This window comes from Equus asinus, chromosome 24 (genome assembly GCF_041296235.1).
Source record: "Equus asinus isolate D_3611 breed Donkey chromosome 24, EquAss-T2T_v2, whole genome shotgun sequence".
NCBI lineage: Eukaryota > Metazoa > Chordata > Mammalia > Perissodactyla > Equidae > Equus > Equus asinus.
The window spans coordinates 51,505,402-51,577,490 of NC_091813.1; the positions used below are offsets into that span (position 1 = coordinate 51,505,402).

Here is a 72,089-nt window from a genome sequence, read left to right on the forward strand (position 1 = left end):
AACTCTTGTGCTAGTTATTTGTTTCTACTCTCTATCTAATCTATAAGATGATTTACAAACCAAATATTAGCCTGGTATGGTTCTTTATGTAGAATTGGCAAAAATTCTAATTATATAAGAAGCTTAAGGTTGATTTTAAAAGTTTGTTGCTGCTGTGACAGAAGCTGCTAGATTTGCACAAAGGTCTCTTTGCAACTTCCTCCACTGTCATAGGTTTGCTGGGCATGTAGCAGGCTCGTTAAGAGGTTGACTGGCTGGCTGCCTACTTTGTAAATAAAGTTTTATTAAACCCAGCCATACCTATTCTTTTATTATTGTCTATGACTGCTTTCAAGCTACAATGGCAGAGTTGGGTCTGGCTCTTAAAGTATAACTATTTACTATCTGGCCCTTAACAGAAAAATGTTTTTGGCTACTGTTCTAGGTAATGGTTTCCCAGCCTCCTTTGTAGTTATGCCTGGCCACAGGACTAAAGCCTTGCTGATGAGTGGAATTGGTGTGCCACTTAAGGCTGGCTTCTTGGGACAATGAGAAGACCTTCTTTGGACAGTTGCACCCTGATATGACAGCAACTTAGTTTTGACCCATGTAAATAATGCCCTAAGGGATGGCAGAAAAACAAAATGAGAAGAACATTTTTCCCTGAATGACCACGTGCAGCAGAAAGATCCACCAGCTTCGATCACTTTCTCTGAATTTTCATGTTAAAGAAAATAAACTGCCAATGTTAAACCACTAAAATAGTACTAGTTTCTTTATTAAAGCAATCAAGTTTTATTCTAAGATAGATTCACAGTTTGAACTACCAATAAAACATATAAATTAACACTTAAAAATAGTAGTCATTAAACCCAGAAAAAAAATTTCTATCCAATTCATTATTTTCATATGTCAAGTAGGTGAAGTTTGGCATCTTTTGGCGTCAGGAAATGGTCTATGGAATGAAAAAAAGCACAAAAACCAAAATTGTAATTAAACTCTGAACTCTACCACTTTGAAAACACAAAAGAGGTTTTTTCACTTAATTGTTTCTCATAAGGAGGCTTTTACAGATCAGATTCGCACCTTGTCTTTACAGTGGCCCTTCCATCTACTTTGTGAATATGGGCAAAATAGAAATCCATAGAAAATAGGCTTAGGCACTTCCATCATGTGATCACATCAACTTCAGTGTCTTCACATTCAACTGTTGCACTCTTTCTACCTTTTCACATAAGATTAAAGAATCTGTCTCATGCATAGATAATTAGTATAATTTTGACACAGCAAATAAGTAACGTTTTGACCATTTGTGCAAATAACATTGATGATCATCTACTATAGCCCAGGGGCTAAAGTCAGAAGGCTGTCTCCAAGTGGTTGCTGAGATAGAAACATCCCACGTGTCCCTTAAATTTTTTATTTATTACAATTTAATGCAGAAATTTCCCTTCTGTTTCTCATTCCCGGTTTGGTGCATTGTTCTTTTGGAGGATTGAAAAAACATCAGAGAGATAAATATATAAAAATTCTTAAGAAACCCACCATCAAATCTAAATGGTTAACCAGTAATTAGAGACCCAAATGAAGCTCAAAATCCTTGCCGGGCAAGTCAGGAATAGCCTGACGTCCTGATCGTCTATAGACTTTATTCTTTATGTCTTTATTGTTAGACTTGTACAACATTTCTTTGAATGCCAAATTTAGGCATCCTTCCTAATTAGTGATCTTTTCAAGCCCTTTTCAGAAGCCATTGGATTTTGATTAGCCCACAAATGAGGGTCTTTCTCTCCTGGGCACATAGTTCTCTGTCTCCTTAGCAGTTGATTGAGTAGCAGAATAATAGTTCCCTTGCAGAGAGCCTTACAGACTGCGCAGAGAGGTTGATGCCTCTTTAGTCTCCAGGAACCGTAGTGACATTTAATAATGCTTGGTAAATTTAAGCTCAGCATTAGAGACCAAAGTGATATATTTGGACATATCTCAATCTGATGTTTTCTGAGCACCTGGTTCAGTGAAAGGATGCATACGCTGGCTCAAGGCCTCTGGTTTTCTTCTAGGTGAATTTTTCCTCGCACTCCTATTCTCATATCTCACTCCTGCATAGAAGGAGTCAGGAAAGTCTTCTTCTTTGAGAGATTCGATAATTTCTGATTTTACAGAGCAAACTTTACTGTGCAAAGCACAGAGTCTACTATGATTCCCAAGTTCTCAGCTAAAATTAGTGTGAGTATGTGCATCCTTCCCCCTACTCAATTATAGCTAAAATCACGGTTTATTATTTACCTATCTTTCAAGTAGAGCGAAAAAAGAATCAATGGTGTCCTCTTTTAATTTCAGCAAACTATGTTGGCTATTCTACCTAGCAAGGCAGTAGGAGACCAGTTAGCCCATGACCTAGTGGACATTTGGATGACTATATGCTCTCTTAATATCATAAAGTCATCCAAATATTTGTGTCCACTAGATCATGAGAACGAAAGAGGTCCAGTATCTCTTTGATGTATACTTCAGACAATATGAGGAGTCCCCGGCTTAGAACCACAGCAAAGCTCTCCTCTGGCTCTTTATATATCTCTGTATATCTATAGCTATATCTATATATTCTCTCTCTTCTCCCTCCTTAAACCCCCACTATATAACAATAAAAAGGATTTGAGAAATTAATCCACAAATGGGAAAAGAGACAACAAGAGTTAAAAGATGCCAACAACATTCAGAAGATGGAAAACGAGTGGACAAGGAGACATGATCTTAGCACAGCAGAGAAGCCTAACCGAAGAGCCAAGAGCACAATGCAGGTGGAATGCAAGCCCAAGAAAGCTTCAGAACTTGCAGCACCAAGGACTGTGACGGCACTATAAGAGGGTGGTGGAGCTGAAACCTGAAGGATTGGGTTGAATATTTGTGTCAGTAACATTTTGACTCAGTCCCTTCCCCCGCCAACCAAACATCCAAGTATCTGTCCTTCTCCACTTTGGCAGGAGAATGAGTTTTATTTTATAGAAACTTGAAACAGGAAGTCTCTACCTTACTGAAAAAGAAAAGAATTCACTAAAGCTTCAGTGACACTAATTAATATTCCAAGGGAAATGAAAGAAACTATTGAAAATGTGAAAGTAGAACAAAATGCCATAAAAAAGCCTGATTAGAGAAGAGCATTGACATTTCTATCCTTAAGGAAATAATTTTTCAATTTATATACCTTTTCAAAAAAAGGGTGAAAGTGTTATCAATAAAAGACTTTCAATCGTGACTATAACAGTTTTGTTTATAAAGGTAGATATTTTCAAGACATCAGATACCAAATCCATTGTAAAGATTTAAACTTATAATTAAAATAACAAATATCTTAGGATTTATGCTTTTTCAAAAACTTTTAAGGGATATCTAAGAAAAATATTTGAAATTTAGCCTTTGAATGTTAATCCCCATAAGTGGTGGAATTGCTGAGCTAAGAGAAAGTTGCATACGTTTCATTTGTGGTTAGTCTGGAGGAGAGTGGACATTAGTGACACAAGGGCTTTTTTCATTTAGTAACTTCATTCAGTTTTCAAGGAATCAAACAAAATCTCCCAAAACCACATTAACCTTAACTCTTTCTCAAATTTCTTCTGATGCACTGAAAATTCATCTTCAGTCTTTAGGACACGTGCAAACACATGCATACAGACATAGTAGATATGTGCACAAACACTCACAAACTTTATCCAATAGGAAAACCTTTGTGTCATCTGTAATCCTAGAAGAAAAGAATGTTTTATTCTCTACAAATTAAAGCCCTCTCAGACAAAATAGAGAAACAGGTCCAACCATCTCACTTGACTTAAATGCACTGATAGCGTCAGCATTTGTAGGAGATCCTGTAGAGGCCCAGCCCATCTCCCCTCAGCGCTGACGTCCCAGTACATGCTAACGGTATGCTACCTAACTGGCTGTCTGTGGGCTTTCTCTCGGACAGTGCACAGGGTGGCTGGAAGCGCCAGAGTTGATATTTCCATAGCAGCCCTCAGTCAGTGGTGAGAATTAGAGCATAAATTCCCTAACTTCCTTGCTCTTCAGGAGGCATAACTGGAGGAAGTTCAATCCAATCTCCCAGAGTGCCCCGGGGGTATTGAGCCACAACTACTGCTCAAAAATGTACCCTTTATTTTCTTCTTTGTCTTCCCTGTCTAACTTCCCCACCCCCCAACTGGCATTCCCTGAGACCAACTCCCAAATATGCTACTTGCACTTACATCTTTGTCTCAAGGTCTGTTTTATAGGAACCCTCTTAAGATACCAGCATCCTCTGAAGGAAATATCTTTTCCTTTGCTGGTTTTTAATTTGTACCTTACAGTGACTCTTATACATTTAAATTTTATGTATAAATGTAATGAGGTGGAAAAGCTAGTTAGAAGAGGTGAACAAGTCTGCATCTCTAAAAATTCATTTAAAAATGTAAATGAGCATGGAAATAAGAAAGAAAAACATTTTTAAAGGGGAGGTAGAAAATGTATGCCTGTGTACTTGGAAGGTTTTCTGGGACTCTTTCATCAGGGTAGGCCACCTCCCTTCTCATTGACATGAGCAAAGTTCTAATTGCCTGGAAGCCAAGCCTAGAGGCCTTCGAGAATGGCTGGATAGAGTGTGGGAAAGGTGCTTTCATCCTGTAGAGCTTTGAAGATCTGTGAGATACAGTTGTGTTCTCTGTGTGCTTAGTGTCTGTCAAAAAGAATCATAAGACAGTGTATGATGGATTCCTTATTTTGTTTCAGAAAAGTCGTAGGGTTGTCAAGGAAAAAGTAAAATTTGAGAAGGTCTAAAAGGGTGATAGATATTTTTTATCTGTAATGTTGAAGGAGGGAATAATATTCTAAGAGTTACAAATATCCCAAAACCAGTGAGGTAGCCATGCACCATATGTTTGGAATACTAGACATGTGTCATATTTTCTCAAGCTGGCATCCATTCCCACATCCTCCCATTCCTAGTTTTCCATTTGAGAAATTATCCATCCCCACTTTGTGTCATCAAAGTGTAATAATCAATCCAGGTGTTTGTCATCCCAGAACAAAAAGGAGTCCCGGGTCCTATCTCTGCCAGATCCTACCTCTTGCCAACACAAAACAGCATAAGAGCAAAAATGAGACCAAACTTGGCCAGTCAATAGACAATTACAATCATTCAGGAGTATTTTGGAGTAAAGCCGCATACATTTTTATCAATTAACCATTATCCTATTGCAAAACAATTCCTAGCTGACTCGGGGCCTGTCGTGGAGACTGAACACCTGAACAGAGGACACAAGGCAGTCATGACACCCAACATAGTCACCATGAACCAAGGATTTTCCAATTCACTGTCACAGCAGTGCTTCATCATCAACGCTTTTCACTGCCCTGTATAATGCAGGACCTTTCTGTGAGCTTTGGTATACCCAACGCCCAGCACGGTAATTGACACTTAGAAGGCACTCAATAAATATTCATTTAATTGAATCGGATGCATGAAACTCCCACCAATAGTATAATTTATTAATAATATTGAATAAGTGCTGAATGGATGATTATCTTTTATAAACAAATATATAGTTGTTATCCCTTTGACTTTTAGATTAAATCTTTTATTAACTAGACTTTTTCTAACAGTTGTTAAACTTTGATCAATCAATGTGTACCCATTTTGAGCATTTATTAAGTGTCAAGTAAAGTGAAAGTTACCAAAGAACAATAAGGTACCCAATCTAAATTTAATGATAATTTAGACTTGTTCACCAGTTGATGTTTCAAGTTTAAATCTGTGCTGCAGAGAAAAAGACTGGAACCAAGGAAGAATGTTGAGTCCATTGACCTTGAGTAAAATTTTCCAGTTTTATACTAAGCATATAATGGTGCTGACCCGAGTTAGAAATGCCTGAGATAGCTTTCTTGTCCATTTTCCCTTAACACAAGGTTACTAGGCAACATCTTCACATGAAATAAAGTATGTGGGATCACATTGTGCCCACAACTCCTGGCAAAGATGGTGATATGTGATAATGACGAATTGTGCTTTTCATGATCTTATACAATATGAGAATTTTCTTTTCAAGACATTTCAAGGTGACACTACCTCTCTGTGTCTAAACCAGTTGATTCACCTCTGAAATACATCTATTCCACTACTGAAATATTTCTCCGTAGCCTTATATAATGTGGCTAGACAGTGAAAACTATGGTGTTTACACAGGAGTCTAGAGACAGAAAGAAGGTAGAAAAAAGAAAAAAATGAATGTTGAGGACGACTTTGTGCCAAGTATGAAGGACTGCATATTAATCATTTCACATAATTCTCACAGAAATCCTGTGCAGTTGACATTATTATCCTGCTTGTATAGCTGAGGGAAGACTGGGATTAAACAGGATTCACCAAACTGGAGTGAATTTATAACATACCTTTGGAGAAAAGCACCATCTTCTATTTATTATATATTAACATGTCAGGTATAGTTATCTTTAGGTATTTATTAAGCAGTGTGATGGATTGATTGCCTTCTTTTTTACACCTGTGTTGGCACAATCTTTGGTAGTGCTTCCCCACACTGACTCTGAGTTTGGTTATTTATTTGCTTTAGCCAATGGGAAAGTAGCACACATTATGCAAGCAGAGGTTTGAAAAATAACTTGCACCTTTCCTTTTCCTCCCTGGCAGCCTGCCATCACCACAAACAAGCCTGGACTAACCTGACTCTACACGGAGCTACACCACAACATCTCTAGACAGGGCCATCACAGCGCAGTGGTCCCCAACCAACCAATCAGCATATCCATACGCAAGCCCAGACAAGATCATTGGAATTCTTCAGACAAAATGCAAACTAGGAAGACATAATAAATTGCTGTTGCTTTAAGCCTCCAAGTTCTGAGGTGTTTTGTTATGGAGCACTAACTAACTGATACAAGCATCCACACTATACAAGATACCTTCCAACTGGTACACAAAGCAAATTACACAGACATGGCATCTACTTTCATGACTCTTCACTTAAAATCATGGAACATCATTTCCCAAGCAAATATTTAAAATTACAAAAAATTATAAATATAATATATGTGTGTTATATATACATACGTGTGTGTATATTTGGACATATATACATATTTGAATGTATTGGGAAATTAATATTCATAATCATTTTTTAAAATATTTACTGTTTCTGTTATGTTCTAGTACTCAAGTTAGGCAGTAAATATGAATAAAGCAAAGACTCTTCCCTCTGCAAGCTCACAGTCAATTGGTGGAGATAGACACGTACACAGCTCCAAAAGAGTATGATCAGTGCAATTAGACGTATATTTAAGGCAATGTTGGAGCCCAAATGTTGATGAGATGTTTTGCATGGAGAGGTGAGAAGAAGCTTCACAAAGGAGATGAGCTAAGAAAGGTACTGAAAGATAAAAAGAATTCTGAGAGAAAAATGGAAATGACTGTTCAGACAGAAGGAATAGTACATGCTGAAGTACGTAATGACAAGACAGTTTGGAAAGAAATGAGCATGCCATTGTGGCCAGGGGTCTGAAGATCGGAAGAAGTGGTGATGAAAGAAACTGGAAAGCTAAGCTGAGACCAGACTAGAAGAAAATGGAGTCTGAACTTTCTCCCAGTGACAGCAGGAGTCATTAAATGGCTTGAACTGGGGTAAGGGACATGATCAGGTGTAGATTTTAGAAACAACTACCTCAGAGGCAGTAAATGTTTTCCCACTTTTTTCCTGCTAGACTAGGTCATCAAACACTAGGTTCATAAGTCCTCTCTCTCGGAAAACCTCCTTGGATAATTCTGTGTTTTTAGGCTTGTTTTCTTCCTTGTACTCAATTTAGTGTTCGTTTTAACCTTAGACTTTTTTTAAGAGTATGATGAAAGAAGCATTGACAGACTTGTTTAGCCTGAGATCAACAAAATTAAAGCAGTCAATGCTGGATTGTGAATCTGGGCGAAGAAGTCTCTACCACAATGATTGCTTTTTACACCTCACTCCCCAGTTTATGCTCAGGTTCGCTTTCCTCATGTGATGCTTTGTCTGTGTGAGACGTTCTCTTTAACTTCAGAGAAGAGAATGAAATCACAGCAAATTTAAGTATTCCCATCACAAATGTTATGTAGTTGACCTGGATTAAAGACTAACTAGAGGGAGATTCTCAGCAAAAAGAAAGTTCTTCAATTCATAAACCAGTTATTGAGTAAAGGACAGTAGTGCTTTAAGAAAAATAGCCCCAGCTTCTCTCTCATAATTCAAAATTTTCATTGGCATTATATACATTTCTATCAGGCTTCTCTGTTCTCTACAGGAACCTAAGGGGAGGGAATACTCTGGGGGTTTGTAAAGTGCTCTTGATTCCTGAGGCAGGCCCTGCTGAAAAAGACTTACAAGCTCTGCAACGCAAAGAGGAGAGCCTTGCCTTCCGAAGATAGTGATCTCGGATCCTGCCTCAGAAGTGAGAGGGCATCTGTGAATGTCTCGCTCTTGGTTTACTGGTCTGCTTCTTTCTGTTACTTCAGAGGGCCTGGTAAAATTTGTCTTAAAAAATCTACTGCATCAAGCAACTACATACCATCCTAACTGTCATTAGAGGTCTTGCCAAGGATTGTTCTTTAGCAATTATGAGAATCCCAGTGACCTCTGGAATGAGGTCGTAGGGAAGAGAAGATGGGAAGCCTATAGCAGCCAATCCACATTCAAATGGGGAGTGAGGAAGGGAACATAAATGAGTGATACTGAGCAGGGGAGGTCTGTGGCCAACTCGAGTACACATACCCAGTTAAAGGGGGAACCTGCTCCCCGGGCCAGCCAATTATAGCCAGGCAGGAATATAGGTTGCCAGATACTTCAATTTTTTGGAGAGAAATGGAAAATTTTGAATTTTTATATAAAATATTTCAATTTTTAATGTTGGTGATTAATTCCAATGTTAAATAATGTGCCCATTGAAATATCTGTGATGGGATGTGACCAAGGGACTGCCTGATTTCCACCACTAGCCTCAAGGGACAGACAACCAATAGGAGATACACAAGGAGGAAAGGAAGCCCTCATTACATCCAAGATATCCAAGATAATGTGTAGGGTATGTTTTAATACTGACATAGTACATGAGGATGAATTGTTGTCGTTTAGGGGAGGAAATCAAGGAATAGTTTAAGTAGAATTTCAGCTTTGGGTGTTGATGGTGGAGCTAGAGCTTCTTCCTTGACAGTCCTTGGGGGGAATGTTTCCCCCTTTTCTGGTTTACAAGACCAGAGTAATATGTGATATACTACAGGGACTCTTCACTTTAGAAGGTTGTTTTCGATGGTGCTTGCGAGTGGTATGAAGATGAGAATTAGGGAGAAGTAGAGGATTGAGGCCAGTTGGCCGATGATTACGTATGGGTGTTCTACTGGTTGGCCACCAATTCATGTTAGTGTTAGTAAGTCTGCTACTAAGAGTCAGAACACGCATTGACTAAGGGGTCGGAACATTATGCTTCGTTGTTTTGACATGTGTAGGGTAGGGATGAGTGCTAGGATTAAGATGGAAAGGATAAGGGCTAATACACCACCTAGTTTGTTGGGAATGGAGCGTAGGATGGCGTAAGCAAATAGGAAATACCATTCTGGCTTAATATGAGGGGGAGTGCTGAGGGGGTTAGCTGGGGTGTAGTTGTCTGGGTCTCCTAGGAGGTCAGGGGAGAATAATACTAGGGTTAGTAGGAGTAGGACTAGGAGGAGAAGTCCTAGGATGTCTTTAATTGTGTAGTACGGGTGGAATGGGATTTTGTCTATGTCAGATGGGATTCCTGAGGGGTTGTTGGATCCTGTTTCGTGGAGGAATAGTAGATGGACGATTACCAGGGCTGTGATGATAAAGGGTAGAATAAAGTGGAAGGCAAAAAATCGGGTAAGGGTGGCTTTGTCTACTGAGAATCCACCTCAGATTCATTCGACGAGCGTAGTACCGATGTAGGGGATTGCTGATAGGAGGTTTGTAATGACCGTTGCTCCTCAGAAGGATATTTGTCCTCATGGTAGGACATAGCCTATGAATGCTGTGGCTATTACTGTGAAAAGTAGGATAATTCCAATGTTTCATGTTTCTAGGAATGTGTAGGAGCCATAGTAGAGGCCGCGCCCTACGTGGATAAAGAGGCAGATGAAAAATATGGATGCTCCGTTGGCATGGAGGTAGCGAATGATTCATCCGTAGTTAACGTCTCGGCAGATATGGGTGACGGATGAGAAGGCAGTTGTAGTGTCTGATGTGTAGTGTATGGCTAGGAATAGGCCTGTTAGGATTTGGAGGATTAGGCAGATTCCTAGGAGGGAACCAAAGTTTCATCATGATGAAATGTTTGAGGGGGTTGGCAGGTCGATAAAAGAGTGATTGATGATTTTAATTAGCGGGTGGGATTTTCGGATGTTTGTCATTAGTGTTCTTATAGTTGAAATACAACGATGATTTTTCATGTCATTAGTCGTGGTTAGATTCCACGTGGGAATAATGATGACATATATTGTGTTTATTTTGAGCGTTATCTTTGTTATTGGTTTTGTAGGTTTTTCTTCAAAACCTTCACCTATTTACGGGGGCTTAGTGTTGATTGTAAGTGGAGGAGTTGGTTGTGGTATTATTATGAATTTTGGAGGGTCCTTTTTAGGGTTGATGGTGTTTTTAATTTATTTGGGAGGAATGTTGGTTGTTTTTGGTTATACAACGGCTATAGCTACTGAGCAGTATCCTGAGGTATGGGTGTCTAATGCGACTGTTATGGGAGTGTTTCTTTTGGGGTTATTGATGGAGGTTATGTTGGTTTTATATGTCCTGAAGAGTGAGGAAGTGGGGGTGGTGTTTAAATTTAGTAGTGTGGGGGATTGAGCTATCTATGATATTGGAAATTCGGGAGTGTTTAGTGAGGAGATTATAGGGGTTGCTGCATTGTATAGTTATGGGGCTTGGGTTGTGGTTGTGACTGGTTGGTCGTTGCTTGTTGGGGTCTTGGTAATTTTAGAGGTTACTCGTGGAGATTAAAAAGTAGTATGCTCAGGGTGAGGGTAATGAGGAATGAGAGGAAATATAATTTGATTTGGCCTTTTTGGGTGGAAATTAGGATTGAGGTCTTTATTTGAAATTGGGAGATGGATTTTGGTAGGATGTTCTCTAGTCAGATTGAGTCTAGTAGAAGTGATGCTGATTTTTGGCTTATTGATAGGTTTGCGAGTGGTGGGAGTCGATGTATAATTGTTGGGTAATATCCTAGGAGGTTGGAGAATTTAAATATGTTGGTGGGGTGTTCTAGTTTTAGGTTGTGTGTGATTAGGCTTAGTTCTAGGGCCAGTGTGAATCCTAGGATGGTTACCGTGAGGGCGGTAAGTTTCATGTAGATGGGCATGGTTATTTCTGGGATGGTTGTAGGGTAGATATTGTTAGAGATGAAGAATCCGGCGAAAATGCTGCCAATTAGGAGGCGTTTAATGGAGTTAATTAGAAAGGGGTTGTTTTCGTTGATTGTGGTTAGAGGGAGGAAGCGGGGTTGTCCCAGGAGTGCGAAGAAGATAATTCGGGTGCTGTAGACAGCTGTGAGGGATGTGGCGATGAGAGTTATTAGTAGGGCTCAGGCGTTGGTGTACGATGTGTTGGCAGTTTCGATGATGAGGTCTTTGGAGTAAAAGCCTGTAAGGAAGGGTATGCCGGTGAGTGCGAGACTGCCGATAATTAGGGATGTGGTGGTGAAGGGTATCGCATTAAACAGTCCGCCTATTTTTCGGATGTCCTGCTCGTCATTTAGGCTGTGGATAATGGATCCAGAGCATATGAATAATATGGCTTTGAAGAATGCGTGGGTGCAGATGTGGAGAAATGCTAGATAGGGTTGATTAATACCGATGGTTACAATTATTAAGCCTAGTTGGCTGGAGGTGGAGAAGGCGATGATTTTTTTGATGTCGTTTTGGGTGAGTGCACAGATTGCTGTGAATAGTGTGGTGATAGCCCCCAGGCATAGGGTAAGTGATTGGATGGTTTTGTTGTTTTCTATTAGTGGATGGAAGCGGATTAGTAGAAAAACGCCTGCTACAACTATTGTGCTGGAGTGAAGTAGGGCTGAGACTGGTGTGGGACCTTCTATGGCCGAGGGAAGTCATGGGTGAAGTCCGAATTGGGCAGACTTGCCAGTTGCAGCTAGTAGGAGACCTAAGAGTGGGAGGTTGGTGAGGTTAGGGTCAAGTATGAAGATTTGTTGTAGGTCTCATGTGTTGGTGTTGAATAGGAATCAGGCTATGGCTATGATGAAACCAATGTCTCCGATGCGGTTGTATAGAATTGCTTGGAGGGCTGCAGTGTTGGCATCTGTTCGACCATATCATCATCCGATTAGTAGGAATGATATGATGCCTACTCCTTCTCATCCGATGAACAGTTGGAAGAGGTTGTTGGCTGTGACTAGGATTATTATGGTAATAAGGAATGTGAGTAGGTATTTAAAAAATCGAGTAATGTAAGGATCTGAGTGTATATATCATAGGGAGAATTCTATGATAGATCATGTTACGAATAGGGCTACTGGTACAAAGATCATTGAGAAGTAGTCTAGTTTGAAGCTTAGGGATAGTTTGAGGGTTTGAATGGTCATTCAGTGTCAGTTTGAGATGATTGTTTCTTGTCCAGAGTGAATAAATATTATGGTAGGAATTAGGCTGGTAATGAAGGCATATGAAATGATGTTTTTTACGTGATGAGGATACGTGCTGTTTTTGTGGGTGTTGAGGATTGATGATATGATTGGTAGAGTTAATACTGATAATGAGGCTAGCATGAGGGAGGAGAATATGTTAATTACTTTTACTTGGAGTTGCACCAATTTTTTGGCTCCTAAGACCAACGGATAGCTCCTATCCTTTAAAAGTTTGAGAGAGCCGTGTTTGTCAGACGCGGAAGCATGAATTAGCAGTTCTTGCATACTTTCTCGGTAAATAAGAAATATTGAGTTTCTGTTTCTAGATCCACAATCTAGCGTTTTTGTTAAACTATATTTACAGTACGTAAAGCCTAGGATGATTTTGGGGTTAAGTGATAGGAGTAGTAGGGGAGTCATGTGGAGGGCTATGAGTGCGTTTTCTCGTGTAAATGAGGGTTTGATGCTGTTGATATGGTGTGTGTATTTTCCTCGTTGTGTAGTAATTAGTATGTAGAGGGAGTAGAGAGCGGTGATGGTGATGTTGGCCCCTATGAGGATGATAGTGATATTTGACCATGAGAATGATGATATTACTACGAATAGTTCTCCGATTAGGTTAATGCTGGGAGGGAGGGCCAGGTTGGTTAGGCTGGCTAATAGTCATCAAGCTGCTATGAGGGGAAGGAGAGTTTGAAGTCCGCGGGCCAGGATTATGGTTCGGCTGTGAGTGCGTTCGTAATTTGAGTTTGCTAGGCAGAATAGTATTGATGACGTAAGACCGTGGGCGATTATTAGGGCTGTGGCCCCTATATAGCTTCATGGTGTTTGGATAAGGACGGCTACAATTACTAGGGCTATATGGCTGACAGAGGCTGACCCCTGAGTTTATGAAAGCCAAGACCCTGCCCCATTGTCAAGTGAGCACTTTGGAGAGAAGTTCTTAAAGGACCTAGAGTCCCAGAAAGTAAGCTGGAGACTCGAAAAGCTATAGAACAGAGCTGTCCAATAGAACTTTCTGCAACAATGAATGAACTTCTCTATATTTGTGCCATCTAATACAGTAACCACTAGCTCCGTGTGGTTATTGAGCGCGCGAAATATAGCTAGTGTGACTAAGTAACTGGATTTTAAATCTCATTTTATTTTAAGCAACTTAAATATAAATAGCTACATGTGGCTAGTGGCTACCGTATTGGACAGCACAGCTACAGAAACTACAAACGAGTGGTTCTCAAACTTAAGCATGCATCACAATCACCTAGAGGCCTGATAAAACACAGATTACTGGATCCTCCCCTCTAAAGTTTCAGATTGAATGGGTATGGAGTGAGGGTTCTAGAATTTGCACTTTTAACAAGTTCCCAGATGATTTTGATGCTGTTGGACCCACACCTTGAGAGCCACTAAACTGTCACCCAACTTTCAGATTCCCAGAACAGAGTGTGGTGCCAGAGAGAGAAGCACTGACAGGTATATAATTACTGGCTTAAAATAGACACACACACACACACACACACACACACACCAGATAGTCACTGGATTTCCTACAATTGCCCCTAGTACACTAGGAGAACAGGAAAGGTGGAGTTCATCAAGGTCATGAACAGTTTTGCTTTGTCTTGGAAAAGATGAGGTTTACTTTTAAATCAGAACATAGTGCATGGCTGCCTGTGTGGCCCTGAGTCTTCGTTCCACTCAAGCAGGGGGCAAAAGAGAAAATCCTATATCAGCATGACCTAACTAGACACCTGGCAAAACTCATATGTCAGGAAACTTGATTAATTTTTCTCTTGCTAGGCGTAGCATCAGCAAAGCACCTAATTTATCCTAGGAATGTTCTATTAAATACCAGTGGGGGTCAAATGCAGCCTCCATCCCTGGAAAACCTATATTTTAGGTATAGGGAAGAAAAGAGAGGCTCCCAACCCTCTTTTAACATTTTTTTCTCATTTAAAAAGGCAGAAGTAGAGGGATCTGCTGTTGTAATACAACAGAGGAATTTCAAAGACGTGACCTTTGTGTCTTAGTCCTAATATTATAAATAAACTTTTCTAAGTGGAAGAATAACACCTGACAGGTTGAGGGAGGGGATGGGAAGAGGTCATTCAGACTGCCTCCTTATTTCTTGATCGGTGCATAAGCGTGCTTCCTTGAAGGTTTCTCAGTGTTAACAACAGCAAAGCATTTTTATCTAATTATCTATAGTGGATTATTGGCATTCTTTTCACCCAAAAATTAATTTTTGGACCATTTTGGATGCCTGATTTTCAAGGAAACAAACTACAATAAAGTACTTTAAGATAAACCCTAATCATAACATTATGTTGCATAATAATTCAGATGGAAAATTTATGCAGCTTGCCATGTGTGGAAAACTTATTGCATAGATAGCTCCGATTTTTCCTGTCTCCATGTATTCACACTCGTTGGTAGTCTCCTCTCACACTGACTCTGGGATTTGCCATATGACTTGCTTTAGCCAATGGGACAGTAACAAACCTGACATAAGCAGAGACTTTAGAAAGGTTTCGCCCATTTCCATTCTCTTCATACTCCTATGCTTTCACAATGATTATACGCTTAGGGCAGTTTGCTACAGGATGCAACAGTGGACCAGAGTCGAGTCTGCCCAGTTGTCCCAGCTAAAGCCCTAAATATATAAGAGAATTTGGCCAAGATTAGCAACGCTGCCTAGCAGACCTGCTACTGACCATAGATTCTTGAGTGAGTTCAGTTAACTGCATCTCAGGCTAGCAAAACTGCCTATGCGAACAGTAGGCCCATGAGAAATAATAAATGATTGTGTTAAATCACTTAGCTTTGGGGGTAATTTGCTACATAGGGTAGAGCTAAATAATACAGCATTTTTCCTTATTAGGGTATCAGTTATATGCTATACCTAGGATGGATGATGATGCGGAAAGAAAGTTACTCATATAAATTTACATTGTTTGGCTGTTCTTATGTTTACTTCAAGCTTTTATTATGGAGTCTATGGGAGGAGAAAGTTTAAAGGAGCAAATTAAAAGCCTTATTCCATTTAGATATCAGAAAGGCATCATCAGTCTGAGCAAATGCAATAAGTTTTTAAACAAAGTGAGGATGCTGACCGGGAGTTTATTTTTACCACATATCATAGTCCTGGAGATCACCCTGAGAAGGAAAAAGAACCCTCCATTTCAGATGCCTCCTCCCAGTCCCTCTGCTGGCTGGCTGTTGTTTCCCTTTTACAACCTCTACTCAGTTTCCAGTACAAATTGGACAAATTGCTCACCAGCATCAGGCTGGTGGCCTGATAGTGTCTTGACAGAACCCCTGGTGATGTGCATCTCTGTTCTCTCCTCAGCTGTCCCACCCTGCAGCTACAGTTCTAAGGTTACAGGACAGTTTCTAACTTTGTGCCTGTCCCAAGGCATCAGAACCAAGGCACATGATTTATAATTTATGAGGACACCCACAGAGCTGTCACTTGCAAGGCAGGTGTTGAGAAAATGGCAAGCAGCTCTGGGAAAGAAAAGGACTCTGATCTCACCCCTGAATAATGGTGGCTAACCTAGTCACGGATAGAAAGCGTTGACATAAGCGAGCTTTAAAAATAAAGTGATGGCTCATCTTGCTGAAGGCGTTCGCTGTCTCCACACAGTGGAATATAACAGGATTTAAGTAATCTGTGAAAAAATTAGTTGTAGTATTTATTCTGAGGCTGCTTGTATGTTTTCAAACTGCACTTTGCTATCTAAACTACCAATTTCAGGATATGGTTAAAAAGGCAAATCAAAATTCAAACTAAGTAATCCCACAAGATGTAGTGGATAATGATCTTCCAATCTCCCTGAGAGAAACAATACGAAATGGAAACCAAAAGAAATTAACTTGAGTTAGATAAAAAGGAATTGCAAATATATACATACCCAGCCAACTGATATTTTAAAATTGAAAAAACTAAATCAATATGTTAGCTGCTTAATACTTTTGTGTCAACTGAGTTTATTCTCCTTGTAGCTTATTTCACATTCCAATTTATGGTAATATTTCAGACACTACTATGGGTGATCTAATCTTAAACTGATTTAGATGGTAGTGGAAGTCTATTTATAATTAAAAATAGAGTGAAAGTCTCAAGGCATTTCCAAAGCACCACAAGGTGCACTCTGCAACTCTGGATGGAAAGAATATCAGCTAGGAAGCAATCTGACCATGAAACCAAATGACGTAATGATGAAAAGGCTCCAAGATTTAAAAAATATTGTTTACTGATAGGCAGCTCAACTTTCCATCTTGGGTCTGGGAGTTCCAGTGGGATGTCTGTGTCATAGCACAAATCCAGCCGACTTCACACCACGTGAAAACTACAATGAACACGGAGACTCAAATATCAGGCTGATTACTAGTTGCAATTGGAGCTTTCATATTGGCAGAACTAGAAGATTTTTCCTTCCTTTGGTGAGAACAGACCAAGTTGGCAGGTATTTCCCATTACCACATTCTTAAAATCTTCCTTCTAGATATAATTTGCATGCTGGCATTGACAGCCCACATTCTTATAGGTTTCTATGTTGTCTATTTAATAAACAGTCAGCCAACCACTAGATAACATAAGCTATTGAGTCCTGCCCCCTCCCACCTCTATCAAAAATGATCAGGCTGAAAAGAACAGTTAAGGAGCTTCTGGACAATCCCAAGCCACTTTTTTGGCTCCTAGCCTGGAAAAACTCCTGACAGAAAGCTTGTCTGGTGCCCTTGGCAGAGACCCACAAGATCTAGTAAAATGCCAAAGAGAAGTAGCATGACATCAAGAGGGAACCACGCTGTGAGGTCAAAGGGCTACACCTGGCCAAAGGTAACTCTGGAAATTATTCTTATTGGCTTGTAGGGTACTTGCAATACAGGTATAAAAAACATAGGCGCTGCATTCTCTTGTTGATTTTTGTTTGTTGGTTTCATAGCAAGCTTTGTTCCTGTTTATATGGCTCTTTCTAGCAAGTGGGAAATAGAGTCTTGGTAGAAATGGAGGGATCTCTCTGGACTGGGCTTTTCCTTCTTTGCAAGAATCCAAGCAATAATTATCTGCGTATTAGTTGGGTCTCACATCACCAAGGTCCCAGCCACTTCTTGGTTGGCCTTTCAGCTACATCATAGGAGAGAATCTGATGGGAAGACAAGGGTTCAGAAGTTCAAGGAGAAAGTCGCTGAAATAGCTGGAGATCATCAAATATTTAACAACCAGTCTCAGCTCAGCAACTGTGCTCACCAACTTGATCTCTGTTGCAAGGTCCTCTGAAATTAGATGCCCCCATTGATGCTCTCCTCTCCTACCCATCCACACCATCCCACGTGGTGGGCTGAATCTGGAAGTTCAACATGCTAAGGGGGGAGTGAAGGGAGTGATGTTTGTCCAGAGCACTCAGCTGTTAGCAAACCTCTAAAGATCCACTGGCAAGTCGGTATTTTAGAAAGCTCTGAGTTTCATCAGAATGCATGTTTGTGAAAAAATATCAAGAAATTTCAACTCGTGGGCGTGAAAGAAGAGTAGAAGTTGGTAGAAACACACATGAATCTGGACTCAGACCTAAAATCTCTGTACCCCACTGAAAGGTCTGCTTCAGATTAAGCAATAAAAGAACACATTAAAAACTGAGTTGTACAGCTCATTATATCTTCACTTTTACAGAGATGATGATAAGGAAACAGCACAATATTCTTAATTTGCCAAGGAAAGGAGCTAGAGACAAATAGCTTGAGATTTCTGGTCTTACAGCCTGGGTATGAATGTAGCCTTGGCATTTACCAGCTGTGCGAATTTTGGCAAATTACTTCAACCCTCTGAGGTTCATTTCCTCATCATTCATTACATGGGGGAAACAATGCTTACTGAGTGGTCTTCTTACAAGGATGAATCGAGGTAATATATGTGAGGCACCTCGCACAATGGCGGTCTTCTTTTATTGTATGGATTGACTTATTGCTGGCAGCCAGCTGCCTTTAGCATGGCTAGGTATATTGATTTAACAAATATTTATTCCCTGCTGCTATGGGCTAGGCAACCTTCAAAATAATTTCTCCATACCACCCCTCCCCCCAAAAAAAGAAGAAAAAGAAAAGAAAACTAACGTTAGTGAAAGACCCCAAGAAAATTTCTGGCTCCATCAAAGACATAGGGAATACACGAGTGAAATAACCAAATGGGGAGATAAGATACATGCATAAAATACACTGAAAAAGACAGTGTGTGCCCTAGTGCCAAAATCAAACTATACAGATTTAAATGCTGGATATTTACTCACTATAGCACTCTAAATACCTGACAAATTTTTAGCTTTCTCAGAATGGTACACATTAAAGATTTTCCCCAAAGTCCTAACCATTTCTAATGTATCTTATTTCATGGCTTAATCAGTTCTCTCACATTATATCAAATGGCAGTGCTTCCATTTGAACTTCTTCTATAATTCTGATTGAAGAATTGCCTCAAGCTTTGTGTCCAACATTTATGTTAAAAAGAGCAATTTTGATCTGCACGTCACTACCTGGATTTAGAGCCCAAAGTAGCTGGATCCCAAATCACTTAAATTCTCTGAGCCTCAGCTACTTCAGTTGTCAAATAAAGACAATAATGACCTCAACAATATTGTTGTAAATAATATATGCTAAAGTATACTGCAAATCAAAAAGAGACTACATGAGCACAAACTGGTTTTGTCATAGTGATCCCATCATCTCCTGTTTTTCTTCATGTTATCCATATTGAATAAAAAAACAAACAAAGGCTCACACATTCCTAAGGATTTATGTTACATAAAAAGCTTTTACCAGGGTCTATTACACGTCAATGTAACTGCTGTGAATTTAAGATTGTTTTATTTTATCTGAGTAAAATAGTGTCGATCATAACCATTTTATGAACATTTAATGCCTAGAAATTACCAGTCATCGGGTTGAATAAAAGAGTTACTATTAAGTAAATTTTTCAACATTTTTGCTTTCTGGCTCCTCAAGTAGATCTTTTTTCCAAAATTTAGCTTAGTCATTTAAATGGGAAGCCTGAGGATTTTCCGGAATCGTTCAGACAGCATTCCTTTCACCATCTACTATGCGTTCGTTCTCTCTGTATTTGTTCAATGATATGGCTAATCTGAGCTTTGGCTCATCTTTCCACATTTTTGTTCATTTTTCTTTTCTTCCTTTTTTGAAATCTCATTCCTTTTACTGCTAAAATACCTTTTATGCAGAAATGTACGATGTTGCTTTCAGTTCTCCACACAATCAATTTCTACTTCCTTTTTTGTCAGATTTTGTTGATCTCTTTGGTATCAGTGAAAGTGTCAGTTACTATAGCTGCATAACAAACCATCCCAAGCATCAGTAGTTTAAAACAACAATCATCTATGATAGCTTATGCGTCTGTGTGTTGGCCAGAAATTGGCTGATCTAGGCTGGGCTTAGCTGAGTGTCTGTGCTGATGGCAGCTAGGCTTGCTCATACACCTACAGGTCAGCTGCAAACCAACTGATCTAGCTCAGCTTGCTCATGCATCTGAGGATTGAATGGTGCCTCTGCTTTAAGCTGGTACAACTTGACAAGGGCAACTCTAGCTTGTGTATCTCTTATTCTCATACAGGAACCAGCAGGCTAACCCAGATATGTTCTCATGGTGACGGGAGGTACAAGAGGACAGGCAGAAACATAAAAGATCTCTTGAGGCCTAGGTTCAAAACTGGCACACCCTCACTTCTGCCCTAGTCTATTGGCCTAAACAAGTCAGATGGTAACCCCAAAGGGAAGATATAAAGAGAGACACTCTTCCAATAACTGAAAGTTACATGGCAAAGAATATGAGTATTAGGAGGGGTAAAGAATTGGGGCCAGTAATACAATCTAGCATGATAAGACCCCAGCAGATGTCAAAACAGCAGCATTTAACCCTTCCAGGGCATCAAATAGTTAGCCTTTTGTTCCCAGTGGCCATTTTATAATGAAAGATATGAACAGCAGGAACAACAATAGGCAATTTGTAGGATTTCATAGCAGTAATACCTCTCATTATGACTGGCAGAATACTTGCAGCAGAGATTATGGAGCCCCACACAGTCTTTTCCATATAATAACATCATTTAGAGAAAACTTGGTTTTCAAGATTGAGTTCTAATTGCTCATAGCTCATTTTCAGTGAGTCAACTTTGGTTGACATTTGAGAGAGAGAGCATCTCCTGGGTGGCAAGCCGTTTAGCTGGCAAAATTAGAATACATGAGGCTGACCTTAGTTCTGAGTGAACCCAAATATTAGATGTGGTATATGGACAATCCTATGAGCATTATACAACTCTTTTTACCAATACCAATGTCAGACTTCAGATATATGCTCCCTCTAGTTAGAAATCTACAACTTGTATTCTCAGTGTGCATGTAGCATGAGCAAATTTGGGACCCTGCAGTATTTAAACAATCAGCATTATGATGAAAATGAGTGCTTAGAAGAGTCAAACAATGAGTTCTTGGGTACTGTGGGCAGTGATGATAGCATAGTTTTAAAAAATTGAGCATAAAAGTCATGTCTCCTAATGAAATTTACAGCATAAATAGGAAGAAATTAAATATATATATATCTATCTCAGATATAAAGTAAGAACATATAACAAGATGATGTATGAATGTGATATTACTGTCAGTCTCAACGAGAAGTGTGACTGTGACACTTCTCATTGCCACTTTAAGCATTTAAAAGAGCCTGCCAAATGTGGCAATCTTTGGCACAGGCAATCCTCCATATTCCCCCCCGAAAGGGCAAGGTGACTCCTTACCCATCAGCTAAAATAAATTCTGGCTTCCAGCCTGGAGTCTTGCAAACCTATTCATCTTTTTCCTATAGTAGTGCTCCAGGTTCTCAAGGTAGACTAGCAACATCAACATCGCCTGGGAACTTGTTGGAAAGACAAATTCTAGAACCCCACCTCAGACATCCTTAGAAACTCAGGAATGAGTTTCTCGTGGGGAGATGAAAGAGAAGGTAACTTTTTTAAAAATAAATTCCTGCTCCTAAAAGCACATTTTAGAAATGACTGTTTGGAAATGTTTCCATCACTAAGTGATTTTGTGGCTGAAAATCATTTTACCACCTAGAAAAACCAGTTTAAAAGGCTTGCAGTTGAAGACTTTGCTTTGTTTTTGAACCAATTGGTTAAAAATATAAAAAACTCAACATCTTCCACTAGCATATGCTTTTAGAAGTGAAGATAGTGAGGTGGAGGAGGAGCGAAGGGGATTTCCGGGATGCATTAAGTTTTGCTTCTTGCTCTCCCTGCAGTGTCCACGTTGTGGAAATTCCCTAAACTGTCCATTTATAATTAGCACACTCTTCCATATGCATGTAATGCATCAGTAAAAGTTTAGGATATAAAAGAGAGAGGGCTCCTTATCCCATCTCTAAGCCTCATGAACTGGGTTTGGAGGCGTGTTGAGGATCAGGATTGGGACAGTATAGAAAAGTCTCTTCACACATTACCATTACCAGTGTTTGAATGTTTTCCCAGCATCAAAATGTCATTCTCCATCCCTAATACCACTGATGCTGCTACTCCAGCAGCAAGCTATGCTTCCTACAGAGATTCTGAAGTTCTTACACTTTTATTCTGCCACCCCTGTCCTTTCCCCTCCCCCAGCACCCTCACTACTGCCCCGGAATTCATGCCTGAAAGCACATGGATAGGCCAGAGGGCCAGAGAGCATTCAGAGGAAAGCCTTGGGGTTGGTTGGGGTGGCATCTCCCTTCCAAGGCTGACCTCTGCCCCTAAACCAAATGCTGCTCCTCGAAGCTTTCTTCCCTTTGGGCAACTTCTTCCATTGCCAGCTCAGTCTCTCAATGAATGTCCTCCAGATGTGCCAGGCAAGTTTAGTATATGTTTCAATCCTACAGTGAGCCCAGATTAGCGGGGACCTGCTTCTACATAAACAGCTGTGGTTACTGTCAAAACTTCATTTACACTTACAGCTTTGCTTTTACTCACTCAAAATAGCGTAAGAGTTAAGAGTTCAAATCCTGATTTCTCCACTTACCAGCTTTGTGATCTTCAGCAACTGAATTAACTCCTCAGTGCCTCCATTTTACTGTACGTAAAGAGGGGATCATAAATGAACATACCTCCCAGATAATGCACGATACTGCTTAGCACAGTGACTAGAATGTAGGAAAGGGCTCCACAGAAGTTAACCATTATTATTTCATATTTGAGATGAAAGAGGAAAGTGAGGGTGGTAAAGTGTCTCCTTTCAATACTAATTCTAAAGCAAACAACAAAACTCAAAAAAGTAGTACAAACTTTACCTTCACGAAACTTTATCTTCATTTGGCCTCGAAGACAAAATGGGGAGGTAAAAAGAGAGGAGTCTCAAATGACTTAGCTGAGGGGAGAAAGGGTAACTCTACTTCTGTGTGCCAGCGGGAAAGGGGGAGGGGGCAGGGTCAGCGAGGAGGAGCAAGCTGATTTGCCTCTCACCTGGAACAGTCTTCCCCCAGATCTTGCCATAGGTAGTTCTTCCCAATCATGTCTGGGTCCACACATCACCCTTGAGCGACCTTCCCTAACATCCTACCCCCTGTGCAATGCTGCCCTGCTCCCATCACTCTCTCCAGCACATTACCCTGTTTTGTTTTCTTTAAAATACTGGCTGCTGTCAGGATTGTATGAGAATTATTGGTTTATTTGTTTATTCCTCTGCTCCTCTGTTGTGATGTCAACTCCGTGAGAACAGTGAATTTGACAATCTTGTTCATCCTTCTATCACCAGCATCTACAACAGGGCCTAGCAAATGATAAGCACTCACTAAATATTTATCTTTAGATTGACAGACCCACACATCGTCTTTTAGTACTTTGAAGCAATCGCTCAATGCGGAAAGATCTTTTTGTGATTATAAGCTCAGTTTAAGTGATTGCCTTCATCTTCCACCAGTCAGACCACATGCAGTTGCAAGCACACTTTAAGAAGCACATTTAGAATTGAGATAGTGTCTAGAAGAAGACACAGAGACAACAAGACTTGGAAGCTAGATCATCTGAGAAATGGTTGAAGGAGCAGAGCATGCTCTCTTGATGTTGAAGAAAAGATTACCTTGGAAAGAACCTAAGATCTATTTTCCAAAACTTAAAAGACCTGTAATTTTGGGGCCAGCCTGGTGGTGTAGCATTTAAGTTCACACACTCCGCTTCAGCAGCCTAGGGTTCACCGGTTCGGATCCCAGGCGCAGACCTATGCACCACTTATTGAGCCATGCTGTGGCAGGCGTCCCACATATAAAGTAGAGGAAGATGGGCACAGATGTTAACTCAGGGCCAGTCTTCCTCAGCAAAAAGAGGAGGATTGGCTGGGATGTAAGCTCAGGGCTAATCTTCCTCGGAAAAAAGAGAAGATGTGTAATTTAAAGGAAGGGTAGACTTATTACACGTAGTTCCTGAGGGCAATACTGAGAACTTAGGAAGCAAAATTCCATTTAATAGGAGAAATTGAAAAAAATTAGTGGTTTTTAAATTACAGCTGTTTCCAAAAGTAGTTCCATAATTTAGAGCAATCAACATTAGTGAGCATCAAAACTGCCCAGAGTACTTGCTAATGGGCCCACCTGGAGTACGGAACAAAATTATCAAATTGTCTAAATTTTTGACTTTTTTTATCCTAAAAGAGTGACTATTTCAAGCTACCATAATTTGCCATGTTTGGCCCCACAATGTAGAGACGTGCTTGTTCTCTGTTGGTGAACTCTGTCATGAATTGCTTGTCTGACCTGCTCTTGGTACTCCTGGCTCCAACCTCACTACTTGTTTCTCTGTCTTTATCACATTTCACTACAATGTCGTCTTCCCAGTCAGAATCCTTTGTTTCTGTAGAAAACTCCAACCATCCTTTCCATTTATGCCGCCTGGGGCCATACCGGGAAGGCCTTTCCCAGGTTATATAGGATTCGTGATCCTCTTTCTGTGCCACCCCATGGGCAATTGTCATGTCCAGCTCATTCTGGCCTCTCAAACAGGTAAATTTCAGGCCCTTAAAATTTTTCATAAATCAATACAATGATAAAATATTGTGAGCAGATCTTTCCTCTACCACTTTAGATCCTTATACAGTGGGTAATTATTATGGATATGGTTAAAAAGTTGATGAGTAAGCAGCGATCATTTCTTCACCATACACCAGGAAAAAAACCTGTGAGTATATCTCCAAGGTGTTCTGACCATAGGGCTACCCAGTCACGGCTAAGGACGAATTGCATCCATACACAAGTGTAGAAGTTCTAGTTTTTAAAATGGTGCACACATAAATTCCAGTTTTGATGAACCACTTCACTTTAAATATGCTACATTTAGGAATTTTTAATGCAACTACATTACACTGTGATTGCCCAACTATATCTGGATTGTTCAGATGACTCATTCTTATGTAATTCTTAAGCCAGACAAGGTCAGGTCCCCTTGTCTCAGTTCTCCAGCACAGGACACTTCTTCTTCCTAACATTCACCTCACCTCTAACCATTTGCTTATTATCTGTCTCCTCCACTACACTCTAAGCTCCATGAGTCTGGGACTGTGTCTGTTTTCTTTTGCCACTGACACTAAAGCCATACCCAGACACAGCATGTTCTAGGCACTAAATAAATATTTGCTGAGTGAATGAAAAAAATGAACATGATATAAACATAGTATAAGATCTTATTATAGTCTAAAATCTGCTTCTAACCAATTGCATATTATTGAGCACACCACTAACCTCTCCCAGCCTCAGTTTTCCAGGAGGAGCACCCCTGCCCTGCTTGCCATCCAGGATGGTCATGATGGCCAAACAAGGAAATATATGTGAAAACACAATATTCATAGATATTGTTATATTAACATGGTGTCTAAGGAATGTGTCTGCCTTGGGCATCTTGGTTTGCCTTAACACATCGTGAGCAGTGGAAATTTAATGAAGAGGAAAACTTGATTACATTCAAAGTGTATCACCCCAAAACTGCCTCTCATGCTGCATTTTTTCCTCCATAGTATTATCACTACTTGTTATAGAATGTTTGTTTGTTCATTTGTTTGTGATCTGTCTTCACAACCTAGAATGTTCGCTTCTCGAGGGGCAGCATTTTGTTTAGTGCACAGCTGTACCCTTGATGCCTGCAACAGCACCCGGCTACATAGTGTGTTCTCAGTGAATATTTGTTGAATGAATAGATGGAAATTTAAGAGGAGCATGAGTACCATGAAAGATTAACAATCAAGTATCTGCAAACTTCCCCTTGGTTGTTGCTGCTGCTTTTGTAGACTGTGAGTTATGGTGCTGCTGAGGCACAAGTTGACTTCTTGTTCCCAATTTGATTCCCATTTAGTTGCTTGGAACTTTTTAAATCCTAAGTCACATAAGGCATCCTCTTACTCGGAGCATGACATTCTCGCAGAGAACTGCAGAGCAGGTGTCTTTTCTCTCCTCTAACATTTCTCTGCAATGCCTTTATAGCTCAAACTCCAGCGGGAGCACTCAACCCTCCTCCAGGCACTCAAAACTCTTTGGGAGACAATTTCTCACTCTTGCCAAGTTCCAGCCACCCAGCTGGGTGGCCAAAAAACAATACATTTGATCCACAAAATGCAGTGGGTTTGGAACGTCTCCCATTACTGGGAGTCAAACACAAAATGAAATTGACTAAATCCTTCTGGAATTCCACAAGGCAGCAGTTTCCCTAAGTCCCATCTCTACCACATTTGCTGTCTTTTATGGCTGCAAAATGTAAACTCTTTAACACCTCTTCTCATTCTGTCACTCAGTCTTTCAATCCAGCCTCAAGGAGTGCCAAGGAGTTTGAAAAGAGAGAGACAAGAACTCCATAATATTGAAACGAAATTGTAAAACAATTACTGAAATTTTTCGCTTGTGATATAAGCTGAAATAACCTATTATGGATGAATACAGTTAGACCATCTGTCCTTCATTTAGCTTTGTGGTCGCTTTAGATTTTGATCATTCCTATAGGCTTACCACATTATAGAATTTGGATGTTTTCATTAGAATCTAACCATACATCAACATGAGTCAAACGGACATTCAATTTAGGAAACAACTTTAGGCTTTTTAACATTGTATTTTCTCCTCTCACATAGTTTGAAATTAAATCCTCTCACGCTCCCTCCTCGCACCAACACATAGATCAGTTTTTAAAAAATGTTTTCCTTACTCTCAGTTTTTAACACTCTCAAATAACAACTGTTGCAGCCAAAAGAAGATTCTTTAAATGGAAAGTGCTTTGTCTTGACCAGGGCAGACAAAGTTATATTAAAATTGCAGCTGACTCTAACCAGGGCTGTGGTTTGGGTGAAAAATGCTTCATTCCTCTGCTGCTCCTGACTCACTTTCCTTGTCTCTGCCTTCCTGTCTTCTTTCCCAGGCAGAGGCCAGGACCACAACATCAATACACATCAGCAGTGAAAGGATGTGGAGGAGTGGATGAACGCCAGCATTTCCAGAGTACCACCCACCAGTAGGAGGATGCAAGGCATATGTGAGTTTAGTGATGGATTTTCCACATAAGTCAGTTCATTCAGTTGTCACTTTGGTTGAGTTATTTGAATTCAACTTAAATCTGGATCTTTAATTGTGCTTAAAATATCTTTAAAATATTACAACATAATATAACACTGAAATGAAAAGTATTGTGCATGTCAAAGCACAGAAGTAGGGTTATGGAACATATACTTATGGAAAACACAGTATTTGTCACTGGGGGTGCAAGTGAACTTCCATGTTTTCTTAGAAAGCCCACAAAGGCAGAAAACACAAAAGAAAAATTGATGTTGGACTTCATCAAAATTTAAAACTTTGTCTCTTCAAAAAATAAAAAGGCAAGTCATAAGATGAGAGAATATATCTGCAACATATAAATATATTGGCAAAGGACTTTAGAATAATAAGACAAAACTCTCAAAATATTTGAACAGAGAAAAGGAGATATACAAAAGGCATTAGGGCAACACAAATTAAAGCCACAACAAGATACCACTACATACATATTAGAAAGACTAAAATTAAAATTACTGGCAATACTACACATTGGTGTATAGGCAGGGCAGCTAGAACTCTCAGACCCTGCTGGTGGGAATGGAAAATAGTGCAACCACTTTGGAAAACTGTTTGGCAGTTTCTTAAAAAGTCCAACATTTGTCCCAGCCATTCCACTCCTAGGTATTTACCAAAAAGAAATGAGAACACATGTCCACACAAAAGCATGTGAATGTTCATAACAGCTTTATTCAAATAGACAAAAACTGAGTGTATTAGCTTCCCAGGGCTGCTCTAACAAATTCCCACCAACTGGGTGGCTTACAACAACAGGAATTGTTGTCTCACACAGTTCAGGAGGCCAGAAGTCTTCAATCAAGGTATCGACACGTTAGTTCCTTCCGGAGCGTCTAGGGGAGGACGTGTTCCATGCCTCTCTGCCATCTTCTGGGGGTTGCTGGGCAATCCTTGGGATTCCCTTGGATTAGGCCGTGTCACTCCAATCTCTGCCTCTATTATCACATGGTCTTCTTCCCTTTGTGTCTCTGTGTGTCTGTCCTCTTCTTATAAGGATCCCAGTGATTAGATTTAGGGCTCACCCTAATCCAGTATAACCTCATGTTAACCGATTATATCTGCAAAAATCGTATTTCCAAGTAAGGTTACATTCTCAGGTACTAAAGGTTGGGATTTGAACGTATCTTTTTAGGGAACAAAATTTAACCCACTACACTAGGGGGAAAATGTACAACAAGAGGTGGATGAATAATAAGATGTGGTATATCCATACAGTGGAATTCCTACCTAGAGAAGAAAATAAAAGAGAAGGAACTATTGATACAAACATCGTGGAGGAATCTCAAAATCATGATGCCAAGTGAAAACAGCTGGACCCAAGAAAGTGCATACTGTATGATTCTGTTTATATAAATGCAAAGATATAGTGCTAGAAATAAGATCAGTGATTGCCCTGGGCTGTCTGGTGAGCAGAGACAGCAAAGAATCATGAGGAATCTTTTAGAGGTGAATGAAATGTTGACTATCCTGATTATGGTGATGATTTCATGGGTGTATACACTGTCAAAACACTTTAATATTTAATTTGTACATTTCATTAGAAATAAATTATACCTAAATTTAAAAAAAGAATTTGGGGGGCCGGCCCCGTGGCCGAGTGGTTAAGTTCGCAGGCTCTGCTTTGGCGGCCCAGGGTTTCCACGGTTCGCATCCTGGGCACGAACATGGCACTGCTCGTCAGGCCACATTGAGGCGGCGTCCCACATGCCACAACTGGAGGGACCCACAACTAACATATACAACTATGTGCTGGGGGACTTGGGGAGAAAAAGCAAAAAAAAAAAAAGAAGAAGAAGAAGAAGAAGATTAGCAATAGTTGTTAGCTCAGGTGCCAATCTTTAAAAAAAAAAAAAGAATTTGTGTTGCCTTTCAAATGAAGGATTTAAGCTCTAGCTATAGGTAATTTAGCTAAGGGGAAAAAAAGTAACTATAGATTTAACTAATCAGGAAACGGAGACAAAACACCAGCATTCTTTGATATGCTTCAGATTCAGAGCTTCAGCCCTAAAGATGCGAAGGAAATCAGAAGAGTCAGTGTAGATTATGAAAAACAGCAAGTCATCAGGATGCTAAATATGGCTGCTATCACCAAAATAACTCAAAAATATCTTTAGACACTGAAAATGCAAAAGATCTAGGTTCAAACTTTGTGATTTTGGAGAATGAATAAACGAGGTATGAATTTTATAGTCACAAAAGTTCAGTGTGTCGAAATGCAATTTTCTTATTTTTTCTTAACTGGAAATTACTTAGCTCTTAGGAAATTACTTAGTTAACTGGAATTAACTTAGCTCTTAAGCTCTGATTTCCATCAATGGTAGAAAGCTTAAACTAGCCAATGCAAAGCAAGCCAGTCTCTTCCAGTAAAAAATTCTGCCTCTTGAGTATCACCTTGGTACCCAGGTAGGAGCTATCGCTCATGGGTCTCCTCCGTCTATACTGCCTTCTGAGAGACAGCCTTCCTCAGCTTATCTGATCCCTGTTGTCATGTATTAGTGGCCACCATTGATGTTCCTGATCCCACCATGGCCTCTACTCATAAGGGTCTCATGCTCTGGGCCCCCCTCATTCATACAGATCTCTACTATAGCAAGCCTATTCACAGTCTTCTCTTTTCAGATGCTCCCACACACCCCACCCCTCCAGGATACAGAGGTCACTGAAGCTCCTCTCAGGCCTGTCCACCTAGAAACCTGCCTCACTCACTGATAATCCACTGCGCAGGGGATGTCACATGAGGATCTTCTCCCTGAGTCTTGCCATCTTTCAGACCACACCTTGGGAAGTCTGATAATGGCCCCATCTGTGTGAGGATTCCCCTCAACCTATCTAGAGTTCTCATTGCCCTTTCAACTCTCAGGGTTTCGGCCCAGGAAGGAGTGAGGATGCTGGTACTTCTCAAAGACATACTGCAAATTGGTTACATCTTCTCCAAATTTCCTCCTTGCCACGAGTTGGTCAAACTTTTAATTCCCTTTGGAGTCATAACTAGCTTTTAGTTCATGGTATGATCTCCTCACAGACTATTACTTAGAGATAGACTCCATGTCTTCTTTGTTCAGTATTCGGCACTTGATCTTTCAAGCCAAATTATTTAAATGTCCAATCCAATCCTAACATCCAAGTCATCAGGAAATCCTATTGTCTCTGAGACCTTCACAATATATCCAGAATCCTACTACTTCACACCAGCTCTTCCACTGCCACATTAGTCCAAGTCACTGTTACCTCTCACCTGGACAACTGTAATAGTCTCTGTCATAGACCAAATGTTTGTGTCCCACCAAAATTCATGTGTTGAAACCTAATCCCCAGTGTGATGGTATTAGGAGGTGGGGACTTTGGGAGGTGATTAAGTCATGAGGGCACAGCCCTCATGAATGGGATTAGTGCCCTCATAAAAGCGACCCCAGAGAGATCCCTCACCCCTTCCACCACGTGAGGTTATAATGAAAAGATGGCCATCTGTGAAGCAAGAAGCAGGTCCTCAGCAAACACTGAATCTGCCAACACCTTGATCTTGGACTTCCAGCCTCCAGAGCTGTGAGAAATAAATGTCTGTTGTTTATAAGCCACCAATCTATGGTATTCTGTTATAGCAGCTCAAATGGACTAAGTCTCCCTTCTGGTCTCCTTGCTTCTGCTCTTGCTCCCTCACAGTCTGTTCTCCACACAGAAGCTAGAGTAATCTGCCTAAAACACAAGTCAGATTCTGACACTCTGTTCAAAACTCGCAGTTGCTTTTTATTTCACTCAGTAAAAGCTGAAGGCCTTACCATGGCCTCCAAGGCCCCACATGACCTGACCTCCATTAACTCTGACCTCCTCAACTCCAGCCACACTAGACTTCCTGATGCTCCTTGAGCATGCTAGGCATACACCTGTCTTGTGGCCTTTGCTCCGCCTGTTGTCTCTTCTAGAATGTTCTGCTCCAAAAAACCTCCTTGGATAACTCCCCCAAGATCTTCTCATCTTTGCTCAAGTCCCACTTTCTCCATGTTGCCTGCTCTGAACACCTCAGTTAATGCTGAAACCTGCCTCCCGACAACATCGCCCATCTTCATTTTCTTTTCAACATAAGGTTTATCACCTGCTGTCTCAGGTAGGTTCCTTGGGCTGCAGGTTCTGAGATGTTGATTAGCAAGCAGGATGCTCATTAGGGAATACCTGGACCTGTGAAAGTGAGGACAGGGAAGCAGGGTTGGGCAGAGAGAGAGGGCAAAGCTGAAGTGTAATGCCATCCCAATGAAGGCCTCAGCTGATGTCGCTGAGAGTTCTGGAGCTGTGACATTCTGCGTTGAGGTCAGTGGGTTGACAACCAAAGTTTGACTTCTATCAGCTGCTGAGAGAAATATTCCTTCCTCTCAGAAAAGGGATTCAGGCGGAACTTTACAGCATCCACTACACTTCTGAATAGTTTACTTATATACTCTGTTTATTGTCTTCCTCTCTCTGTTAAAATATAAGCTCCGTGAGAGCAGAGTCTTTTGTTTACTGATATTGACAGTGCCTAGCACATAGTAGGTACTCAAGAAATATTTTTAAATATAAAATATTTATATAACTTTATCAAGGACCCAACTGACTCTTCTACTTGAAAGATGTATCTTTTAAGGATGTTGTCTCTGGTACAAGTTTAGAAAGTCTACTTAATCATTCAAAAGCCAAGAATTTGGCTCTTTGTCACCTCCAAGGATTCCTTTCCTGGGACCAACCAGGCTTAATCTTTATCTATTTTTAGTGGTAGAAGGACTGCAGAATTTTTTTTTAAAAAAGAAAAAGACATTTCCAAAAAGGCAAAGCAAACATCATTTCAAAATAATATGCCCCCAAAAAAGGAGAAAAAAATAAGAATGCAATTGTGTGGACAAACGTACGCCACTACCACATCTTAATATTTAAGGTATTATTTACCCCTCACCAAAGCCGTTATTAAATAAATGATGTAATGGAAGGTATTTAAATAAATAAAAGAAATATGGAACAACGCTACTTTTGGAGGTTCTCAAAGCATATTATATTCCAAAGTTTCTGAAAGGTCTTGTAGCAAAGAAACTTCACGAGACTTATTCAATCTCTTTGACTCAGTTTACTGACTTTCCTGTCCATAGAATCTCTTAGAATTTAATGTTCCGAGGAACACACGTTGAAAAGTGATATCTTGGACAATTAGCTCTGAAACCACACAACTGAAAAGCTAAAAGAAATAAAATCCAGTATATAAAACACCACTTAGCTCATTTTGCCAGTGATATTTGCCTCCTTTTCTCCTTTTCTCTCTTATTACCACATAGGACATCTTTATAACATTATTTCTCTCAATATCATATTAAATATGCCTAAATAAATGGAGAAATATGAGCTCTAAAGTCTACTTATATGCTGTTGGTTGTTATTTAACCTTGCAAGAACCAATGATCATTATTAAATATGGGTTGGAATCTATTAATGAAGGTTACCAAGATCAGCCAAGGACAGTGGCTGTTTCATCATGATTAGCGCGGCAGACACTGTTGCCTACCCCGTGGGCTTTCCTGCTTTCTTCTTTGCTAATAGAACCCTGATTCTACTATTGAGGCTATTTGCCCAGTTGGATACTCATGTACCTCATCTTTCATACAGCTAGGAGCAGGGGCCACATGACACAGACCTTTAAAGTCTACAGGGACTTTCAGGGAAATCTTTTGCTTTTCTAATATCTGGGGACAGAACTCCTAAAGTTTACATCCTCCCTTCCTTCTTCTTGTCTTTAATACGACAGTCTGTCTGGTGCCACTGGTGATATGTAGGAAGACAAATGGCAACGTGCTAAGGATAGCCAAATGGAAAGATAGGAAAGAGTTTGCCTCTCTAACGACATCACTGACAAGATGAATGTACACTTACAATATCTACTTCAAGAATTCTTCAGACCACAGCAAAAAATCTCTATCAGGTATTATGTTATTTGCATCCAAACGTGGTCCTGAGCAATACAATGTAAAGTTTCCACCATCTAGAAGGAAAAATTCAGGAAAAAAAAGAGAAATGTATGCAAGTAAATAGAATAAAGAAAAATTTATCATAAATTTCTTTAATTTCTGCCTATAGTTGAAGTAGCCCAATAGATGTGACTTAAGAAAATCTGTACACTTGGAGCCAGATTCCAACATAGCTACTCCATACAATATAAACTGGTGCTCAGTGATACACACATATAACATAAGGCCCATGTGTAATGTATGGCCTCACTGTCCCTCGTTTTGCAGGGGCATATATGCAATATTCTCCTTGTGTCTTTCCTGAAATGTTAACCTTCTAGTTTTAAGTTCGAAGACAAATACTATCACATATTGGAGATTCCCAAAAATCACTCCTGGAAAAAGCTCTAAATAGCATAAACAAAGGCTATCCAGTTCGACAGCATAACAACGCTTCAAAATAGTTTCCTTTCTAGGTACAACCATGTGTATATCATGAAAGCAAAATAAAAAATTGACTTTGACCTAAAAGAATGAACATTCTTTCATAGCAAAGGCTCAGTGAAAGGCAGTGAAGAAATCTGGGTCCAGGCCACCCAGACGGGACACGAATTACAGGACACAGATTTGCTCAAACAAATGCACATCTGAATCCAATCCAATATTTTATTCCGTGTATTCTGGATTCCATTTCTGCCTTGCTTTTCGGCATCTCGCATTCACTCTATTCCCATCAGGTTTCTTAACAATGAATTTCCAATGTATCATAGATCTTTGGGGATTTAAATCACTTGGTCATAATTATAGTTTTCTGGGATCAAAGGACATGTTAGAAATGGCTGAAAGGCCTGACAGCATCACAGTCCAACTACAGAGGGACTGAAATGTCTTCCTGAGTCTCTGACACCTCTCTCTGGAGATCTGGGTACCTGGCAGTCAAGGACCCCTGGCTGATATTCAGGGGCTCGATCAGAAGCAGGGTCATGTCTATACAACACTGATTGGATTTGCCCATCTTTATTCTGTGGCCGTGGTCCACAAAGCCTTCTCCAAATTGCAGCTGGACACTTTAAACAAAATTATTTTATATTATTGAGATTACATCTCTTTAACAGTGTTGCCTACACTAGGTTGAAGTCGATTTACCCCAATCTCTCAGGACTCTCCTATGGGCCCTTGATCCAAACAGGCTGCTTAATTTCAATTAAAAAACAACAACATGAGGCTGACTAACAGAGTCAGAGTCTACACGCACACAAAGAAATAATAGATTTACATGAAGATTTACTTGCTCTAAGTCCCATTTTACTTTTATGAGTAAAAACCTAAGTTTTCTGGAGACGCTGGAAGCTCAGATTTCACAATCCTGTCTTTTCCCATTAGTTCCACTTCCCAGGCGGGTGGGTTGTGTCAACTACTAAAATGGACTATTCAAGTCCTTCCCCCAGCGTCAATATTTTTCAAGATGAATGTTGCAGTTATATCAATTGTGTTTTATTTAACCACGTAATGACTTTTACCATAGCTGGGTTTTCCGAGAGTGTGAGAATGGCGGAAATGACTTTACAGAATATAGAAACGCTCACATTAGTTTATTGATCCTCACAGTAATAACGTATTGTCATCTTCATGTTGTTACGCAGACTAATCAAATTTGCCAACTTACTATCAATAATAATAATAATTTTGGCTTCAAATATTTATCTCCTTGTTTAAAATATTTTTACATTGTGTGAGGAAGAAAACTTGCTTTAATAATAATCCTGTCATTAAAAGAGACTCTGAAACGCAAATCACAATCTTTCCCAAAAGTATTTTGAGAGAATGTTTAGTATTTTATTTTAATGGCTTGACTGCACTGGAAATTTTAAGGACAGGGTTCCTTTATGTTCAGCAAAGAAGAATGGGCAGTGCACTGCTCTCCTGACATCTAGAGCAACTGGCCTGGACAACTCATGGATTAACCAGTTAAGCTTGCAGTTGCTGCTATGCCTGTTTTGTTTTTTTTTTTTCAGACCCAGGAAGTACTGACATCATTGTGGAAGTATAGAATTTAATTTCACCAGTAAATCAAATTGGGCTCAAGCTGTTAGTAACACTGTCACATTTACAGAGTCAGGCAGAGACTAAATGACTCAATGGACTGATAACAAGATAATAAAGCTTTTCACTTCCAAGTCCCTGGTTTTAATGAGGCTGGCCAGGCCCAGCACAGAAGAGACCAAAGCTGCTCACATTGCCGGCAAAGACCCTGCAGGCCCAGTGCCAGGGATCATTCTCAGAATCAGCCTGATAAGAATCTACATGGGCAGAACCATGAAGGCAGCAAGGCCAAGTGTTGGGTTTTCATAAACAAATAAAGGGCAAAAGAGCTGGGTGTGGCCAATAGAGATGGCCAAAGAGCCAAGAGGTAGAGGTTTTGAAAGAAAAAGAACCTTTAAAATGGCTACCCCTTTGGCATGGCAGAAGGGATGGGCCACACTGCAAAGCCCTATTTTGTTTCTTCCTCAACACCAAGAGTTGGTGACAAATGTCTAGACAGAGGTATTATCAGGTTTGATGGTTAATTTTATGTGTCAACTTGGGTAGGCCATAGTACTCGGATGTTTGGTCAAATGTTATTCTGGATGTTGCTATAAAGGTATTTTTTAGACGAGGATAACATTTAACTCAGTAGACTTTGAGACTTTGAATAAAGCAGATTATCCTCCATAACGTAGGTGGGCCTCATCCAATCAGTTGAAAGCCTTAATAGAAGAAGACTGATCTCTTTCAGAAGAAGCAGGAATTCTGTCTGCAGACAGCCTTTGGACCACAAGATCAACTCTCCTCTAGCTCTCCAGCCTGATGGCCTACCCTACTGATTTTGGACTTGCCAGCTTTCACTATCACATGAAATCAATTCCCTAAAATAAATCTCTCTTAAAATAAGTCTCTTAAAACAAGTCTCTCCTCTCTCTTTCTTTCTCTCTGTCTCTGTCTCTGTCTCTCTCTCTCTCTCTGTCTATATATAAACATATGTCTATATATACACATATATATATAATTCTGTTTCTCTGGAGAACTCTAACAATACATCAGGATATAGATATTTAGATCACATGTTAATCCTGTGTCCTTTTCTTCGCTTGCACAGACCCAACCTCACTTTCATAGAAAACATAGGACTATTAAAGATCTTTGAGATGAGAGAATCATATGACAAGAATCATGCTTCAGTAAACTAACTCAGACAGCAATATGGAAGATGGACTGGAAAAAGATAGATTGGAAGAGTTAGAACAATAATGCCTATAGATTGTGTTGTCCAATATGGTAGCCACTAGCCACATATGGCTATTTAAATTAAATTTTATAGGGGCCGGCCCGGTGGTGCAGTGGTTAAGTGCGCACGTTCTACTTTGGCGGCCTGGGGTTCGCTGGTTCGGATCCCGGGTGCGGACATGGCACTGCTTGGCAAGCCATGCTGTGGCAGGTGTCCCACATATAAAGTAGAGGAAGATGGGCACGGATGTTAGCTCAGGGCCAGTCTTCCTCAGAAAAAAGAGAAGGATTGGCAGATGTTAGCTTGGGGCTAATCTTCCTCGGGGGGAAAAAAAAATTATATTAAATAAAGATAAACATTCAGTTCCTTAGTTGTAATAGCCGACATTTCAAGTGTTCAGTAGCCACACAGAGCTAGTAGCTACCATATTGGAAGGCACAGATTACAGAACATTTCTATCATTGCAGAAAGTTCTATTCGAGAGGCATAGCGAGATGAGGAGGGCCTCCACTCTGACTATGACAGTGGAAAGGGAGAAACAAGAAAAAGTAATCTTTATTTAGTGCTCAAGATGTGGTCAGTAATGTACTGTTTGCTTTACATTTCTCATCTCAGGTCATCATAAACTGTTCTCAATAGTACACAGTGTTATACACATGTCCACAGATGAGGAAACTGAGTTTCTGCAAAGTTTCTTATTAAGGACAACAGCCAGACAGTGGTGGAGGTGAGATATAAATACAGGCCATTTGAACTCTAAAACCTCCCATGGACATAGTCTACTGTTCCCACCACACCTGGGAAGAGAATGTTTTAAAAATAATAATAATAGGATGTTACAGCAAACTTCCAATCAGAATCCTAAAGCCGTTACACTCCACTGAAGGACTTTCTCTCTAGCATCCACCTTTCTGCCTCCCTAAACCTACGGCAGGAAGAGCAGTCCACAAGTCTCCTAACATCTGGAATTCTGAAAGCTCCCTCTTTGACTACAATTTGCTGTCCTTCCATTTCTTCTTTCTCCTAAACCTGCTGTATTGCTGTCTTAGTCCCTTTGGGCTGCTGTAACAAAATATCACAGACTGGGTGGTTTTCAAGCAATAGAAGTTTATTTCTCACAGTTCTGGAGGCTGGAAAGTCCAAGATCAAGGCGCCAGCATGGTCACATTCCAGTGAGAGTTCTCTTCCTGGTTCACACCTGGTGCCGTCCCGCTGTGTCCTCACATGGTGGAAGGGGCTAGGGATCTCTCTGGAGCCTCTTTTTTTTTTTTTCTGCTTTATCTACCCAAATCCCCCTGATACATAGTTGTATATCTTAGTTGCATGTCCTTCTAGTTGTTGCATGTGGAATGCCACCTCAATGTGGCCTGACGAGTGGTGCCATGTCTGCGCCCAGGATCCGAACCAGCGAAACCCTGGGCTGCCACAGCGGAGCGCGCAGACTTAACCACTCAGCCACGGGGCCAGCCCCATGGAGCCTCTTTAATAAGGCACTAATCTCATTCATGAGGGCTCCTCTCAAGACTTAAGCACCTCCCCAAAGGCTTCACCTCTTAATGCCATGATCTATGTGGGTGAGGATTTCAAAGCATGAATTTGGGGAGGACACAAACATTTAGACCATAGCAATTGGTTAGATCAGGCTGCTACAAGAACTCCCCAAAATTCAGTGGTTTAAAGCAATTTAGTTCTATGTAGCTAGTCCGCATGGCTAACTACGATAACTGTGTTACCATTCTGTTACAAGACAAGGAGCTTGTACCAGAATGCAAAGAACAAAAGTCTCACTAAGAAAAAAGAAAATTAGCTGAACTAACTAGTGCCTTTAGTGATACAATTGATCTACATTCTGGTGCAAGCTCCTCATGCTGTCTCAGAACAGAGACAAACTGGTTTTGGACCAGCGCTGGCCCGCAGACTGTGAAAAGCATTGGCTTATGGATCTGTGACTTTTCTGTTATTCTTCCAAAGCCATGATCCTATGGTCATCACCAATGCTCTCCATATATCAGAGTCCACTGCTGTAGAATGTCTCAAATTCTCTCTGTTTTGCCCTCCAAGCTCATGAATTATTTATCCATCCTTATAGAGCTTCTCTTTCTTTTGAAGTAAGAGGTACGCTGCTCCTTTCCAATGTTTCTTGCTCTTGAGACCACATCTACCTCCCAGTAAGTCTTTCAGTAACTTGACTTATAAATTATTCCCTTTTTTGCTTCAATATCATGTCTCTAACTTCTCTGCTGGCTATTTTCTTTGAATCGACACCCATACTCAAGTTTCCTTCATCCAAAAAAATACTTATTTCAACTCCACCTGAGCCAAAAGTTTACACTATAACTCTTCCTTCCCAACCACTTGCTAACTTCCTATTCAAACTCTATTCACTACTCCACTGAAAATGCTCTTAGTAACAATCAGGATAATTAACATTTTTAAATGCCTATTATGGGCCAGAATCACAGTGCTAATCATTCATTTGTTTTTAATTACACCTCATGAACAGATATCACTAACATCATTTGTAAAAGAAAATTCAAGCTCAAAGACATTAAGTAACTTCAAGATGGCACAAGTTGCTGAGTTTGAAGCCGAGTCTATGTGACTTCTTTCTACCTCCAGTTCTACTTGTTTCTCATTGGTACTTTCTGATATTCCTTGACTTCAGAGTCCCTCTTCCTCTGTTTGTTCACTCTTTGGCAGGGTCCCGTTTACCCACTAAGGGAGCCTGCTGTCTACCCTTTCTCTGTTGGTGTCCCATTGTTATTGCCTTGACGGCAGATCCAACAGAAGAACAGCTTCAGGGACTCTGTTCCTAAGTCGCCGCACTGAATGGGCTGCTCGTGAGGCATAGGTAGATGGCCAACTCTCTCCCAGAAAAACTTTCTAAAGGCGGGAAGACTGCCTGTTCCTGAGGTGGCACCCTTCTGTCCAGCGAGGCTCTAAGCCGTGCAACGAATCCCAGAAAGAAAGCAAGGGATGCAGAGGTGGATATGTGGGCAGACCTTCCACACCCTGCAAGGAATGCAGAGAGGAAAACCAAGACCATTCCCAAGAAGAGAAATAAAACCAGAAGAAGAGAAAGGCAACTCTAAATGCCATCCTGAGAATTTAGTTTTATAAAGAGAGCATGTGGCCCTCTAACCACACTTAGTAGGAAGCTGGCTCACTCCCCAGAACAGGCTGTTGGGTATGACAGTAGCTCCAGCACTGTGTGAAGAATGTTTTTCTCATGCACAGCTGCAGCATACCAAGCTTCCAAGCTTTCTCTCAGGCTATCATATGAGACAGTCTAATTCTCATGAACGTTCTCAATTCTGAAAAATATCTGGTTATTCCTCCCTGAGAACATGTTTACCTTTTAACAGGTGCCTCCCATACCCAAAGAAATAATTACAGTGAAACCCTCAGACATCTTTACTGACCAGTGACAGGATGTTGGAGGACATCAGCTCAAGCTGGATAGGCAGTTGTCTTCTTCCCTCAGAGATAAGGCCTGGTTAAGGGTGTGACCCAAGCGTTCCCTGATTCCACATTGGATCCATCATCCATGAACTTATGTGCACTTCCTTGGTGCCATTTGCATTTCCACATTCCTCTCAGTATCCGAAGTCTAACTGGCCCATGCCCTGGGAGGAGAAAGCTGAGATGCCATCACTGCAGCAATTTGGCCGCTCCCATGGAAGCCATTACACTCCTGATCCAGAGCTTTGCGGCACCCATTTCCCCCACTTATGTGAAGAGGCTGTCAAAAAGCTTCTCTTAGCAAGGCAGTGTTCGGTTACCAACAGCTGGTAGCTTTTCTCTGCAGCCAGGTTCTGGGCTGATGGGCAATTATGGGTTAAATGTGTGGCGTTGCCTATGGGTGGCTGCCCTGTAACCCGGGCCTCCTGGAGACACAATGCCTTTAACTAGAGGATGGCTCTCGTGGTGGGAATTAGAGAACCTGGCAAGATGGCAGGGAGAGATATTTCAGGACAGGCAGGCTTTCCAGCACCCAAAATAACAACCAGTAGGAGGCTGCCTGTGGCCCCCACAGAAGGTCAAGCCAAGCCCTGCTCTGTCAGCACGAGCCCTTTGAATCATCTCAACACTTTCCATTTAGCCAAGCTCTTCCCTTCCCCCAGCGACCCCGTCCTTCCCAGGCTTCAGAGCTATCTTTGCAAAGGAGAGGCAAACAGGGATCACTTCTCTTGTTATTTAGATTTGATAGAGACTGTAAAGCGGGTAAGCCCCAAGCAACTGGAGAATCAGTGCCCTCCTCTGAGCCACAAAACCACAGAAGCTCAACACTGGCGCAGCCTTGGAGATGTGGCTGGAACTCACATTGCCAAGATTGCTCCCACAAATCCCAGTTATCCCAGGGAGACCTAATCTGTTCCTGAACCAATGCTCCTTTTCCCTCAAAATGAGAGACGTAAGTATGACAATCACCCGCCCACATGATTCATCCTGTACCGCTCACTTTCCATTCCTCCTCGAGGCTCGAGGCTCGAAGGCACAGCGAGTTAAGCTAAAGATTCCCTGGATTCCCCACGACATAGCAGCCGTGCTTCCGAGAGGTGCTGCAGCTTGTTATGAGAGATGCCGTGCGTGGTTCCTGGAGGGTATATTTTCATTTAGTCTGGATGTTTGGCACACTTAGACCATAAACAGAAGCCCAAGGTAGAAATAGATGGTGTGACTGGTTTACTCAGAGAGTGTTGAAAATGTTTAATCAATTAATGGTGATGATAAAGTGTCTCATTGGAAGATAAAATGACAATTCCCCAAGCTGCTGTATATTCGTGTCCAGCATAACAGCCTACAGGCATTTAGGGTGACTGGACAAACACGAGAGCTATGTAAATTATGAGAGTCCCCTTTTATGTTTACATTTGTGCATATTTCCGGCTATTTTTGCAGATAGGCAGATTAGCAGCCTTCTGATAATTTGATCTCTCTGACAGAAGTGAAAAATCATTCACTCATCCCAGAAACACGCTCTCCATTCCCATCAGTGTATGGATGTAATAAGCTGTCTGGGTGTTATGTGCAGCCACACATATGACCAAGCATGGGGATTTCTAGGGCAAAATCAATCCAAAAAGGGAAAAAAATAAGCAGTCAAAGCATAAGTAGCATCTGGTGAAATAAAATTTCAAATATTTCATTCAAATAATTTAAGACCACAAGAGTTTGTGACATGACCATAAAAGAATGTTGCAGTATTTACTCATTCATTCATCATCCAACTACATTTACCAGCATAGAAGCTCCCTAAGAGCAGGTATCTTATCTGTTTTTATTTGCTGCTGTCTTCCGAGCTATCTACTATATAGGAACAGCTCAAAAAATATTTGTTGAATTGAACGAATGAGTCCATTCATCATTCAGCAAACTTTAACAAATAATGTGGTACACAGGCTCTTCCATTCTTCTTGATTCTTCTGTTCCCTGATTATCGTGCAATTTCATTTCTGCAAGATTTTCCTTTTGGAGGGGTTTGTAGTCTTGGCTTCCTCCCCACACCAAGGTTGGTCTTCGAAAAAAAATTCAAAGTTTTTTTTGTTTTTTGAGGAAGAGGAGCCTGAGCTAACATCCACCGCCAATCCTCCTCGTTTTGCTGAGGAAGATTGGCCCTGAGCTAACATCTGTGCCCATCTTCCTCTATTTTATATGTGGGATGCCTGCTACAGCATGGCTTGATAAGTGGTGCCATTAAGTCAGTGCTCAAGATCCGAACTGGCAAACCCCAGGCCACCAAGGCCGAATGTGCAAACTTAACCACTGTGCCACCAGGCCAGCCCCCCAAAATTCAAACTTTTTAATATAAAAAAAAGAAAAATAGTAAGAACTTAAGCCCCACTTAAATAAGTTGAACTATCAACATACCATATAAGAAAATTAAAAATCAATCTTTGCATTAATCATACATTTTACAGGAAGCAAATGATCTATATTTATTTGGAAGAACCACGTCCTTTTCCCTCTATAGTTTTCATGAGTGTTTACATTTCATTAAACATATAAAATATATGTGCAGATCTTTAAAATAAAATAGGATATTCTTAAAAATTGTCATTTTAGAAACAATCAAATGTTAATCAGCTACATCAGCTAATACAAATAAGCTAATCAACTAATACAAATGGCTAGTTGCTTTAATTTGCCATTTTGAAACTATTTTAGGATAATAACGAGATACTACTATACACCTATTAGAATGGCTATCGTACAAAAAAACTGACAACACCAAATGCTGACAAGAGTGTGAAGCAACAGGAACTCTCATTCAGTGCTGTTGGGGATGCAAAGTAATACAGCCATTTTGGAAGACAGTTTGGTAGTTTCTCACAAAGCTAACCACGACTTACCATGCAATTCAGCAATTGTACCCCTGGATATTTCCCTAATTCATTTGAAAACTTACGTTCTTACAAAATCTTGCACACAGACACTTATAATAGCTTTATTCATAATCTCCAAAAACTAGAGGCAACCAAGATGTCTTTCAATGGGTGAATGGATAAACAAACTATGGTACATGAATACAATGAAACATGGTGGTTGTTAGTGCTGTCCAGTCGATTCTGACTCCTAGTGACCTTGCGTACAGCAGAGTGGAACCATGCCTGGTCTTTTTGTGCCATCCGGCACTATACCAGACAATTCTCCACTACTATTTATAGGGTTTTCACTGCCAATTTTTTTGAAAGTGGGTGGCCATGTCTTTCTTCCTATTCTGTCTTAGTCTGGAAGCTCTGTTGAAACCCGTCCACCATGGGTGACCCTGCTGGTATTTGAAATACCAGTGGCATAGCTTCCGGCATCACAGCAACACACAGCAGCCACAGTATAACAATTGACAGATGGGTAAGTGGTTCCCTGACCAGGAAACAAACCCGAGATGCAGCTGCGAGAACGCCAAATCTTAACCACTAGTCCACCAGGGCTCGCTAATGGAACAACATTTGATATTAAAAAGAAATTAGCTATCAACCCACAAAAAGACATACAGGATCCTTAAAGGCATGTTGCTAAGTTGAAAGAAGCCTGTCTGAAAGTCTACATACTGTATCATTCCAACTATATGACATACTGAAAAAGGCAAAGTAAAAAGATCAGTGGTAGCCAGAGGCTTCTCAGAGGAAGAGTTGATTGTGAGAAGCACAGCTGACTTTTAGGGCAGAGAAACTATTCTATATGATGTGTAATTATGGATACATGACAGTATGCATTTGTTAAAACCCATAAAACTTTACAGCACTGAGTGAAAATTTTATGCAAATTTTTAGAAATTATTTAAAGATTGAGGGGAATCATGCAATGGATTGCAGAATGTGACAAAACAATCTACTACAAATGTACAAAACAATCTCACTGAAGTTGGGGGTGAGGGGGAGAGATGCTACCTTCAGTAGCTTAGAAATGAGTGGAGTCTGTAAAACTGAAGGCAAAGGGAACAGCCAAGAAGCAGTATACTCCAAATGATAAAGTGGATTCTCATGAAAATCCAATTTAACAATTCTGATACTACTAGATATGTATATTAGAATCAAACAAATAAATGGATGGCAAAAAGATGAGAGTCAAGATTTCTTACTCTTGGACTGGTAATTTACAGATTAGCAAAGGTAGGAGGCTAGAATGATCCATTTTGTAGTGGATTAGAAGCAGACATCAGTCTTAACACATGTTTAATTTAATATAGATATAGATGGTTACATATAGAAATATTTATAGATATGTACATATATACGGGTTTGCATATACACATATATTTCCTTGCTCTGTCAGCTGAGAATGCCTAGAAGTAAGGACCACTTTCTAGCAAAGAGCACAATTACTTCCCAGATCCTGGTGCCTAATACCATTTTCCAAGAAAAGGAAACAGGGCTTCTTTGAGAAATGACTGATGCTGAGACTGGAACATAAAATATACAAGATAAACCTAGAGCATCTTATAATGCCAGGAAGTAAGAAAGTTCTCAAAAATTTTAAAACTTAATTATAAAATTATAAACCTACATTGATGGGAGTATGTTAAAAGAGCACAAGAGACTACTAAAAGAACTCCAAGCAGCCAAGCTCCAAATGAACAAAGGTGAAAAAGTTTGAGCAACAAAATAAAAAAGTAGTATTTTATTATAAGTCAAACTATAAAATAAATATCCATGAGTCCATACTGATATAAATGATGAATGAATGGGAAGAGATAAATCTCCCATGAAGAATAATTCCAAACAATATATGTAGATACTCTCAGAAGGGGAGCATAACTCCCCACTCCTTAAGTATGGGCTCCACAAAGTGACTTTCTCCCAAAAAATACAGTATGGAAAGGCAGGAAAAAGAGTAACTTTATAGTGAAGAAACCTGACAAACTCTACCTCAGCTAGATAGTCAAGGTCAACATCAACTGCGATAAATTACGTTGGCAGTCTATACACCTGTTGTGATGTGATGAGAATACTACTTTACCTCTGTGGTCCTCCACCCAAAAACCTCTAACTTCAGTCTAATCATGAGAAAAACATCAAACAAATTCTAATATGGGGGCATTCTACACATTACCTGACCAGTACCCCTCAAAATTGTCAAGGTCATTAAAAACAAGGGAAGTCTGAGATATCGTCACAGCCAAGAGAAGCCTTAGGAGACATAACTACTAAGGTAACGTAGTATCCTGGATGAGATTCTGAAACAGAAAAAGGGCATTAGGGAAAAATTTAGAAAATCCAGATAAATTATGGTCTTTGGTTAACAATAATATGTCAATACTGGTTCATTAGTCATAACAAATGGACCACACTAGTATAAGAATGTTAGTAACAGGAGAAGCTGGATGTGAGGTGTACAGGGATTCTATCCACTATTTTGCAATTTTTCTGTGAATCTAAAACTGATTTAAAATCAAAATTTACTTTTTAAAAAATTCTTATCATGTAGCAATAAATACTGAAGCATTTACTTGTGAAATAGCATGATGTCTTAGATTTGCTTAAAACATATTTAATCAAAAAACTCTGGGTGGCTGTGATGGTTAATTGTGTCAACTTGACTGGGCCACAGAGTACCCAGACATTTGGCCAAACATTATGCTGGGTGTGTTTCTGAGAGTGTTTGTGGATAAGATTAACATTTGAATCAGTAGACCAAGTAAAGCAGATTGCCTGCTAATGTGGGCAGGCTTCATCCAATCACTGGAAGACATGACTAGAACAAAAAGGCTGAGTTCGAGGGAATTCCTCCGGCTGACTGCTAGAGCTGGGACTTCGGGTTTTTTCCTGCCATCAGACTCTAACTGAAACCTTGGCTCTTCTTGGGTCTTGCTTGGGCTTACCAGCTTTCAGATTGGAACTTACACCACCAGATTCCTGGTTCTTAAGCCTTTGTACTCAGACTGGAACTACACCAACTCTTCAGGGTTTCTAGCTTGCAAATGCAGATTTTGGAACTTCTCAGCCTCCATCATCAAGTAAGTCAATTCCTTATAATAAATCCAATATATAACATTAAATAATTATATTTAAATGTATATAGGTATATAACATATACTTATATATATTTATAATACAGTGGAGATCAATAAAACAAGATTGGAAAAAATTAAATTGCTGATACAGAGAAGGGGTTCATTATACTATTCTGTCTACTATTGTGTGCCTGTTGAAAAATTTAGATGAGCACATTTCTTAAAAAACTAAAAGCCAGGAGGGGCCACCATCACGCATGCACTATGCTTCTTTACTTATCTGCTTCCTCAGCACTTAAACAGAAACCCAGCTTTCCAGGACAAATCCCCACACCACCACCATCTGAGACTATGGATTGAAACTCACCTGCATATTTCTTTATCTTTAGCTCAGTAGAAAGAGAACATGTCTAATGGTCTTTATTATGAACCTAAGGGAAACAAAAGAAGCACAGAAAAAGTCACCAACACTGACTCATATAGAGCAGGCATTCACATTCTTAGGTAACTGCAATCTGGCCGCAGATGAGCTGGTAATAATTGACAATACCTGGCCTCGTCCTGTTCAAGTTATCCCCCAAAGAAAACCCATCTCTTTCAATTCTTGACTGTTCTCCCTTTCACGTTCCTGTTATTCACTCATTCATTCATTCACTCAAAAAATAGCTGAATGTCCACCCTGTTTTAGACATTGGAGAATCAAAGGAAACCAAAAGCAAGCAAAGTCCTTGACCACATGAGACTTCTAGAAGGGAACACAAATATTACTTAAAATAATAATGCAAAGAAATGTAAAACAGTGATTATGATTTGTGCTATGAAGAGATTTAACCTAATACAGAGATTAAAAAACAAAACCTAAAATCGAAAAATTAGGAAGTAGCAGTAAAAATACGTCATCTACAGTTTTGGCAATAAGTATCAAAATAATCAGCAAAAAGAACTGAAGTGGAAGGAGGAAATGGGAGAGAGGAGGCAAGAGACTGCCATTTTACAAAAACCAAATTTTTTAACTTTTCTACTCTTTAAGTTGTGTGCCCAGAAAATTTTGATAAAGCAAAATTTTATTTTAAAGGAAGGAAACAAAAATACAAGAGAGGACTAATAAAGCCAAAAGTAACTGTTTGAAAAAACTAATAAAATTGACAAACCTTTGGCAAGCTTGATCAAGGGGAAAAAAATCAAAATTACTAGTGATGAGGAAAACTGCAGATGAGAAGCAGGCTCCAAGGACTGGAATTTGCTTCCCTTTTGAGAGATATTTGCATTTGGGAAGGAAGGGGAGATGATCTTGTAGGGACCTGAAATTGGCCACCCTAGGATATGTCTCTTTGGCATCGGGATTGTTTTGGGCTGATTGCTTTCGATAAACTGGGACAGGCAAGGTGGCTCTGGGGAATGGAACTTGCCCTTGTTGGGACACATTTCCATTTGTAAGGTAAATCTCTATCTGTAAAAGGTGCCTCCCTCTCTGCACCAGGAAGAAGAAGAGAGATGACCTTGTCCCTAGAAACTCTTAATGGGGAAGGCAAGAACTTAAGTTGGTTGCTGTCTGGCAATCTCGTGTAACTGATTTAGGGTGGTTGCTTCTAACCTTTCTAACCTTTACTTAATCCGATTTGATTCTTGTCTAAAAGTCATGGGATCACCCAATGACCAGACCCCACCGGCACTGATAACATTTTAACTTTTTTTCATATTCTTTCCTTTGTCTTGTAAAGAGATAACTCACATACCTATGCCTTAAATTTAGCTCTAACCCTCACCTTGGGGCAGCAGAAGCTCTGACTGCCCATGGGTCCTGTCCTCATGCTGTTCTATTCTCTAAATAAAAGAGCACTACTGCCAGATCTTGAGAGTCCAAGAAATCTTTCTTTCGACTCCTCGGCTCACTGACCCAGCATCAACTAGTGTCAAAAATGCTGGTTAAGAAAAGTGGATACAGCCAAAGAAACAGCAGAGATTAAAAAGATAAGAAACAACTACAAATTCATTCTCGTAAATTTGAAAACTGAAATAAAATGGTTAAATTCCTATTTTAAAATCTTATCAAAATAAATTCCAAAAGAACTAGAAAGTCTATAGCTTTTAAAAGAAAGTCCTATTAAAGAAAGAATATCAAACTTGAAAGATATTCTTTAAAAAAATCAGATTCTATTAAACTTTTAGTCAAGTTTAATCAAACTTCTGACAAATGGACCATTCCAACCTACACAATCTACTCCAAAAAATAGCAAAAGAGGAAATACATCCCAACTCATTCTAAGTGGCTAGTAGATTGATTAAAAATAAAAGACAAGGAAAGCACACCAAAAAATTGCCTTTTGAGATTACTCATAAATATAAATGCAAAATCCTGAATAACATACTTAGAATATTAGTAAATCAAATCTAGCAATTTCTTTGCTGCAATCGACTATATTAACTGATTAAAGAGGGAAAACTTATGATCAACTCAATAGATGCATAGAATGGATTTCATAAAATTCAGCACCCATTCTTAGTAAAAACTTTAACCAAATTAGGCATAGAAGGAGAATACTTTAACGTGGCAAAGGGTTAACCTCCAAAAACCAAATTATTTTAATGGTCAATATTGGAAATATTCTTTTTAAAATAAGGAATGAGACAGGAAATCTGCTATTATTAACTTGTATTCAATATGGTACCAAAGATTCTATGTGAAATATGTGAATGTAAGATGAACCAAAAAGTAGTATTGGAAAAGAAGAAATAGAAATATCATACTATTCCGATTAACAACAAAGACAATTCTAATATGAGAGTTTAACAGGGGAGGTGGTTATAAGAAAGGATGCTCTAGTCAACCGTTGAGGCCGTTACAATTGATCAACAATATAAAAAATGTATCAAAGTACATCTCTTCTTCATCTTGTACACAAAAATCAATTCTAGAGTTTAAAAAAAGTAAACTGTGAAAGTCAAGCATTTTAAACATTTAGAAGAAAATATGGAAGAATATTTTGTCTTTATGACCTTCATGTATAGAACGATTTCTTAAACAGGAAACCAAGAGCACAAACCTTCAAGAAAAACTGATAGATTCACAAATTAAAATTAAGGTCATTTTTCAAAACACCATAAAAAGAATAGAAGACAGGATATACATATGACCCATAAAAGATTCATATCTGGAATTTTTAAAACTCCTTTTGAAATTCAGTAAGAAGAACACAAACACTCCAAAAGAAAAATGAGCCAATATCATAAACCGGCATTTCACAGAAGAAGAAACACAAACGCCCAATAAGCATATAGAAAATTTTCAGCCTCAATAGAATAAGACCTCAATAATATAACATTTGAAACCCACTCAACTGGTAAAAATTAAAGATTATGAAAAAAACAAGTGTTGGCCAGGCTGCAGAGCAACAGGAACTCACTCACTCCAAAACAAACTTGGAAATAAAATTGGGATTTTTTTTTTTTAAAGATTTTATTTTTTCCTTTTTTCTCCCCGAAGCCCCCCGGTACATAGTTGTATATTCTTCGTTGTGGGTCCTTCTAGTTGTGGCATGTGGGACGCTGCCTCAGCGTGGTTTGATGAGCAGTGCCATGTCCGCGCCCAGGATTCAAACCAACGAAACACTGGGTCGCTGGCAGTGGAGCGCGCGGACTAAACCACTCGGGCACGGGGCCAGCCCCAAATTGGGATTATCTTTTTGATGCAAACAAATGCAAACTCTATTCCAAGGGATTCAGACTATCCTAGAGAAACTTCTTTGTATTTGCATCATGAAACATAGCATGAAAATGCACACAATATTCATAAGAGCAAAAAGAAAAAGAAAATTCAAGTATACATAAACTAGAATGGATGAATAATTTGTGGCACAGGCAAAAAAAAAATGGAATATTACATAGCAGTGCACAACTTCAATGAATTTTAGGAACAGAAAGTATGGGGAAAGAAGGCTCAGAGAACTAATTGTAAGCAATTTTATAAAGCTGAATAACAAGAACATGGTTTTAAAAACATAGTTTTAGGAAGGTATACATATGTAATCAAATTATGTTTTTAAGACAAGGCATGATAAACACAAAATCCATAATACTGTTTACCTCTGGTTTGAGGGGAGGAGGCAGGGAGAGGGCATTTGCAAAAGGCACACTTGTACCTTCAAGGGTCCTGGGAATGGTATAGTCCCTACATTAGGAATTAGAATTTAAAAAGCTAATTTCATTACTATGACTGATTACTTACATATACATTAAATTCGTTTTATTTATATATATAAAATATTACATAATAAAATGTTTTAAAATATTATTACCACCATTTCTCCTATCCTGTTGAAATACAATCCTAACAATTCTCAGATAAAGAAATGTACAGGCTTATCTCTGAAAGTTTATACCCCTTTAGCCTCTGGTCCTCTGATAAGAGAATCACACAAACAGAGACACACACACATACACAATCACCTGAATTTTTTTGGCAATGTAAATTTGATTCCTTGTTCATACTTTTCTTCTCCATTAGATAATATTAATAGATTTTTTTAATGATCTTGAAAAAATAACAACTGCCATTGAATCACTCACAATGGATATTTAAAAGCAGATAAAATTCCCTACTAAAGAAAAAAGGAAATCTTTGACTCTTTTTAGCTCCCTCATGTGGCCACCAGAGAAAAAGGCAAACATTGTTTCTAATTAGAGATACATTACCTTTATGATAATGCCTACCCTGGGATTCCCATATATCAGTATCATGCTGTGTTTGAAAGGTTTGAAAATGGCATATCTACAGAATCAATCTAAAAAGAAAGTTTTTGATTCTCCTTACATTTTATTACTGGAGTATCCAAGATGAAAATCAAAGCATATTACACAAGATAGAAAACGAGAAGAAAGTAATTTTCAAATAAATCAGCAATGCCAAGTATGTTCCACAGAATATTAATGAACAAGATTTTCCTTGGGGGAGAAAAGAATATTTCTTGGTGAAATAAGTTTGAGAAATTTAGCATACTATCCCCACTAAGATATTAACAGTGAACACTAGCTTAGTAAAGACTGAAAAATCCTGTAGTCAAAAATCTGATTAACTCTTTCACTTAACACTACTCTTTAAAAGGAAAATTCTATAAAGTACTGTTTTGTGTACCTCATTTTAGGACACAATGAAATAAAACTTTAAAATCTAGTAGATTTTTTTTTACTTATTCAAGAAATTAATAATGACTTCAATTGTGATAGCAAGTCTACACAAGTGCAGAACTATGCTGTTTAGTGAGTATTTAATGTTAAATATCAGGTGGTCAGTTGAATGGATTGTGGTTAAATGAATAAAAGAATGAATGAATCCAGTGCAGAAAATAACAAAAACTATATATCAAGAATCAAAGTTACTTTTTAGACATTTCTAACTGATTGTATGTGTTCTGCTAAGAAGGGTATTTTAGTCTGAGCCTCAAGTCCTTTAGCTGTAAAATCACTTTAATCATCTCTGCTCTAGCAGTTATCAGTTAAACATATCAATAGTGATATATTTCAGATCTTTTTCAAATTAACCAAAATAAATGGAATTAAGGAAAATCTATGTTTGTAATGGTAGGGAATTTATATTTGTTCCTGACTGTTATTGTTTAAAACTGCCATTACATAAAATCATAGAGAAATGATTACACATCTATTACTGAATTTTTGTAGGGAAAAGAATTAGAGTGTCTCTCTTAGTTTCATCACCTTCCTTCCCAAATCATACTTTCAAAATATTCAACAAGTGTCTTACTATTAAGAACCTTTGTGAGAAAGGAGCAGAGAATTTGTTCAAATAAATAATAGCTGAGACATTCCCAAACCTGGGGAAGGAACCAGATTTACAAATACATGAAGCTAATAGAATGCATAATTACATCAATGCTAAAAGACCTTCTCCAAGGCATATAATAGTAAAACTGTCAAAAGTCAATGACAAAGAAAAAATATTAAGGGCAGCAAGGCAGAAGAAAATAACCTAGAAAGGAAACCCTATTAGGCTTTCAATGGATTTCTCTGCAGAAACACTACAGGCTAAGAGAGAATGGAATGATATGTTCAAAATACTGAAAGACAAAAACTTTTAGCCAAGAATACTCTATTCAGCAAAACTTTCCTTCAGATATGATGACAAAATAAAAGTTTTCCCAGATAAACAAAAGCTGAGGGAGTTCATAGCCAGAAGACCTCCCCCACAAGAAATAATTAAAGATGCCCTCACATTGGGGGAACAAAAGGCAAAGGTCTACAAATCTTTGAGCAAGGAGATAAATAGACAGGCATAATCAGAAAACTGCAGCTCTCTGTCAGAACAGGAAGGCAAATATTCAATTATAACCTGAAAGATAAAGGGAAAGAAAGCATCAAAAGTAACAATAAACACACCAACTTAGTCACAAACTCACAACATTAAAAACAGAATAATTTGTAATATAAATAACTCAAAAGGGGAAGAGGAAAGGGACGGAACCTGCTTAGGTTAATGGAAGTCAGAGGCTATGAGAAAATGGACTATTTCATCTATGAGATCTTTTATACAAACACCACAGTAACCACTAAACAAAAAATCAGAGCAGAGCCACAATTCACAAAAAGAGAGAAAACTGAGATACCTCCTCAGAAAATCACCAAAAAGAAATGGCAGTCAGAAATACAAAGGAAAGAAACAATGGAAACATAGAACAACTAGAAAATGAGAGATAAAATGGCAGTATTAAGCCCTCATTTATCAAGAATGACTCTAAATATAAATGGATTGAATTCTCCAATCAAAAGACACAGAGTAGCTGGATGGATTAAAAAACAAGACCCAACAATATGCTGCCTCCAGGAAACATATCTCAGCACTAAAGACAAACATAGGTTCAGAGTGAAGGGATGGAAGATAATACTCCATGCTAATGGCAAACAAAAGAAAGGAAGTGTTACTGTACTTATATCAGACAAAGCAGACTTCAAGTTAAAAAAGACAAAGAGGGGCAGTATATAATGATAAAAGGGACATCCACAGAGAGGATATAATACTTATTAACATATATGCACCTAACACAGGGGCACTAAAGTACATAAAGTGATTATTAACAGACCAAAGGGAGAAATTAACAGCAACACAATAATACTAAGGAACCTCAGCACCCCACTTATATTAATTGACAGACCATCCAGACAGAAAGTCAACAAGGAAATAGTAGATTCAAATGAAATACTTGATCAGATGGACATTAATTAATAGATATATAGAGAGCATTACATCCAAAGACAGCAGAATACACATTCTTCTCAAGTGCACACGGATCATTCTCAAAGATACACCATATGTTGAGAAACAAGGCAAGCCTCAATAAATTTAAGAAGATTGAAATCATATCAAGCATCTTTTCCAACCACAACATATGAAACTAGAAATCAACTACAAAAAAAAGCTGGGAAAGTCAGAAATGTGTGGAGACTAAACAACATGCTACTGAACAACCATTGGTTCAATGAAGAAATCAAAGGAGAAATTAACAAAATACCTGGAGACAAATGAAAATGAAAACATACCAACTCTTTTGAGATGCAGCAAAAGCAGTCATAAGAGGGAAATTCATAGCAATACAGGCCCATCTCAACAAACAAGAAAAATCTCAAATAAGTAATCTTAAACTGCATCTAACAGAACTAGAAAAAGAAGAACAAGCAAAGTCTAAAGTCAGAAGAAGGAGGGAAATAATAAAATCAGCGCAGAAATAAATGAAATAGAGACTAAAAAAACAGTGGAAAGGATTAATGAAACTAAGAGCTGGTTCCTTGAGAAGACAAACAAAATTGACAAACCCTTAGCCAAACTCACTAAGAAAAAAAGAGAGAAGGCAAAAATAAATAAAACTAGAAATGAAAGAGAAATTACAATAGATAACATAGAAACACAAAGGATTATAACAGAATAATATGAAAAATTATATGCCAACAAATTGGACAATCTAGAAGAAATGGATAAATTTTTAGACTCATACAACCTCCCAAAACTGAATCAACAAGAAATAGAGAATCTGAATAGACCAATCACAAATAAAGAGATTAAAACAGTAATCAAAAACCTCACAAAAAATAAAGGTCCAGGACCAGATGGCTTCTCTGGAGAATTCTAACGAACATTCAAAGAAGATTTAATACCTGTCCTTCTCAAACTATTCCAAAATATTGAAGACGATGGAACACTTCCTAACTCATTCTACAAGGTTGACGTTACCCTGACACCAAAACCAGACAAGGACAACACAAAGAAGGAAAATTACAGGCCAATATCGCTGATGAACATAGATGCAAAAATCCTCAACAAAATTTTGGCAAACCGAATACAGCAATACATTAAAAGGATCACACACCATGATCAAGTGGGATTTATTCCAGGGATGCAGGTATAGTCCAACATCCAAAAATCAATCAATGTGATACACCACATTAACAAAATGAGGAATAAGAATCACATGATTGTCTCAATAGATGCAGAGAAAGCATTTGACAAGACCCAACATCCATTTATGATAAAAACTCTGAATAAAACGGGTATAGAAGGAAAGTATCTCCACATAATAAAGGCCATATATGACAAACCCATGGCCAACATCATACTTAATGGTGAAAAACTGAAAGCCATCACTCTGAGAACAGGAACAAGACAAGGGTGCTCACTCTCATCACTTCTATTCAACATAGTATTGGAGGTTTGGGCCAGAGCAATTATGCAAGAAGAATAAATAAAAGGAATCCAAACTGGAAAGGAAGAAGTGAAACTCTCGCTGTTTGCAGATGACATAATTCTATATGCAAAAAATCCTAAAGAATGCATCAGAAAACTATTAGAAATAACCAACACCTATAGCAAAGTTGCAGGGTACAAAATGAATTTTTAAAAAGTCAGTTTCATTTCTATACACTAACAACGAACTAGCTGAAAGAGAAATCAAGAATACAATGCTATTTACAATCACAACAAAAATAATAAAATATCTAGGAATAAACTTACCAAAGAGGTGAAAGACCTATACACTGAAAACTGTAAGACATTATCGAAAGAAACTTAAGAAGACATAAAGAAATGGAAAGATATTTACCTGAGGAAAAAGAACAAAGCTGGAGGTATCACACTTCCTGATTTCAAATGTACTACAAAGCTATAGTAACCAAAACAGCATGATACTGGCACAAAAATAGACACATAGATCAATGGAACAGAATCGAGAGAGCAGAAATAAACCCACACATATATGGACAGCTAATTTTCCACAAGGGAGCCAAGAGCATGCAATGGAGAAAGGAGAGTCTCTTCAATAAATGGTGATGGGAAAATTGGACAGCCACATGTAAAAGAATGAAAGTAGATCATTATCTTACACCATGCACAAAAATCAACTCAAAATGGATTAAAGACTTGAATATAAGACCTGAAACCATGAAACTTCCAGAAGAAAACATAGGCAGCATGCTCTTTGACATCAGTCTGAGCAGCATATTTTCAAGTACCCTGTCTGAGTGGGCAAGGGATTCAATAGAAAAAATGAACAAATGGGACTACATCAAACTAAAAACCTTCGGCACAGCAAAGCAAACCATCAACAAAACGAAAAGACAACCTAGCAATTGGGAGAAGATATTTGCAAACCATATATCAGATAAGAGGTTAATATACAAAATATACAAAGAACTCATACAGCTCAACAACAAAAAAACCGACACCCCAATTTAAAAATGGGTAAAAGATCTGAACACAGATTTCTCCAAAGAAGATATGGGGATGCGCAACAGGTACATGAAAAGATGTTCAACATCATTAACTATCAGGGAAATGCAAATCAAAATTACAATGAGATATCACCTGACTCTGGTCAGAAGAGCTATAATTAACAAGATAGGAAACAAGAAGTGTTGGCGAGGGTGTGGGGAGAAAGGAATCGTCTTACACTGCTGGTGGGAGTGTAAACTGGGGCAGCCACTATAGAAAACAGTATGGAGTATCCTCAGAAAATTAAGAACAGATCTACCATGTTATCCAACTGTCCCATTGCTGGGTATTTATCCAAAGAACTTGAAAACACAAACGCATAAAGATACATGCACCTCTATGTTCATTGCAGCATTATTCACAATAGCCAAAACTTAGAAGCCACCTAGATGCCCAACAAGGGATGAATGGATAAAGAAGATGTGGTGTGCATATACACAATGGAATAGTACTCAGCCATAAGAAATGATGAAATCTGGCCATTTGTGACAACATGGATAGACCTTGAGGGTATTATGCTAAGTGAATTAAGTCAGAGAGAGAAAGTCAAATACCATATGATCTCCCTCATAAGTAGAAGATAAAAATAACGACAAACAAACATATAGCAACAAAGATTGGATTGGTGGTTACCAGAGGGGAAGGGGGAAGGCAGGAGGACAAAAAGGGTGATTAGGTACACATGTGGTGATGGACTATAATTAGACTTTGGGTGGTGAATATGACATAATCTACACAGAATTCGAAATATATTATGATGTACATCTGAAAGTTATATAATGTTATAAACCAATGTTACTGATATTAAAATGAAAATTTCAAAAAAAGAAATGAAAAGATATTCCATGCTCATGGGTTGGAAGAATAAACATAGTTAAAACGTTCATACTACCTAAAGCAATCTACAGAGCCAATGCAATCCAAATCAGAATCCCAATGACATTCTTCACAGAAACAGAACAAATAACCCTAAAATTTACATGGAACAACAAAAGACCCCGAATTGCCAAAGCAATCCTGAGAAAAAAGAACAAAGCTGGAGGCATCACAATCCCTCACTTCAAAATATACTACAAAGCTATGGTGATCAAAACAGCATGGTACTAGCACAAAAACAGACACACAGACCAATGGAAAAGAATAGAAAGCCCAGAAATAAACCCACACCTCTATGGACAGCTAATCTTCAACAAAGGAGGCAAGAACATACAATTGAGACGGGACCGTCTCTTCAATAAACGGTGTTTGGAAAACTGGAAGTCACATGCGAAAGAATGAAAGTAGACCATTATCTTGCACCATACACAAAAACTAACTCAAATGAATTAAAGTCTTGAATGTAAGACTTGAAAACATAAAACTCCTAGAATAAAATATACGTAGTACACTATTTGACATTGGTCTTAGCAGTATCTTTTCAAATACCATGTCTACTTGGGCAAGGGAAACAAAAGAAAAAGTTAACAAATGGGACTACATCAGATTAAAAAGCTTCTTCAAAGCAAAGGAAACCATGAACAAAATAAAAATACAACCCTCTAACTGGGAGAAAATATTTGCAATCATTTATCTGACAAGGAGTTGATCTCCAAAATATGTAAAAAACTCATACAACTCATCAACAAAAAAAAACCACCCAATCAAAAAATGGGTAGGAGATATGAACAAACACTTTTCCAAAGAAGATATACAAATGGCCAACAAACACATGAAACGATGTTCAACATCACTAATTACTAGGGAAATGCATATCAAAACTACAACGAGGTATCAACTTACACCAGTCAGAATGGCTACAATCACCAAGAGAAAAAACAACAAATGTTGGAGAGGATGTGGAGAAGAAGGAACAATCACACACTGCTGGTAGGAATGCAAACTGGTGCAGCCACTATGGAAAACAGTATGGAGATTTCACAAAAACTTAAAGGTAGAAATACCATATGATCCAGCTATCCCACTACTGGGTATTTATCCAGAGAACTTGAAATCAATAATCCAAAGAGATTTATGCACCCCTATGTTCATTGCAGCATTATCCACTATAGCCAAGACGTGGAAGCAACTCAAGTGCCCTTCCATGGGTGAATGGATAAAGAAGATGTGGTTTACATATATATAGTGGAATACTACTCAGCCATAAAAAAGACAAAATCATCCCATCTGCAACAACATGGATGGACCTTGAACGTATTATGTTAAGTGAAATAAGCCAGACAGAGAAAGACAAATACTGCATGATTCACTCATGTGTGGAAGATAACAAATACAGGGATAAAGAAAACAGATTAGTGGTTACCGAAGGAGAAGGGGGTTGGGGGTGTGTGAAAAGGGAAAGGGGCACATACGTATGGTGATGAACAAAAATTAGACTACTGGTGGTGAGCATGAGGAAGTCTATTCAGAAACTGATAAATAATAATGTACACCCAAAATTACACAATGTTATAAACCAAAAAGAAAGAACCCTTGTGTAATTTGATCTTTCAGAGAAATGCTTGTTCAAATAGTATAGTAGATTTAGTTCCTGCCTTGATGAATAAAGTTCAGAAGAATTTCCTTAGACCAACAACATCAAAAAACGGTAAGGAATAACAATTTTAACACCAACTTACAAACCTAAATTCTTTTTTCTGGCATACGCAAATGTTCACAAGTTTTTGTTTTATATATATAAATATATAATATATTATATTAATAAATATATGTTATACAAATAAATAAATATTTACTTATTTGTATATAATATATTTATACATAAAGTATATACAACATATATATTTATTTATATATATAATTCTCACCACAGGATTTTATTAGAGGATGAACATTCTAAATTGCACCATGTTCCCTAAAAGGTTATCACACACTAACCATTATTCTTTGGAAGTATAAACTAAAAGATGTCTTGGCCAGATTCAGGCAGTGAGAAGTCAGTTATTGCAGTAAAGCACTAAGATTACGTTTTTCCATGTATTGTAATGCTTCAAAATTTATTTTTTATTATTTTTAAAGTCACAAAGTAATATAGATCCATTGTCAAATAAGAGCAAGTATGGAAACTTAGCTCAGACAGGTAAGGTGAAGCCCCAACCAGCAGATACACCCAGAAGAATAGGCAGCCTTCACTCAAGGAATATACAAGCATCTGACACCACATTTACCCACACCCACAAATCTCCTTTTTTTTACACAGAACTAGACTCTATGAACACATGGCTGAGAATTATCAAATGCAAAGTTGAGTGCACAACTAGGAAGGACCAAGTGTCTGAAGGAAACAGAAATAACTAAGAATCTAGCAAAAAGCTATTATAATAAATATACTTTAAATAAAACAGGGAAAACAAAATTAATTTAAAATAAGTATTATTGACATTGTCAGAGAGATTTGAAAGGATTGGGCACCTCTGAAAAAGAAACTACTAAAGAGCTTGGAAATTTAAAATATGATTGCTGCCTTTTAAAAACACTCAATGCATGAGTTAACTAGCAGAACAACTACAGATGAAAAGCAAACCAGTAAACTGGCTCATCAAATTGGGTAATCATTCTAGAATATCATGCAAAAAACAAAGAGGTATAAAACATAGAAAAAAATTAAGAGATTCAAGCATAGATCCAGAAATTTCATTGTCGGTACATGTACTGATAGATGTTTCATAAACAAAAGAAAGAAAATGCAAAAATCAAAGAAAATTTCCCAGAACTGTATAAAAGTATTAGGCTTCATTTTGAAAGTTTCCATTAGTGCCAGTCATAATAAATAAAAAAGATTTATAGCTGAATATATCATTAAGAAATTTCAAAATAGCAAAAATAAAGAGAAAATTCTGTTTCCAGAAAAAGGGAAAAGTTACTCAAAAAGGAAAAAGACTCCCACTGGTATGAGAATTCTGAACTAGCAATAATGGATTCTAGAAGACAATAGAGCAGTATTTTGAATATCTGAGGAAAAATTATTTTTGACCTACAATTCCATATTCAGCAAAACTAGCATTTAAGTGCAAGGGCCAAAACCATTTTGGATATGCAAGAATTGATCCACTACAAGTGCTTTCCTGGAAAAAAAAATCCAAAAAAGATAATAATATGGGATTAAAGAAATCATGATGGGAAAGCCAAAAATCAAATAATCAAGTCTATATAATGGTTTTGAACAATGTTTAATAAAATCATTAATAAGCTGAATCTAAAAATCCCAATGGCTGAAGATTGAGAGAAAGAAATGCTGATCCAGATAGACAAGTAAAACTATGCTAATATATTTTTTCATTTATAGAGAAAATGTAGACATAGATTAATATTAAATATCAATTTTAAAAATATCTCTTAAAATATTAAAAGTTCATCAAAAGAACAAAAATAAGGTCTAAAATCAGAGATAGAAAGATCTGAAGCACTAGAGAAAGAAAGGAGCAAAGATAAAAATCAACAATAAGAAAACAACCTGATTTAAAAATGAACTAAAGACCTGAACAGACACTGCACCAAAGAAGCTATACAGCTAGCAAATAAGCGTATAAAAAGATGCCCCACATCATATGTCATCAGGCAAATACAAATTAAAACAGCAGTGAGATACCGCTACAGACCTGATAGAATGGCCCAAATCCAGAACACTGACACCACTAAATGCTGATGAGGATGTGGAGCAACAGGAACTCTCATTCGTTGCTGGTGGGAGTGCAAAATAGTACAGCCACTTTGAAAGATGGTCGGCAGTTTTTTAGAAAGCGAAACAAACTCTTACCATCTGATCCAGCAATTGCACTCCTTGATATTTACCAAAAAAAGTTGAGAACTCACGTCCACACAAAAACCTGCTCATGAATGTTTATAGAAGCTTTATCTATAATTAACAAAACTTGAAAGCATCCAAGATGTGCTTCAGTAGGTGAATGGATAAATAAACCGTGGCATATTAAGATAATGGGATATTATTCAGTCCTAAGAAGAAAATGATCTATTGAGCCATGAAAAGACACAGAGGAAACTTAAATGCATATTAATAATGGAACAAGTCAATTTGAAAAGGCTACATACTGTCTGAGTCCAACTATAAGACATTCTGCAAAAGGCAAAATTGTGCAGACGGTAAAAAGATCAGTGGTTGTCAGGGGTTAGCGGTGAAGGAAGGAAATGAATAGCTAGAGCACAGAGGATTTTTAGGGCAGTGAAATTACTCTGTATCATACTGTAATGATGGATATGTGTCATTACACATTTGTCAAAATCCATAGAATGTAAACCCTAATGCAAACTAGGGACTTTGGGTGATGGTGTGTCAAGGTAAGCTGGTCAGTTGTAACAAATGTACCACTCTGGTTCAGGATTTCAATATTGAGAGAGGCTGCGTGTATGTGGGGGCCAGCAATATATGGGAAATCTCTCTATCTTCTGCTCACTTTTGCTGAGAACCTAAAACTGCTCTAAAAAATAAAGTCTATCTTTAAAAATCACATAGTAGTAAATGAAATAATAAAAATAATAGATCTGCTATTGTTTGGACTATTTCAATATATTTAACTAAAATGAGTATGTACTTTTTAAAAAATCACCTTCAGGGGCTGGCCCCGTGGCCGAGTGGTTAAGTTCATGTGCTCCGCTGCAGGAGGCCCAGTGTTTCGTTGGTTCGAATCCTGGGCGTGGACATGGCACTGCTCATCAAACCACACTAAGGCAGCATCCCACATGCCACAACTAGAAGGATCCACAACGAAGAATATACAACTATGAACCAGGGGGCTTTGGGGAGACAAAGGAAAAGAAATAAAATCTTTAAAAAAAATCACCTTCAAACTTCTAAATTATAATAAATGACATAATTTTTCATTTTGTGTTAAAAAAAATGAGGGAAAGGACACTATCAATCCTATCAAAACTATCAGAAACAAAGAGAGAGAACAGAGAACAAAAAATGTATAGTAAACACATAGATGAATAAAGTAAAAAGACTTCTTCACTTCCCCCCTCCCACTGCTCTCTCCAGAGGTAACAGCTGTTAACAGTTTGGTTTGTATACTTCACTCACTTTTTATGCAATTACATTGATTAGCTGATAGATAGATAGATAGATAGATAGATAGATAGATAGATAGATAGATAGATAGACAGATAGATAGACAGATAGATAGATAGTAGATAGGTTTTTCTCTGTTGTTTTCCTTTTCTTTTTTGTTCCTAAACAACGCAATTAAATATGCTTTTAAGAAAAGTTTGTTGTGGATATGTTCACTCATTCTATACCAAGAGTAGAGAGAATAATGTAATAAACCCACGTACACCCATTATCCACTATCAATGTGGCTGAATTGTACCCCCACCAAATTCATATGTTGAAGCTCTAACCCCCAGTACCTCAGAACGTGACTGTATTTAGAGATAGGGCTTCAGGAGGCGATTACATTCAAACGAGGCCATTAGAGCTGGCCCTGATCCGATCTGACTGCTGTCCTTGTAAGAAGAAATATGGATACACTAAAGACACATCAAGGACACGCACATACAGAGGAAAGACCGTAGGAGGACACAGCAGAAAGGTAGCCATCTACAAGCCAAGGAGAAAGGCTTCAGAAGAAACCAAACTGCTGGCACCTTGATCTTGGACTTCCAGGCTCCCCATCTGTGAGAAAATAAACTGTTGTGTTTAAACCACCCAGCATTTTGATAGCAGCTCTAGCAAACTTATACATTCACCTCCAACAGTTATCAACATTTTGTCTATCTTTTTGGTCTATCACACCCCCACATATTTTTTATTCTGGAGCGTTTTTAAAGCAAATTCTACACCCTCATGTCATTTCACCTATAATGTTTTCATTTTGCACCTCTAACTAAGAAGAGCTTCTTTTTACGTATTTATAAGTTATATCACACCTAACGAAATTAACAGCAATCCCCTAATGCTAATACCCAGTTCATATTTAAATTTTTCCCAATTGTCTCAAAGGTCTTTTACCAAGTATAACTTGGTAAAAGTTTCTAAAATTAGATGAAAGAAGGTTCTCATAACACGTTTTGTTACTTTTTTGCTTTCTCTCTCTGACACCGGATACATGTGTAATACTTTCCAAACAATGGGCAAAATTTATCTTTTTGGCTTTTATTGAAATTTCCCCAATTACTAATGAGGTTGAACATGTTTTCACATACTTATTTGCCTTTTAGTATTCTTTTGTGAATTGCCTGACAACATTCTTTGCTCATTTTCATGTTTTCTTTATCTTACATTGTTGTAGGAGCTCCTTATATTCAGATAATTTTCCTTTATTTTTGTTGCATTGTAAGCATTTTCTCCTAATCTGCTTTTTGTTTTCATAACTTTTTTAATTTTCACGTGTCTCTCAATTTTCGCCTCTATGACCTCTGATATTCTAATACAGTCATCTGAAACTCTATCTCTCTTCTGATAATTGCTTTCTCATCAGGTATAATAAAGCATATTGATGAGTCAATTTCTTTCCCAGATTGGCGTTCAGCCTAATTTCTAGCCTAAGTCTTAAGAAGACATTTTGCAAATGATTTTAGGCATGCAGAGTTTTACCTTCTATAGGACACATACACACAGAAAAATAGAATTAAAACTCCTAGCCCAAGCTTCTACATTTGGCATCCCCCGAAATGACAAAAAGACATTTTTGCCAAGAAAAAGTAACTCACTTATTATGAGCAAAATTGGAGATGATAAAATTCCAGAGCAACTGAAAACAATTCCAAGGAGGTTACTGAATTCTCCCTAAAATGGAATTCTGGTTTTCCAGGAATATTCACAATGACCTCATGCTCTTTTATCAGAATAACATTTCAAGGAGATTATTTTAAATGTATCCTTGAAATCTTACCTCATGAAGCCTAGAGCTGTAAAAACCAAGCTTGAGTTCTCTCTAACATCAGTGAAGTGGAAGGAAAATAGCATGACAATTTCAATGCATATTTGTAAAATACTCTTTTTATGCATATTATTTCTAGGGAAGGTAGAACAGCTGCAGGAGAGAGAGAGAGAACATTGGGCGTAGAGAAGAGAGTCTTGTGAACCTCGTTATAAAAGAGAAAAGTCATCACAAAGTAAGATGCAGGAGAGTTGTGTTTTTGTCCTTTCTCTGGCTTTCAGGAACAACCCATTAGCATCTCTTTCTCTCTATTTACTCAGACAGCTGTTCCATTGTTTACAAGCTCCAATATAAGTGGACCAAGAGTTAGACCTACACAGCATGGGATTTCAAGACAAAATGTAACTCAAGTGAAACAGCAGTATGCTCAAATACTCTCGAAGTTTTAATCTACCTTTGGCTGGTGTATAAATTTTCTGTTTTCTTTGCCACAGACTCAGTGTCATAAGCCTTGAATCCTTGAAGTGACTCTTAAAGCATGTTATACAACGTGTGTCCAAGTATGGTCACTATGAGGGAGCTGTCACTGAGAGCCCTTGTGGAAAATTAATGGTTGACTACAGAGGGCAAAACCATAGGACAGATGGCTCTGTCGCCACCGCCAGCCTGAGAGGCTGAAAGAAGCTCAGTGTCTGGGCAAATACCACTGCATTTCTTACACTTGCTCCTTTGTTAATCCAGTCTCTCTGTCAGCAGCTGTCCTTCACTGTTTGGTTTAGGGGGGAAGGTTGTTTCATTTTCTACAGACATTTTCTATATTTTCAGTTTCCTAATGACTCAAAGAACACATTTCAGAAATTCCTTGAGACTCCAAACCAGAAAGGAGTCTTCTCTGTCATTTCTTTAAAAACAACAGTGAAATTTCTGTTTCATAGAATGCCAAGAAAATATTGGTCTTCATCCTGCTATGGATTACTGGATTTAAATTTTTCAAAGAAATTCTGCAAAAATCAGATAAGGATACTTAATATCCTAAGGTTACATCCTCCTTATACCAACACATAATTAGGTTAATCCAGTGAAGGGAGGAAAAAAGGTCAATATGGAAAAGACAGTCACAAAATTTTATACTTTTCAACAGTGTCTTGGAGTCAATTAAATATCCTTTATTTTCCTACTGAACTTCCAATCCAGGAAAAGCAATGTAAAATAAAGTCATTAAATGTTCATAAAACCTTTTCCCTCTTGAAGCTCCATCTTCTTGGCCTAACCTAAATCTCATTTACCCTTCAACAGGACACTTCTGGCAACAACAGTTGGCTTCAGAAAAGAAGCAGAATGGTTTGGCTTCTCAAACGTCAAGGGTATGCACAAATTGAGCAACACAAGAGTATGCCTCAGGAGAGAAGCTCACCTGCATTCTAGTTCCTTTATAGAAGCACAAGCATGCATCCTTACCAGGAAAATTGTTTGACACACAAATCCTTAAGAGTTTCCATCAACGTCTAACACTCTTTTCCTTCCCATTACTGACATCTGAATTTTAACAGAAGAATTATCGTCACTCCTTCGACCCTGCACGAGAGCTAGCCACCAGTTGCACTGCAAATGTTGCTGGCGCCTCAGCTTTCCTCCACTGTCTTTTCTGATGTTTTTCTAAAGTAACAGTCTTGGAGCTCTAGGGAGTCAATTGGTACTTTTATACACTTTTTGAAAGCTTAAGGAATGTCTTTACTTTCACATGCCCTCCCTATAAACAGTGTAACTAAAACCCTCTGTGACTTAGAGCTGTCACATACTCCATAAAATATTATGGAGCTTTTCATTCCTCTTTATATGAATTTAGAGGAAGTGCCTTCAAAGCAATTTATCCATTTAGCAAGTCTCTCATCTGGCTTGTTAGAAGAAGTCCACGCTGAGAGCCTTCCTCCATGGCACAGCAATGTCAAAACTGTCATTACCCTCTGGTTACATGATTCTGTCTCATTGCCAAATCTGATTGGTAAGCTCTTCTGCAAAGGTCACTTGGAAGGGGGTTAAGAGGTGCCCAATTTCTTGGCATCCCCATTTGTCTTTAATAAACCTTATTAGATACTACAGTCTGTGCCATCCAAAGTGTGAAAGTACTTTAATAACAAGTCAAGTCATTTGAGATTTATGAGTGATTATAGAGGAAATTACTAACTACAAAGTTTCATCCCAGCCTGGCAACTGGTTCTTTTATGACCCATGGGATCTCACCAACTCCCACTCCATGCTCTTGAGCATTAAAATCACATTGACTAAGTACCTCTTGTATTAACACGTCAAGCATTGGCTCCACATCCACTCTTCTCTGCAGTCTCTCAGGTTCCTTGAATTCCTGCAATCCCAACTTTCTCCTGCTCAAGTGTGCACTGCCATCCTCACGTGACAGAGTGCAGTGTCTCTTTTCCGTAATCTCCCCACCCATCCACATGCTTACATTGCCTTGCTTCACAAAATAAACCATTGTAATTCTGAATTGGCTGAAAATTGGTGGATTTCTTTTTATGTTCAAGAGAAACTGAATAAAATTGCAAACAGAAAAAAGTTAAAGCACACTTCAATTTCTTTGAGTAATTTCCAGGAGTAAATAAGTATATATGGAGCATCTACTTTGGGCTCAGCACTCTGGGAGAAACACAAGTATAAGGAAACAGTTCTCAAAATGGGCTTCAGGGAACCCTAGGACTCTCAAACCATTTCAGGGGAGCCCATGAAGGTAAAACTATTTTTATAATACTCCTAGGATACTGTTTGCCCTTTTCACTCTTACTCTTGTATGAGTAAACAGTGGAGTTTATCAGAGGGTATACGACACATGATTTTGCAACAGATTGAATACAGAAGCAAAAACTAGAATCCAGCTGTCTTTTGTTATTAACAAATTTTGTTAACCTGATATTAAGGAGACTTGAGAAAATATAGAACAATGCCACTTTTCTCACTAAAATCATTTTGTTTTGGAAAATATAGCTATATTTTATTAAAATGTTATTTACGTTAAAATAATGGATTTGTTTTTAATAAATTAATAAATGAATATTTTTAAATTTCTCAGTTTCAATTTCTCATATGATAAATAGCAATAGATATAAGTACATAAACGAAAGCTTTTAGGCGTTCTCAATAGCATTTAGGAGTGTAAAGCTGTCCTGAAATCAAAAAGCTTGAGGACCACTAACATAGGGCAGAGTATTATAACTTACAGCTGAACTAGGAGAATGAGCCAAAAATAGATGAAACAAAAAAACAACTAACTGTCATGAAATTTACATGTGCTAGTTGATATGGTATAGGACCAAGAGCTATTGGTCCAAGTGCTAGTCATTGTGGTATAGACTCAAAGTAAAGAGTTTAATAGAAAAGGAGGATGGGGAAGAGATGGCAAAAATAGTTGGGAGGAAAGGTAACATTGAAAATAATTTACTAACCAGTGTGTCATAGGCACTGACTGCTCTGATGGACTCTAGTTGGTATATTGGCACGTTGGGAAGGCTCATAAGGTACATTGTGTTTGAGTAGGGTCTTGAGGGAAAACCTAGTTTTGAGAATGTGGTGAAGATGGGTGATAAGTTCCTGCGACAGAGAAGCAACATGAGCAATGGCATCAGGGAAGTGTCAACACAGAAAATGTGGAGGTTAGTAAGGAGATGAGCCTGATCAGAGGGAAAGCACATACTGGCCAGGGAGAGTAGAAAACAAGATTGGACCAGCAGAGTTGCTCTATACACAAGCAGAACAGGCCATCGTCCTAAAATCCACTTCCCTAACTGGGTATGATATCTCTTCATTCTGCCTACTTGAATTTCCACCACTAAGAGGCTTGTTTGGAGTACCAATGCTAGCTTCTTCGAGCATCACTTTCCTAAGCTATATAATGGATATTTAAAATTTTACTGCAGAGTGAGGTTTAAATGAGACTATTGATACCAGAAGCACTTTGGAAAAACTTTAAAACACTGGACACGTACTGTATAAAATTCCTGTTTTAAAATGAAAACACGTTTTTTAGGTAAGAGCTATCACTCACAACTTTGTGAGAATTCAATTAAGTAGATTCTTTTTCTCTAAGATTCCTAGCTGAGCTCCAGCATAGTAAAGGAATGGGAGCTTCAAAGACAGAGGATGACATGACAGGAAATTAGAGGCAATCTTAGGTCACAGGACACTTCAGTGTGACAGAACAGCCAAAGGCCATTCAAGGACCCTGATCCCAAGGGTGTGGAAGATGCCAAAAGCCAGTGGCAGCAGTGGAGGTTGGTGATGAAATCAAAGAAAGACTCTCTAGCCTGGTTGTGACATTTGCTAACAATGTGATCTTGAATAAATTACTTAACATTCTCTGAGTCTCTCTTTCCTCATCTAAAAAAGGAGATTACAAAATAGTAGCTACTTCTTTGGGAAGGGGCCTTGCTCCAGCTTCTGCCTGATCTTCCCCAACTTCCTCTTGTCTTTCAGTTCTCAATTCCTCAGGTAACAGCCCTCCAATCCCTACTCTCCACTACAGTGCCCTATTGTGTTTTATTCATAGCAGTTCTTTAATAAAATTATCTCATTTATATTTATTAGCTTATTATCTGTCTATCCCCACTAGAATGGACACACCCCATGAAAGCACAGATAATAGCTATCTGAAAAATCTTGTTGAGTTCACTTCTGTTCCCCGGTATCTAGAACAAAGCATCGCATATGTGGGTGCTCATTAGAGAGTCTGAATGAGTGAGTACAATTGTTCAATGTGGCATCAGACATGCTAGTTCAGTAGGAGGAGTTTACATCTTACTTGGGTGCATTGATTAGATTATTTTAATTACTGTGTAGGTGCTTAAAATACCTTATAGGAGTCATTATAAGGTTATCTCAAAGCTCATCTAAAGTGGTTAACATCTTGTTGACAATGTAATTAGTGGAGTCTCCCTTGGATTTAGTAGAAAAAGTGTTCGTTGATTGACTATGAGTCAGGAACTGTGTTTACCACTGATATAATGTATTGATCAAGATATCATGGTCCCTGACTTCAAGAGCTTATAGGCTAGTGGAGAAGACTTCTTTAAAAATTAATTTAAAACCAAGTATGGATGCTATGTTTGGGGAGGTGGTCAAGCACAAGCTGCTATAGAAACAAAAACATCTAATGTAACATGGGTCAGGGAGTAGGAGGCATTAGGAAAGAGTCTCGAAGGCAGTTATAGGAGTATGCCTAACAGACAGTTGTAGTTAGTGAAGTAAAGACAGAGGCAATTGTCTTCTAGGCTAAAAAAGGAAAATGTTGAGAGTTTCTGAAACTCGGAAAACTAAGAGAGTGTGGTGTTATAGGAACCAATGGAAAAGAACATTTCAAAAAGGAGGCAGCGACATTAGTTGAATGCTGCTGAGAGACCAAATAAAATAAGGATGGAAATGTGTCCATTGGTTTTAGCAATAAAGTCCCCAAGCCTTGGTAAAGCAGGTTAGTGGAATAAAAGTCTTTTTCTTTCAGTCTGGCTATTTAATAATGCTGTGAAATTTTGATTAATGAAAGATGCCTGGCAAAACATTTTTCAATTTCCTATCCTATTATTTCCTCATGGAGGCAACTAGAAATATAAATCAGTTTTTAAAACATGTGTTTTGAGCCCAACATATTTAAATGTCTTCTCTCTTTGTTGTTTACTACTGAGTATGAATTAAATCTTCTAAATGGTAAAATATTGAAATACTTTCTTGCAAGTATAAGGTATCTTCAGTCTACAAGTTCCAGCAGAACAGAAGTATTGGCCACCTATGGGAAGGTGCCCATTCTAGAAACCTAGCCATAGAAACTGTTTGAGCTCTCAGAAAAATGTCTTATAACGTCTCTGAGAAATGGGATGGATCACAGCTATGACTGAGAGGGGAGAATCAGCCTAGCCTACCAGGGAGAATAGGTTCCTTAACTCTGAAGTGTTTATATTTGGAAGGAAGGAGAAATGTTAATTGGTTGATTTGGTTTGGTTCGTTTTTCATTTTTTTGTGTTTGGGCCCTGATTTTAAGTATTGTGTGATAAAAAGAGTAACAGCCTAATTGTCTAGTTGCCCGGCCTTGAGTCCCTGAGTTAAAGAGCTCTGTGTCTTCAGGCTTCCTCTGGACTGATAATTGCTTCATCTCTCAACTAAGTGTACAGCTATGTACCTCCTATGTAAAAACAACTTCTTCCCTATATAATCCTCAAGCTTCCATCAAAAAATGTGTTCACCATCCCCTCCAACCTTTCTTGCACTTACATTCTCCATTGTTTCTTCACAACGCTCTCTCCAACAATCTCCATCCACACCTTCTTGAAAATCTCACCTCCATCATCACTGAAAGCAGAAGTTATTATTTCCCTCTGAATCCCTCAGTGGAGGGCGTGACAGTTAATCATGCACTATCTTATAAACAGCTCTTCTACTGTTATCTCAAACTTCTATTGAATTATTTTCTGTTGTCTCACTTTCCCTACATTTATTTCTTGCCTCTAAATAGATCCTATGCTCTTTAATGGGAGAGAAAATCTCTGTTTCATCTCTGAATCCCCCTCAATACTACACTCATAAAGTGGATGGTCAAAAGATATTGACTGAGATGTTTGGAAAAGTATACGTAAAAATATTTTAAAATGTAAGCCCTTATTGTTATTTTCCTTTGCTTTAGTTTTGATGACAATCCCTCTTCTATCAGATACTTGTCAAGAGAAAGAGAATGCTGTAACTCTCAGACTCCAAAAGCTTTCCTCCCGTGATGCAAAAGACTTCTAAACTTTGACATCTTTCAAATCATAAAACTACATTAATCCAAAAGATATCATCATATCTATTCACCCTGCTTTCTGCCATTCATTCCAATAGTTTGTCATATTGATACTACTCCTTAAACTCTCCTCCAACTAGACCAGATCTGGGCTGCTGTAGCAATACTGGAGGATTGGAAGCCAGAATGCAGTCTAGTTAGTTGGTTATTTTAGTTCAGATTTTGCATAATAGAAACAGACCGTTAAGATGCATGTGACTGACATTGACCCATGGATAGATCCAATTTTTCTTGAATAGACATCTCTTCTTTGTTGAAGACAAGTGTGTCTTGTCACAATTTGGCTGCCTAATTTTAGCTCCAACTAAGGTTTGCTTAGCTACCAAGCTCCAAATCCAGGCCAGAAATAGGCAGAAGAGTGAAGGCCACGTGTTTAACAACATCCCAGGCAACGGGCCAACACACATTGGAGCGAGGGTGGAATTTCTTGCCCTGTGAAAATGCAGTGCTAAATCTTCCTCTCCTTCTTCTCTCTTTCTCTACAAGTGGATCTCTCCTGTGCAGTGAGCTGATCTGTCACCCGAAACTAATGAGGAAGATGTGTCTCCCAGCAATGTGAGCTACACTCAAAAGTGTGTGACCTACCAGCCTTGACATGCCAACTTGGACCAGAATTTCTGGAATGGTTGAAAAAAGTATTTTAATATAGTTCACCTTGGTATACTATTTCCTCAGTAACTTCTAAAATTTCACAGGGTACATCTTTAAAGTCCTCAGACATCCTCGGCTTATAACATACATTTTTTACTGTGGGAAATGAATTCCTTACACTTTCTCTTTCATTCACTCTCTCTTATTTGAACTTTTTTTTGTATATGAAGTTTGAACTCTCATAGTGACTCTTCTCTTTCCTTCTCCTGATTATTGGTAGTAATTGAAGCATATTTACCGAGAAAATTATTTATAAGCTTATAAACATAACTTATACTTTACATATATATCTCTCAATTTCTGTACGTTCATGTCTCCCTGACTTTCTGGGGCTTACATACATACCCCCTTTCATAGAAACTTTGCCATATGCTAAGTCACCTATAGAGCAAAAGTAAAAATAGCATGCTTATAAATTTGGGGGTTTTTTCTAGGACAATTCCCTAGAACACTTAAGAAAGAACATATAAGGACAAAACAGGCTCAAGAATTAGAAAAGACAGAGAAGGCCTGTGATCTCATTCAACATAAAATCCTTAGGTCACTTTTAGATTTTTTTTAATTGTCAGTTACCTATAGTTGCTAAAATCAAAGAATCAATATATAATAATACAACCAACTACAATATTTTAAGATATTATTAAAGTTCTGAACTCTAATAAAAGATTCTACCCTAGGAAAACTCTAAGGCTGTGTCCTACTCAGGGGCATATATGACTTTCACACTGGATTTAGAAAAGCAGACTTGGGACCCCCTTTGTATGCAAAGGATGCAGGCTTTAAGAAGTTTTTTTCATGTGCTTGTAGAAATGGATTTTCCATGATTCTTCCTTCTTACCTGTTTCCCATTGTGACCTAGACACCAAAGGTAGGGACACCATATCTGACTACAGGCCTAAATCATCCCCATCTACCCCATAACCAGAAATGAACCTCTGTGATACAGGCTAATTAATTCAGTGAACCATCCAATTGGACCAATAACATCACTGATTAGCTAATGAGATGGTAGGTGGAGAGGATCTAATATCTAATGATCCCAACTTTAGTGATAAGGAACGGTCCATGCA

The 72,089-nt window shown here is 38.6% G+C and overlaps 2 long non-coding RNA genes across 2 annotated transcripts; one reads left to right on the forward strand and one right to left on the reverse strand.

Annotated features, from left to right (window-relative positions):
- The first annotated feature begins 17,429 nt into the window (after positions 1 to 17,429).
- Positions 17,430 to 39,897, forward strand: LOC139041803 (uncharacterized). Its single transcript, XR_011497766.1, has 3 exons — positions 17,430 to 17,491; positions 27,069 to 27,182; positions 35,937 to 39,897. It is a non-coding gene; the product is annotated as an uncharacterized lncRNA (long non-coding RNA).
- On the reverse strand, positions 27,909 to 40,412 carry LOC139041802 (uncharacterized). The gene is made up of 2 exons (XR_011497765.1): positions 39,904 to 40,412; positions 27,909 to 28,314 (listed from the first exon to the last, which is right to left on the reverse strand). It is a non-coding gene; the product is annotated as an uncharacterized lncRNA (long non-coding RNA).
- Positions 40,413 to 72,089: the final 31,677 nt, after the last annotated feature.